Genomic DNA, 72,089 nt, shown 5'->3' with positions numbered 1-72,089 from the left:
TGCTAGGTGTCACTGGTGGATTGTGAGACTCAGAGGCATTCACTTGGTGATTAGTGAACCCAAATGAGAAGAGTTGGAATTGTTCCAACCCATAAGAAGGAGTTTCAATGATATTGTGATAGGGATCACAATATATCTCACTACCAGACAGAATAGAACCTATGGGGTCACACACAATAGAGGTATTGACCGATCCGATGGTTGAGTTGTGATTTGGAATCACAATAGTTCATGATTATCAATTTGATTGATAATTAATTAACCCACTAAGAGTTAGTGAGTTGAAGAAGGAGTAATTGCAATTGGATTGCAATTCAATTGAATCAATTGGACTTAATTAATTGGGCTTGATCTTATTAAATAAGAGTCCTACTTGGAGTAGGACTCCTAGAGTCCTAATTCGATTAGGACTTCAAATTTAATTAAAGTCCTACTTGGAGTAGGATACCTAGAGTCCTAATTGGATTAGGACTAAAATTAAATAAATCCTAATTGAATTAGGATTCCTAAAGTCCTAATTAATTTTGATCTAATAAATTAAGATGACTCCTAATTGGATTAGGATTGAAGAGTTTAATTGAGTCAAGATTCAATTGGGTCATAATTGGATTAGGACTCATATGGATAAGTCCTAATTGATTCATAAATTGATTGAGATCTAATTAGATTAGACCTCAATTGTGAGGGGATTAAAAAGGGCTGAAAGTGGGGCCCACGCACCTCATGAGATGAGGCTTGGGCGTGGGACATGAGAGGATTAGAGGGAGGGGCGTACGCCCCTCCTCTTGCCGAAAGATAGACGTGAGCTCCTAATTTGTAGGAGCTCACGCCTAGGGTTCAAACAAAAAAAAAAAGGGGAGCATGTGGCCCCCTCTTCTCATCTAATAAATAGCATACGGCAGCCCCCCTCTCCCATGATGGTTTCAGCCGCACACAAACAAAAAAAAAAGGGGAAGAAAAGGGGAAACAAAGGGGCAGCCCATATCATGGTTCTTTTGTGACGTGAGAGCTCCTCCCCTCTCTCCTTTTCTTTTGTGACGTGAGAGCTCCTCCCCTCTCTCCTTTTCTTTTGTGCCGTGAGAGTGCCTCCTCCCTCTTGGTTTTTGTGCCATGGGCAAGCCTCCTTCCTCTTGGGGTTTCAGCCATGAGCATCAAATAAAATAGGGTGGTGTATGGCTTTCTCTCTTCAACCTCCTTCCATCCACAAGAATAAAAGAAAAGGAGGCAGCAAGATGGGATCTTCTTCCTCCCTTTCAAGTCCTTCTTCTTCCTCTTGAGATTTATCAAAGAGTTGATAAATCAAGAGAGGATTTCAGCCATCAAAACATATCTCTGCAAGGGAGCTAGCACCCCAGGGAGATTAGAGAGTTTGGATTGGTTCTCTGCCTCGTGTGGATACCCGTAGAGGCCGGACGCATGTGCGGCTTCAAGCGAACCTTCCAACAAATACCACGATCATCAGATTGCAGTGAATATCTACCCGCACAAGGTGAAGATCTGATCTTCCTAATATTATGTAAAAGTATTTAATCCTAATCTATCTACGAACGACGGTTTTAAAATATGTTCATGCGATGAACGGAATCTCGCGCATGTCTTCCGCTGCGCGCAGAATTTTTCTGAAATTTTCTGCGGCGTGCGAGGGATTCCAACAGTGAGAACCCTCCAGCTTGCACGGGAATAGGCGCGGACGGCTGGGATTTTTGGATGCAGATGCGGGAGATTCGCATGCGGAGAATACGGACGCGTGGATGGAGGCGAATGGATCGGAAGGGAGGAAGGCTGATCGCATGAGGCCGCTAAGATGCTCTATGAATGTGGAAGCTTGGAACGCATGGGAGCTGAGATACGGGATGCTGAAATCGGGAGATGCCGGGATCTTCGGACGCGGATGTGGCTGGATGAACGCGTGGAAGGGGCAGATGGATGCGGACGAGATGCTTCACGGGATGCTGGGAAATTAGACCACGGATCTTGGGACGCGCTGGATCTGAGAAGGCTGATGTGGCTGGTGGGGAGAAAGATCCGGGAGCGCGTGAGAGCTGAAGATGAAGCTTGGACTGCTGGCGCTTGGGATTCGGATGACTGGATCGAAGGATGGGGCGCGGATGATGCCTCGCAAGATGCTGGAAAAGGCTGGATGAACGCGTGGATGGCTGGACTTTGCTGGGAGGGTGCACGCGGACGGCTGGGAGGAGCGTGGACGCAGGGACCTAGATCTGGGAGAAGCTGGATGCAGGAATTTCGGTTGCTGTGAAGCTTGGGACACGAACGGATGAACTCACACGCGAAAGAAGCGGACGGAAGCTGGATCTTTGCTGGGATGAGGTGTGAACGAGGCGTGCGCTTGTGAGGAGCTCGGACGTGGACGGCTGGGCAGCGAGTTGCTCGCGGAGGCTGAATCTGGGCTCTGTTCTGCAGCAGGGAAGAGATGTATTTATATAATGATAAAAATTATAATAAGTGCTAAGGATAAAATATTTAATCATGTAAATGTTAACACCTATTATTTATCGTTATTTTGCTAGCATTAGACTAAGTTAATTGGTACATAGATCGCACTTTTGTGCTCTCATCACTAACGATACTATGTTCCCACTGCTACCTCCGTCGATGATCACGTTGCACACCATATTATTGATGGTGCAGCGGGGCTTGAAGATATTGTGGCATTGTGATTCTTCTTCACTCTTTGGGGCAAACAGGATTCGCTGAATTACAAAAGAAGCTGGAGTCCCATGATCAGGCATCGTCACCACAATGTCGTCGTCATCAGTCAGCTCCTCCTCTTGTTCTTCCTCATCATAAGGAACCCCTTCTTCTTCCCCAGCTTCGACACATTGATTGATTGTCGCCTCGGACATTTGTTGGACCAATGCCCAACCTCCTGACACTGGTAACATTTTATGGATATTGGCATTTGTTGCCCAGTAGACAACCCAAGAGGCGGGGGTAAATTGGGTACTAAATAAAACTTAGATTCTTTTTGGATTAATCTAATGTGAATTGTGAAAGCTTTCTTGATTTTAAACTAAAGAGATTAATTAACTCATAAAGAAAGCAATAAAGAAGAGATACTCAAAGAACCACAATATAAATACACAGAATTTTATAGTGGTTCGGAGCCAACCCTGCTCCTACGACCACTCCCCAAGCCTCACTAGGGAGTTCACTATAATCTCTAAGATTACACCTAGTTGTTTTACGAGCTCCTAACCTAACTTGTTGTTTTCACGAGATCACAACGAACTCGGTCGGTTTTCACAAGCTCACCGACTAGAACCAAACCGATTGTTTTTTCGGGCTCACAATCCAACCCAGTTGGTTTTTTTCAAGTCATCAACTACAACCTTACAAAGTTTGTTTTTACTGGCTCACCAACAAACCTCAATTCCCTTGATTCAATTTCCTAATTGAATCAAGTAACTAAATCAGAGTATAAGTATTTAGTAATTACATGATGCAGGAGCACGAGCCCAAATCATAATGGATGTACGTCGAGTTTGGATTCTTGCTTGGGAGTGCCCGAAAACACATTGGGTTCGTAATTTCTAGCATTTAATTGGATTGAGTCTATTTTATTTTGGTCACATTGAGTCCTTTTATTTTGGATTTATTTGAGTTCTAATTTTGGGTTTGCAATTTGCTGATTTATGTTTGTAATTGAATGCCAAGTGGCATCAAGAGAGTCCATGTTATGCAAGGATTGAGTCAAGTCATATTGGGTCATGTGTGGAGAATTTAGTTTAGTCGTATGAGTGAAATTGAGTCTTTATGTGAGAGGATTGAGTCCATGTGTTTAAGATTGAGTCCTTATAATTGAGTGCCATTAAGAAGGATTCCTAATGCCGTGAAGATCATCACTCATCACGTGGAGAAGTTCAACCATGAAGATCTCTCACATGTGGAGGAAATTCAGAGTTCAGATCCAGTTGAAATCCATGATAGATTAAACACCATATGGTATTTTGAAGATTTCAAGAGCTACAGAAGTCTGATTAAGTTGATTCAAATTTTGTTGGAAAGTAGACATCCGTAGCTTTCCAATGACTATAAGAATATAAAATTTGGAGATCAGATGACATTTGAGGAGTCTCTTGAACTTCATGCTGATGTTGGTACTCGAGAAGGTGTTTGAGTAATGGTGCGGTTGGGGTTTCCTGCTCCTAATCTCCAACCCACACACCATGAAGGGTTGACACTTGTCCAACCTTTAGTTGGCAAGTTGTTTAGGAAGTTTATCATTAGATTTGAATTTTAAAAAATGTCCTTATCTGATTTTGAGTCTAAGTAAATCTGTTTGTAACTTCCAACCTCTTTTTCTTTATAAGAGGAGGTTTTGATGAATGAAATGATATCAAATTTATTTGAAAAAAAGTCTAGAGATTTGTGAGAGAGAGACCACGAAAAGAAGGGCTCTTTTCCAGCCATTGGTGAGACAGTGGAGAGAAGAAGATAAAGGTGAGACGCCCCAACCTTCTCCTCAAATTCTAGGAACCTAGGGTGTGAGACTCAACCTAGTTTCCTTAGTTATCCTTTAGAAATAAAATCCAAAAAAAAAAAAAAATACTCCATTGTTCCCTCACGTCCACAAGAGCTTCCAACCTTCATATTCTTCAGAAAAATCTACGTTCATATAGCCAACATATTGATCATCAAATCGGGTTCAGACTAGTTCCTTTTGGTGTACCGATTGTGCCCTAGTTCTTCCATCACCAACCTATTAGAAATCCTGATTAGATTCAAGTAAAGTTTCTTCCATCCTCTTTAATACTTCATCCCTTTCAGAATCCATCTAATACTCAAAAAAACTCTCAAGCCATCAGACCTTATATTGATCAATCCAATCGGTTCGAATTGATTCCTCTCAACGAATCCAATTGCAATCTAGAACCGCCCAACGCCAACCTTTCTTTGGAGCCAATTGCTGCCAATTCAAATCAATTTTTCCAACCCATCCTCTTTCTTCTTCCTTCCACCACAAAGAACCCTAGCCTCCATTGCCATTGCTTAGAAAAAAAAAGAGAAGAAAGATTCAGCCATCCTCAAAGAAGAAAAAAAATCTGCAGCCCACCCTGATTGCGTCAATTGGTATCAGAGCGAATCGATCCACAGGAGTACTAGAAGAAGATCTTCCCTCAGGAGATAACATCCATATCTTGAACTTTCAGATCTGATTTTTTGGTGTGTTGGGTAGATCTGATTGATTCATAGAAGTTAAAGGGAATTAAAATTCAGCATCTTATACTTGTTTGAAATCATACAGAAATTTCTGCAGTAATAATTCTTGTTTGAGTTTGGTTTGGGGTATTTTATATTTTGTTCTTCATCTTTGTAAACCCCATACCATGGGAGAGTTGGAGGTTGAATGAGTGGTGTAAAAGAAAATATATATATATATATATATATATATATCTGAAGTGGGTCAGATCATCGCTTGGGTGACGACCACTGGGGGTTAGAGTTTGAGAAAGAAGCCTTAAGGAGGGTCGGCTCATCCCTTGGGTGACGGCCAAAGGGTTTTTATTATCTCTGATTTTGTTGCTGATTCTATTGCACCATCATGAGTACAAGATGTCGCTATCCCTACTATGAAGATCGACGTTATCCCTATAATGTCGATCGATGTCGTTCCTACTATGATGATCGTTGCCATCCCTACAATGATGATCAACAACGAGAAGTAGAAGAGATGGATCGTACGGAGGCACGACTACGACATCGTCGCCAACAAGATAAGAAACTGGCTGAAGTCCTCCATCGAATGGATCTTATACGGCAAAAGGAGGAGGCGTACCAACTCCGCTTTGTATGGAGTCACAGCAGCGACAACGATGCCCTGCACAAACACTGATCGTGCGACGGCCTCTAGAACGCAGTAGCCAAGGAGTCCCTTTTCCTCAAGGTAACGCCCCTATTTTCAGATCTAAAACCTCTTTTAATCGAAGTGCTTATCAAGAAAGAGGTGCTTTACGGGCCAATAAAAGGGGTAAAGGATGTATGCCCCAATCCATGCTGCAAGGAAGTAACTCTACGGATTGCTACAAGTGCGGCGGTCGAGGCCATTCTGCCGTTGTTTGCCCCACTAGAGACCAACGTTCCACATTGGTATGTGAGGAGGACAAGATCATAGAGCCTTCTGAAGTTCCTCCTTCTCCTCAGCTCACTGTTGATGAAGAAAATGAAGGAGACGAAGAAGAAACCCCTACGGATGAAGCCCTACTCGCATCAGTTGCCAAGGGTGCTAGTTCTGAAATTTCAGAAGTTGTTCCTCCTGATTTCAAGTCCATATTGGATGATTCCTCTAATATAACCCTTGAGAGTCTTCCCAATAATCTTTCACTGATGAGAGACAACCAGCGCACCATAGATTTGGTGCCCAGATCAAGCTTGCCGAACCTTCCTGCATGCTGGTTGAACCCAAAAGAACACGAGGATTCTCGTCGCCAAGTCCTGAAGCATGGGCCGCATGCAGAAGATTTTATTGCTGATGCCCTTAGTCAAAATTCATATGTTCTAACTCTTTTGAATGTTGAGGTAATGGGGTTTGCCAATCTAAAATTTTTGTACCCCTCTGAAGTATATTTTCAGCCCATATATGCAGAAGTTTCAGCAGTGGATCAGTGGCAGCATTCAGAATTTTTGACCCATGATTGCTTTCTTTTATATGTCCCGGAGACCTCACTTGGTGATCATATTGTTCGAGAGGTCCATGGCGGAGACCTTGGTGGTCACTTTGGCTACGTCAAAATAGTCACCATGGTGGAGGATAAGTTCAATTTGCCGACCCTGCGCAAGGAAGCAAACTTTGTGTTGACGTAGTTGAGTGTTGAATGCAGAAATTTTCAGAAGCTTCAACCTTGCCAAGTCGAATTCTTCAAGGTGCTGAAGTGGATGGGACCCAAGGCCTTTGTGCTCGAGTTACCAGATGATTTGCAGGTTAGCCCCATCTTCTATGTTGAAGAGTTGCAGCCCTATGATGCTCACTATGTTGAAGATGAAGACATCCCATCTGTTCCGTTTTCACTTCTTCGACGATCAGCCCCGATGGACATCATTGAGGACATCCTAGTTGTTCAGATAGTGTCCACCCACCGAGGAGGATATCAGAAGTTTTTTATTGGAGGACCGACTAAATTCAGATCGCTCATGATTAAAGATGGAGGAAGTCCAACAGCTGAACCCAAACTTCCACAAGCTCTATCAGTTGTGAAACTCGACGGAGTCAAGTCTTTTTTCCAGAAGGGGGGAATTGATGCAGGAGCACGAGCCCAAATCATAATGGATGTACGTCGAGTTTGGATTCTTGCTTGGGAGTGCCCGAAAACACATTGGGTTCGTAATTTCTAGCATTTAATTGGATTGAGTCTATTTTATTTTGGTCACATTGAGTCCTTTTATTTTGGGTTTATTTGAGTTCTTATTTTGGGTTTGCAATTTGCTGATTTATGTTTGTAATTGAATGCCAAGTGGCATCAAAAGAGTCCATGTTATGCAAGGATTGAGTCAAGTCATATTGGGTCATGTGTGGAGAATTTAGTTTAGTCGTATGAGTGAAATTGAGTCCTTATGTGAGAGGATTGAGTCCATGTGTTTAAGATTGAGTCCTTATAATTGAGTGCCATGAAGAAGGATTCCTAATGCCGTGAAGATCATCACTCATCACGTGGAGAAGTTCAACCATGAAGATCTCTCACATGTGGAAGAAATTCAGAGTTCAGATCCAGTTGAAATCCGTGACAGATTGAACAGCATATGGTATTTTGAAGATTTCAAGAGCTACAGAAGTCTGATTAAGTTGATTCAAATTTTGTTGGAAAGTAGACATCTGCAGCTTTCCAATGACTATAAGAACATAAAATTTGGAGATCAGATGACATTTGAGGAGTCTCCCGAACTTCATGCTGATGTTGGTACTTGAGAAGGTGTTTGAGTAATGGTGCGGTGGGGGTTTCCTGCTCCTAATCTCCAACCCACACACCATGAAGGGTTGACACTTGTCCAACCTTTAGTTGGCAAGTTGTTTAGGAAGTTTATCATTAGATTTGAATTTTAAAAAATGTCCTTATCTGATTTTGAGTCTAAGTAAATCTGTTTGTAACTTCCAACCTCTTTTTCTTTATAAGAGGAGGTTTTGATGAAGGAAATGATATCAAATTTATTTGAAAAAAAGTCTAGAGATTTGTGAGAGAGAGACCACGAAAAGAAGGGCTCTTTTCCAGCCATTGGTGAGACAGTGGAGAGAAGAAGATAAAGGTGAGACGCCCCAACATTTTCCTCAAATTCTAGGAACCTAGGGTGTGAGACTCAACCTAGTTTCCTTAGTTATCCTTTAGAAATAAAATCCAAAAAAAAAAAAAAATACTCCATTGTTCCCTCACGTCCACAAGAGCTTCCAACCTTCATATTCTTCAGAAAAATCTACGTTCATATAGCCAACATATTGATCATCAAATCGGGTTCAGACTAGTTCCTTTTGGTGTACCGATTGTGCCCTAGTTCTTCCATCACCAACCTATTAGAAATCCTGATTAGATTCAAGTAAAGTTTCTTCCATCCTCTTTAATACTTCATCCCTTTCAGAATCCATCTAATACTAAAAAAAACTCTCAAGCCATCAGACCTTATATTGATCAATCCAATCGGTTCGAATTGATTCCTCTCAACGAATCCAATTGCAATCTAGAACCGCCCAACGCCAACCTTTCTTTGGAGCCAATTGCTGCCAATTCAAATCAATTTTTCCAACCCATCCTCTTTCTTCTTCCTTCCACCACAAAGAACCCTAGCCTCCATTGCCATTGCTTAGAAAAAAAAAGAGAAGAAAGATTCAGCCATCCTCAAAGAAGAAAAAAAATCTGCAGCCCACCCCGATTGCGTCATTACAGCTTCTAAAAAGGTAGATTTAACAATATAAGCAATATGAAAGGAAAGAAGCTTTTAAACAGATTTTTGCTAAAGGAAGATGTTGCTTCTCCTCTTTTGGATCCTTTTTTGAATATACTGGTGGTTGACGATCAATAAATCGAGCCTTGAATGTGAGGAATACTTCTGAAATTGATATAGGCGCAGTTATTCCTTTTTTCTCTTTAGAAAGGCTCCAACTCTTCTTTGGTGGTTGTAAACTTTTAATACTCTTGGTTGGTCATTGTATTCTTGTCTCTAATTTATTTATAATCACTTTTCAGAGCTTTAAATTTTGAAAAATAGCAGTTGGAAGAGGTGAAAGAGTTGTTCTGATATGACTGTGCAGCCTGACAATATATTCGTTGAGATCAGAGTCAACTCGCGCGACTTGGAGATGGCTCAGCTGAAACTAGAGACGACTCATGTTCTTCGAGAGTCTCGCTCACGGCATCTTTAGAAGTATTGTACATACGATCTTCCAAGAGATGGCTTGCGACATTCCAGAGTCGACTCGCCAAAAGAGGAAGACGGCCCGCGACCTTCAGGTGTTGACACAGTCTCAATGTATTAGAAACTGATTTTCTGTCTTTTCTCATTGGAGTCAACTCGATCACAGCTGGAGTCGACTCGGCCTTAGGATATCCGAAACTGACTTTCTGTCTTTTTTATCGGAGTCGGCTCATCCGCAGCTGGAGTCGACTTAGTATCAAAAGTTTTGAAGACTTGATCTCTAACTTGGTCCTTGGAGTTGACTCGGCCTGAACAGGAGTCGACTCGATCTTAGTACCGTAGAAAACATTCTCCTGTCTTTCTTATCGGAGTCGACTCGTCCATAGCTGGAGTCGACTCGGTATTAGTAGGCTTGATAGCGGATCTTCTGTCTTTTCGTAGGAATTCACTTGGTATCAGTTGGAGACGACTCGATATCAGTTGGCTTGAAAGCGGATCTTCTGTCTTTTCACAGGAGTCGACTCGGATATTGTACCTTAGAAAATATTTCTCTGTCTTTGCTCTAAGAGTTGGCTCGGTCTCAATCGGAGTCGACTCGCGCTCTGCACTCAAAAATTCTGCTCTCTGCCAATCTATTAGGAGTCGACTCGCCCAAACTAGGAGTCGGCTCGAGGGCGTGCCAGTTAGTAGCCTTTATTCCAGAGTCGACTTGAGAATCTTCGGAGTCAATTCGAGTGCAGGGCAAAGATTGAAATGGTTCCAAATATTGTAAAGGTTAAGCTTAAAATCTCTGAACTATTTCTTAAGGCATTCTAGCATATTTAACAATATTTTCTCTAAAACACTCACTTGAATTCATTAGTATAATATAAAATATACTCAAGTGTTTTAGGCTCATCAAAATCAAATAGAGAACAATAATCACTCAACAATTTTTTCCTTTTTGATGATGACAAAATACTGAGTGTATGCAAATTAATTTACACATGCTAAGAGTTGAGTCAAAAGAATTAAAATGAATTCAATATATGATAATCTAGTTTATCCAAAAGTTGAAAGGTATGAACAATAAACTTCAAACTTAAGGCTCCCCCTTTCACTTGGAATTGTATAAGTATTCATAATATTCAAACAATTGTTTTGGTTATACTCACTAAATGAATTGTTTTTAGTCATATTTTTGTAGTCTTGCCTTTTTATTCGTTACTATCAAAGGCTTTTCAATCTGAATTTATGCTTTAATTCATTATTCATTCAATATATCAGAGCTAGATTAAATCAATGCATTAAAGTTACAATTATCCAATGTATCAGACCATGATAATCATCTCCACATACATAATTCTTTTCTTAACTCGTACTGTTTCGTTGCATAATTCTTCTCCCAATCAATCAATACACTCTTATACTAATTCTTATTCCCCTTTTTGTTATCAGCAAAAAGAAGATTGCATTGATAGGAAAGTAGTTTTCATTCAATTCAAGTATAAGTAACAGGGATACACAAATTGAAATTGCTCAGAAGGAAATTGCATTTCATTGCAGATGTATTACAAAAGAGTTGTACTATATATAAACAAAAAATTACATTAAGCACAAGTACACCAAAATGAAGCTCAATTCAATACAAATATAGTGAAAGTCCTAAAGAATCTAGACATGAGATAGCAATCAAAAAGTAGGAATACAAGTAGTCCTAATCTTCATCTGAAGTAATGTTTTTCGGATTACTACCCCTAGAAGGACGACCCCTAGCGAGATCTCATACGTGATGCAATCTATGTGGGCTGAATGGAATAGGAAGGCTGGGATGATGGTCCTGCAGTCCGTCACTCTAGCCTAGTGGCAATCCCCTCCAAACTGGTCACAATGCGCTGGAGTCGCTCCCCCTGAAAGCAAGTAAAATCACTTATGATGGTCTCAACCCTCTGGATACCCTGCTCTAACCTCTTTGTCAGTCTGGTATCCATCTTATCCGTAATCATCCTGATCATCCTCCTCATCTGATCATCGTCCAATCTCTCAAAGGATGCATCTTGCTATCCTAGCGATGCTGAAGGTGAGGTATAGGGAATGTTAGAAGATGAAGGTGAGCTGGGTGCAGTCTCTGCTCGTGCTCGGCTAGGTTCTCCTTCTTCTAGTGAATGTTGACCAAATCCTTTTCGTTCCCATTTTCCATTCACGTTCCTAAACCCCATTCTATGCAAGGATTTTTCATTGTAAACATCAGTGTGATGCAGTGATTTCTGTGGCTCCTTCTCAGTGATAACAATTTCGAACACTCTAAATAGTAAGGTGAGAACCATTTCATAGGGTAGACTTAGTTTGGGCTTTGTGGCTACCTCACTCATATAAATCATCATCATCCTTGGCAAGTTCAGCTAAAAGCCTACTAACACAGAGTGCATTACTACAATATCTCTCTCAGTCAACCTCTCAAAACGTTCTGTTTTTGGGAACAAAATTCTTCCTAAGATACTGTGGAGAAACCTCATCTCTACAGGTAGTTGGTTTGCTATAATGGCTTCCAAGGGACCTATTTTATCCTTATCCAAGATTGCTCTAAGTGCTGCACCTTTATCAGCATGCATTGTAAGGGTAAGTCCTTCATTCGGCATCTTCAGAACTCGAGCAAATAGTTGTTCGGTCAAAATCATTTCAGTTCCTCTAACAGAGCAAACTAAAGTTCCGTCTAGGTATCTATCTTCAAGGAACTATAGAAATTTCTAACTTGGTTAGGATAGATAGGTAAATCCAACGAGCAGATGTAATCCCAACCTAAGGCTTTCAACCTTTCTCCGATTGTAAATCCCTCTCTTTCAAGAAACTCAAAATAGATTCTCCTACCTGTTCTTACAACTCTCTCGGCCGAGGGCGAAGGAGAGATCGAAATTACGGGTTTCATTGAGCTGGGTTTTCTGTGCGTGGATCTTCTTTCCTCTAGAGCCATTTCTATCAGACTCTTCCTTCGAAATGCGTGTTTCTTCCTAGGTTCCATCTTTGCGAAGATTTGGTGAAAATACGGAAGGGCTTGGAGTGTTTTTTTTTAGAGATTTGGAAGGAATGGAGGAGAGCTAGGGCACGAATGGGAAAAGGCTTGAAGGAGGATCGGGAGATGAACAGTCAGCTCATATTTAAAGTGAACATCCCATCACCGAGTCAGCTCAAGCTTTAATGGAGACAGCCGAGTCCTAAAAAAAATCGTCCGCCCATCCTCGAGTCGGTTCGAGCCCTGTTCAACCTAAATATATTCAATAGTCTTGGGTTCAAACACTTCTAGATTGAGTTCGAATAATTCCAATAGGCTTATATGATAAGAATAGACTCATATTGGATCAAAATATAACATGGAAAGATTAAAAACAATAGGAGTAAAGGATAGATCATTGAAATAGGTCATTCACTCTTAATCTTCTTCTAAGAGTACAAAATCTATCTTCACTTAAGGATTTAGTGAAGATATCAGCTAATTGATCTTCACTACAAACAAACTCAAGCAATACATCACCATTCAAAATATGATCTCTTATGAAATGGTGTCTTATCTCGATATGCTTAGTTCTTGAGTGTTGAATTAGATTTTTAGTTAAGTTTATGGTACTAGTATTATCACAATTTATAAGAATTTTGTTTTGCTTAATGCTATAGTCCTCAAGTTACTGTTTAATTTACAAAATTTGAGTACAACTTTCTGCTGCAATATATTTAGCTTCCATCGTAGATAATGCAACTGAATTTTATTTCTTGCTAAACCATAAAATTAAATTTTCTTCTAAGAATTGGCCTGTACCACTGGTGTTTTTTCTATCTAATTTACAACCAGCGAAATCAGCATCAGTGTATCCTATTAAGTCTATATTTGAGTCTTTTAAATACCATAATCCTACATTCATTGTTCCAATTAAGTACTTAAAGATTCTCTTAATAGTAAGCAAGTGTGACTCTTTTGGATTTGATTGATATCTAGCACACATGCAAATACTAAACTTTTGATCTGGTCTACTAGCTGTAAGATATAAAGTGAGCCAGTCATGCCTCTATGCAACATTTGATCTATGCTCTTACTTGATTCATCGTTATCTAATTTGCATGAGGAGCTCATAGGTGAATTGTTTTGCTTGTCTTCACTCAAACTTGTTCAGCATCTCCTTGATGTACTTTGCTTGATTGATGAAGATTCTTTCTTTTAATTATTTGATTTGAAGCCCAAGGAAGTAGTTTAGCTCACCCATCATGCTCATTTCAAATTCTTCCTGCATGAGCTCAGCAAATTCTTTACAAAGACAATTGTTAGTATCACCGAAAATGACGTCATCAACATAAATTTGAACTATTAACATGTCTTTGTTTTTTTTTTCCAGAAATAGAGTTGTGTCTATATGTCCTCTAGTGAAATCATTATCCAAAAAGAACTTGCTTGATCTTTCATACCAAGCCCTAGGGGCTTGCTTTAAACCATATAAATCTTTGTTAAGTTTATAAACATGATTTTAATAATTATAATTTTTTAAAACCAAGTGGTTGTTCAACATAAACTTCTTCAGCTATATATCCATTCAAAAATGCACTTTTAACATCTATTTGAAATAGTTTGAAATTTATGTGACATGCAAATGCAAGTAAAGGTCTTATAGCTTCAAGTCTAGCAACCGGAGCAAAAATTTCATCAAAATTGTTGCCCAGAGATGGTCACCCAAGAGGGGGGTGAATTGGGTGTTTTAAACTTTTTGTCTAATTAAAAAAAAACAAAACACACAAGTGTATATGCTAAAGTGAAGATAAAGCTATAGGCACAGTCAATCGCAAACACGAAGATTTATAGTGGTTCGGAGCTTCCACTGCTCCTACATCCACTCCCCAAATACCTTTGAAAATTTCACTATAATCCGCGATTACAGTCCGGTAGTTTTGCGAGTGCACTACCCAACTCGTTGTTTTACACCGGGCTAACAACGAACCCTACAATCCCCCAATTTCACCTAGGCTTGGGATGCCTTTCCCTTGTTCCAAGTCCCTTGACTGGAACAAGCACAATAATGAAATGTTTTACAAAGATTTAAAAGCTCTTAATGAAGCAAATATAACAATGAGAAATATCAAAATCCGGAAGAACCCTTTTGCCGTTGGAAGCGTGGGTAATGGTGGCTCTTCCGATGTGGATCGCGTTGGCTTGAATGTGAGCTTTGAATGCCGAGTGGGAGTAGTTGAGCACGAAATCAGATGGGAAAGCTTGAAAGCACTTGATTTCTTCTCTTGAAAGCACTAACTCCCTTGAACCTTTTTCTCTTTCTTCTCTCTTGAATGATCTTATGTTTGGTTGGTGAGAAGTTGTTGGAAGGCACTTAAAAGCTCCCTTTTATAGCCCAAAAAGCAATAGATCCGTTAGACACAAAAATATGACCATTTGAAATTCAAATTTACCTGCAAGAGTGTGTCAGTCGCGTTCCAAGCGCTCCGGAGACGTCTCTGCTTCAACGCGAGACGTCTCGGTTGTATAAAATTTCTTTTGGCGTTGTTTGGAGTCGACTCGGCGCTTTACGGGGACGTCTCTAAAGAAGAACCGCTTGAATGCTTGTTTTTCTGTTATTCTGAGAGAGTCGGCTCGGCACTTTTATGGGGACGTCTCGGGATGTTTGTGCTTTATGCATGGGGATGACTCCGCGACGTCGGGGACGACTCCGCCGTTTTATCAATGAAAAACACGTCCTCTGGAATCCCCTGAGAGAGTCGACTCCGCACTCTCTGGGGACGACTCGGGAAGTTCGCTTTTTACTCGCGGGGACGACTCCGCGTCCTTCGGAGACGACTCGCGCACATCCCTTGAAATCGGCCTTTCTGCCATCTCTGAGAGAGTCGACTCCGCAGAGTCAGGAGTCGACTCCGACCCTGCGAGACGCCTCGCCAGGTGCCGAGGACGTCTCCAGACGTGCCAATTCTTCCTGTTCGTGCCAGAGACGTCTCTGGGACAACCCGGAGACGTCTCGGCTGTCCCTGATCTGTTTTCTTCATCTTAAAAATTCTTCAAAAAATCCTTGAAAAATATGGGAACATGCCTAGACATTTCTTACCAATATTTTTAGATAAATACCTAAAATCCTCAAATAAATTGTTAATACACAGGGAATTATACTCTAGTATTTTGTATTCATCAAAATCCATTAGGGGGTCAACAATCTCCCCCTTTTTGATGATGACAAAATACTGAGTATATGCAAAATTTAAAATTTAAACATATACACAGTATTTGTTCAGATGTACAAGTATTATGTTTTGGTTAGAGCTAGATACAGTGTGCATAATTCAATATAGTCAACTTTCAGTTCTATCCTTATGCATAAGTATTGATCTTAGTAGCTCTTGAGCAATTTTGGCATATCAACTGAATTTGAATCAAGTTAAATTGTAAATTACTAAAATATTGATGCTAAAGACAATTGAAAGCTAAATACTTTTTGACTCCCCCTTTCTTTTCCAGAAGGGCAATTGTCTTAAAGCCAATATTCTTCAATTTTATCTTTTCTAATTCAACTTTTAAGTATGAGTGTAAATTTTGTATTTTGCATTCCATATATTTGTTCTAGGTTCTACTCCATATACTCTATATATTGGTTGTACTCCATATACTCCATATATTGATTCTACTCCCCCTTTTTGTCATCAACAATGAAGGGGACAAATTTTCCTTAGGTACCTAAAACACAATTTCTAGTAGAATTCAGCATATTACCATGAATCACTCAAGGATATTCAAGTTATGCTCCCTCTGTCCAAGTTATTTTTATTAATGTATTCAGCATTCATTTCACTCCTCCTTTGTTTTGGAATTCATTTCAGACCTTTTAAAAGTAGTTATCACAAGTTGTGCTCCCCCTGTTTCATATGCATTGATAAGTTGTGTCAAATTTGAACACTTAAGGTATGTTATGAGATTTTTATGGCACATCACAGAATTACATACACAAAGTTTGATTCCACAGAATTAGAAACATACACAAAGTTTCAAAAGGAATTGTATGACATTCATATATCATTGCAATCATTTGAAGTCATTACAAGGTTAAAAAGGAAATCATTACAAGTATTGATTCCTAATACAAAAGAAGTTTCAAATAAGCCTAGGGTTTTACAAAAAGATGAACCCTAGATGTTTACAAAATGTCCTTCACCGGCGACGTTGCTCAATAGCCCTAGCCGCTGCCTCTATAAATCCATTTATTGAATCCAGTAGAGTTCTAAACTGATCTCCCTGAGATTGATAGAAGGCTGCCACTAGTGCTTCAAACTCAAGACTTGCCCTTTCAATTTTTCCTCTAAGTTGGGCAACCACGGTGCCCATATTGCCTCCAAGGCTCGTCAACTCTTGAAGACCATCTGATATGATCTTCAATTCATCCTGTAGCTCAATTGATCTTAAAGTTTGGCTGGTACCCACATGAACCAATTCTGATGCTGTAGCTTCTATCTGAGCTTTGATTTCCTTCAATTCTTGTAGGAGAGCTTCATGTGAGGTACGGATGGGGGCCAACTCAGCAGAGACTATCGATCTCATCTCTTCCCTCATCTGCTGGCATATCACAGATGCTAGAGTGTGCATCTGTTCATCTGATAGGGAGAAAGATCCACTGACTGGAGGAGGAGGAGGCACAGAGATGGATGGTCCAGCCGAGCTGGAAGGTACATCAGGAAAAGCCATGGGACTATGTGGAGGTGAGAGGTGGTCAAGCTCCTGATGTGGGATCTCAGGCTCTATGGTTTGGGATTTTCTTTTAGGAGCCTTAACCCAAGACCCGTTTTTCTTGTGAAACTCCATCCTATGTAATGTGCTCTCATTGTAGTAGTCAGTGTTTCTTAAAGGTTTTGCCGGCTTATTTTCTGGAATTGGAACTTTAAAATGTTTGAACAGTAGGGTAAAAATCATCCCATATGGTATGCTAAATCTGGAATACCTATGACATATGGAGATGTAGTTCAACATGAGCCTAGGTAGGTTTAGGGGAATCCCTAGCAAGATATGGTGCATGATAGCTAAATCTCGCTCCGAAACGAAGTCGAAGCGACCGGTTTTTGGGAACAAGACCCGGTTAACTATGCTCAAAAGCAATCTCATCTCGGCATTGAGGTCTTGGGAGTTAACTACGCCAAGAGGGCCGCAGTCCTCTCTTCCTAAAAGTAGGTTTAGGGCAATCTCCCTTTGGGGATGTGAGGTCGGAGCCTCACCGTATTTAGGGATTTGTAATAAGCTAGATAGAATATCCTCATTGATTTCTATCAATGTCCCTCGGACATATCCAGTGTGCCCCGAGTCCCCTAAGGCCATATTGCTAAATATTTCTCTAACTAGGCCGAGATAGGTTGAAATATTTAGGGAACAAAGATGTTCCCAACCTTGGGCACGGAGTCTCTCTCCAATAGAGAACCCCTCACTCGCTAGAAACTGGAAATCTATGAACCTACCCGTGGTTACTGTGCGATTTGCATAGGAAAGGGTCACGGTTGGCGGAGCAACCGGAGGAGACGGCGCGGAGGGCTCTTCCCTCCGTTCTTCGTCGTCGTTCGCTACTCTAGGATGCCTCCCACCCGTTCGCCTAGCTTTCTTAGGTGCCATGGACTGAAAATCTAGGGAAATGGGAGAGATTTTGGTTCGGTTTGTGGTGGAGAGAAAATGGAGGCTAGGGTTTGTGTTTTCGTTGGGGACGAAGGAGGATATCTAGGGTCGGCTCGAGCTGTTTCGACCTAATTTAAAAGACTTTCATTCGGTCCCCGAGACATCTCCGCGACTAATGCGAGATGTCTCGCCGGGGCGACGTCTCTGTGATTTGCCAGAGACGTCTCCGGCACTGAAAAATTGCAGAATGATTTATATCTTTTCCCAATTTATTTTATTCAGCCACAATAATCAGTGTGATTTTTTTTGGTGAATATAGAGTGAGTTTGCTGGTGATCCTTCCCTTCAATAATACATCCTATAAAAGTTTGATAATGATTTTTTGAATTATCAATATTGAAATGAGGAATGTTTGACCAAATTTCGAATGCCTATGAAATAGGCTCTGAAAATATCTCCATGAAGAGTTCAAGGGAGGGTAACCATCCTCCGGAAAGTCAAACAATTCGTCATCCAACTTTGATAGATTCATATTTTCACTTATTAGATACTAGGTTTGCTATTTGTCACCTTGAAGTGGATTATTAGTTTGAGTAGCAAAGCATTGCATTACAAGTTCAATTTATTTACTAGGATCATACAAGCACAAAGCATTCCTTAAAAAGTTGAACCTATCTTTACTAAGGGGCTTTGTAAAGATATCGGCCAATTGATTTTCAGTACATACATACTCAATCATCACATCATTTTTCAGCACATGATCCCTTATAAAGTGATACCTAATCTCGATGTGTTTTGATTTAGAGTGTTGGACAGGATTTTTTGTTAAATTAATTGCACTTGTATTATCACATCTAATTGGTATGTTGTCCATTTTGATACCGAAGTCTTCAAGTTGTTGCTTAATCCAAAAAACTTGGGCACAACAGCTTCCAGCTGCAATGTACTCAGCCTCAGCTGTGGATAAGACAACTGAATTCTGTTTCTTGCTAAACCAAGAAACCAAATTAGCACCCAAAAATTGACATGTGCCACTTGTGCTTTTTCTGTCGAGTTTGCACCCGGCAAAATCAGCATCGGAATAAGCAATTAAATTTATATCAGATTGTTTAGAATACCATAAGCCTACATTAGATGTCCCTACTAGATATCTGAATATTCTTTTAACAGCTTGTGTTGGCGTCCGACCGCACCGGAACCCACTCACACCGGCACTGCCCACCAACGTCGGAAAACAAAGAGAGAATAACTCTCTCGCTCCCTCGACACCGGACTCAAGGATCACCGCTTCGCTTATCCCTACGAAGGGCAAAAGATTACCCCGTGGTATCAATAGGGTAAAACACTTGAGCACCGCAGCGGATTATCAAACCAAAGGAAGAAGGAATAGGGAAGAAGATAGCAAAGCAAACACAAAGATGTAACGAGGTTCGGCTAAAAATAGCCTACGTCCTCCACCGCTCCAAATCTCAACTAGGATGAATAGATTACAGAGATGGCACACACCCGAACGATCACACGAGATCGCTCTACAAGAGATTCACACAGAATTCCCTTTGCACAAGAAGTAGGATCCCAATCCTCTTCTTCTCTAGAACCCTAGCCTCACAAACAAGAGTCTCTCTCAAATATACGGCCAATCGCTATACCCTAGGGCTCTCATGAGTCCTATATATAGTCTCAAGACCTTCAGATGATCATAGCCGTCGAAACGCCAACAAAACACCAAAAGAAAACTCATCCGTATGATTTCCGCGAGCTCGAGTCGACTCGGCTTTTAGTTCGAGTCGACTCGGGCACGTCTGGACAACTTCCAGTATGACTGGCACGATCTCGAGTCGACTCGACTGTGGCTCGAGTCGACTCGACGATGCTTCGAGTCGACTCGACTGTAGCTCGAGTCGACTCTGACAGTCCAGACAGAAACATGGTTTTTCGGCCTTTCTTCTCCCGGGTCGACTCGATGGACCTCGAGTCGACTCGACTGTTCCCGAGTCGACTCGACTGAAGCTCGAGTCGACTCCGACAGTCCGCCAGACAGAAAACTATGCAGAATTGATTTTTCTTCAATTCTCTTCATCACCAAAGGTCTCCACATACCCCAACAGCTTGCAAGTGTGATTCCTTAGGACATGCTTGGTATCTAGCACACATGCAAACACTGAATAATATGTCTGGTCTACTAGCAGTAAGGTAAAGTAAAAAACCTATCATACCTCTGTACAATTTGCAGTCTATACTTTTACCTTTTTCATCTTTGTCAAGCTTGCAACTTGAGCCCATGGGTGTGCTGATTTCCTTTGCATCCTTCATCTTGAACTTTTCCAACATTTCCTTGATGTATTTGGACTGACTGATGAAGATGCCTTCCTCTGATTGTTTTATTTGTAGCCCAAGAAAGAAGTTGAGCTCACCCATCATGCTCATTTCAAATTCTCCCTGCATAAGCTTGGCAAACTCTTGACAAAGACTATCATTAGTAGCACCAAAAATTATATCATCCACATAAATTTGCACAAGCAATAAGTCATTCCCTTTTCTTTTAATGAAGAGGGTTTTGTCTACATTTCCTCTCTTAAACTTATTTTCAATTAGAAAATTACTTAATCTTTCATACCATGCCCTAGGGGCTTGCTTAAGTCCATACAATGCTTTATGCAATTTATAAACATAATCTGGATGTAAGTGGTTCTCAAAACCTGGAGGTTGTCCTACATAAACTTCCTCCATTATATAACCATTTAAAAAGGCACTTTTTACATCCATTTGATAGAGTTTGAAATCCATGAAGCATGCATATGCCAAAAGTAGTCTAATAGCCTCTAACCTAGCAATAGGAGCAAAAGTTTCATCAAAATCTATTCCTTCCTCCTGATTATAGCCTTTGGCAACTAGTCTAGCTTTGTTTATTATTACTATTCCATCTTCATCTAGTTTATTTCTATATACCCACTTGGTGCCTATAATTGAAATATTAGGGGGTCTTTTCATTAGAGTCCAAACTTGATTTCTTTCAAATTGATTTAATGCCTCTTGCATAGCATTTATCCAATTTTCATCCTTTTCGGCTTCCTCTAGTGATTTAGGCTCTATTTGTGAAACGAATGCAAGATAATTACTAGTATTTCTTAGAGAGGATCTTGTCCTTACCCCTTGTGAAGGATCACCAAGGATTAGATCCCTTGGATGACCATGTGCATACCTCCATTCCCTCGGAAGATCTTGATTTCTTGCTTGAGGTTGATCTTCTTCATCTTGCTGAATTGTATCTTCCTTGACTTCATCCTCAAGTTGTTTGTCTTGTATGGAGAACTCCTTCATTCTGTCTTCAAGTATACCTGCATCACTATCTTCTTCTTTTCTAGAAGAATCTCCATTAGCTTCATCAAAAATAACATGAATGGATTCTTCAACAATGAGAGTTCTCTTGTTGAAGACCCTGTATGCTCTACTGGATGAGGAATAACCTAAGAAGATCCCCTCATCTGATTTAGCACTAAATTTACTTAGATTGTCCTTTCCATTGTTTAAAATAAAGCAACGACAGCCGAAAACATGAAAATAACATATATTTGGCTTCTTATTTTTCAGCAACTCATAAGGTGTTTTCTTTAAAATAGATCTGACTAATGCACGGTTTAAAATATGACATGCAGTATTTATTGCTTCAGCCCAAAAATATTTTGGTAGATCCGATTCGCACAACATGGTACGAGCCATATCTGCTAGTGTGCGATTCTTCCTTTCTACCACCCCATTTTTTTGGGGTGTCCTAGGGGCCGAGAAATTGTGATTGATACCGTTTTCTTCACAAAATTTTTCAAAATGCTGATTTTCAAACTCGGTACCATGATCACTCCTAATTGCTTTTAGTTTAAGATTAAGTTCATTCGAAATCCTATTATAAAACTTGATAAAAGCGAGAAAGGACTCATCTTTATATGCAAGAAATGAAACCCATATAAAACGTGAAAAATCATCAACAATTACAAGACCAAATTTCTTACCCCCTAGACTAGCAGTTCTAGTGGGTCCAAACAAATCCATGTGAATTAGTTCTAGGGGTTTTGATGTTGAGACTATGTTCTTAGACTTGAAAGAACTTCTTGTTTGTTTCCCTAATTGACATGCAGCACAAATTTTGTTCTTTTCAAAGTCTATTTTTGGTAGTCCTTTGACTAGATCTTTTGTAATCAATTTAGAGATTAAATCCATGCTAGCATGCCCTAACCTACGATGCCATAACCAACTAGTCTCATTGACTTTGGCATCCATGGCTACAAGACATTGGCCATCCTTCATGGTGAGATCATCAAGATCTACCATGTAAACATTTCCATGCCTATGTCCTGTAAGTATGATCTCATTGTCAACTGGACTACTAATTATGCATAGTGAAGATTCAAACGACACTTTAAAGCCCTTGTCACAAAATTGACTTATACTTAATAAATTATGTTTTAGTCCATTAACTAACAATACATTGTCAATAAATGAGGAGGGTGATATGGAGATTTTACCAACACCAATGATTTGACCTTTAGCATTGTCTCCAAATGTGACTACTCCTCCTTCTTTTGACTTCAAGGTGACGAAAAGGCTCTTGTCACCGGTCATATGCCTTGAGCAACCACTATCAAGATACCACATTCTCTTTTTACTCCCGGCTGCAAGGCATACCTACAAAATAATCATGTGAAGCTCTTAGGTACCCAAGTTTTCTTGGGTCCTTCTTGGTTAGTGTAGTTGGTTCCCTTAGGCACCCACACTTTAGTTGTGTTTTTACCTTTTACAAATGTATTCTTGTTAGTTTGAATCTTTCTTTGAATGCAAGAATAGGCTTTATGTCCACTCTTCCCACAATGAAAGCATGTAGGTTTTTCAGTCTTGATATCTTTTGCTTTCACAAAAAAATTCTTTAGATATTTTTGTTGTTTGCTAGTTTTATATCCTAATCCGGCTTTATTAAAAACAGCTCTTTGATTGGATAGAATAAGATTTAATTTTTCAGAGCTATGTGTAAATTTCTCCACAATTGGTTTGTACTTATGTACCTCATTTTTAAGAACCAAATTTTCTTTAGCCAATTCTTCCTTATCATTTTTAAGGGATTCAACATTTTGCGCAAGTGAGGTATTACTATTGAGTAGGGATTTAACTTTTAGATTTAATTTCTTAATTAGTATTTTTGCTGTTTCATTTTCAATGCTAAGTTTTGAATTTTTATTTTCTAGGTCAATGGTGTTAACATTTTCAAAGCTCTCCTTCTCAATCAATAGGTTTTTAATGTCATCCTTTAGTTTTTGATTGGAGGCCTTTAATTCTTTATTCTTTGCTCCTAACATACTACAATCACTCATGAGCTCTTGAAAAGCTTCATATAATTCTTCTAAAGTAAAATTTGTAGTCGAGCTTTGACATACCTCATCGTCGTCGAATGCCATGAAACACAAGTTGGCGGTCTCTTCCTTCTCTTCCTCAGAGGAGGATGTGTCGCTATCATCCCAGGTTGCTTTCAACGCCTTCTTCTTCTTCTTTCCATAGTGCTTCTTCTGTTGAGGGCATTCGGAACGGATGTGTCCCGGTCTCTTGCAATCATAACATATGATTGGGTCTCTTTCTTTTTCTTTTTCCTTTTTCCAATCATTTCTCCCTCCAAACTTCTTTCTTGGAAAGGGTTTCTTTCTTCTCATGAATTTCTTGAACTTCCTTACTATTAAGCCCAAGTCCTCATCTTCGCTTTCTTCTTCACTCTCACTGCTTTCTTCTTCACAAACACTTGAAGTAGCCTTGAGTGCGATTGTCTTCTTCTTTGGCACATCTTCTTCATGTTGCTTCATTGTGAGCTCATGCGTCATCAATGAGCCCAATAGTTGTTCAAGTCCCAATGTATTGAGGTCTTTAGCTTCTACGATCGCCGTGACCTTCGCTTCCCAAGCTTTTGGCAAGGACCTGAGAATTTTACTCACAAGTTCTGGGTTAGTGTAAGATTTACCCAAATTCTTTAGACCATTTATTATATCAGTGAAGCGTGTGAACATGCATGAGATGGTTTCGTTGGGTTCCATCTTAAATAACTCATACTTCAAGCTTGTCCCATATTTAGATTCTTTGACTTGATTGGTACCCTCATGGGTAACTTCAAGCCTGTCCCATATTTCCTTGGCGGAACTACATATGGAGACTCTATTAAACTCATTCACATCTAGAGCACAAAATAATGAGTTCATGGCTCTAGCATTGAGTTGAACCATCCTACTATCATTCTCATCCCAATCCTCCTCAGGTTTGGGAACTTGAATGCCATTAACCATGTGAGATGGTTCGTGTGGTCCCTTGATTATAATCCTCCACAAGGCATAATCTTGTGCTTGAATAAAAATCCTCATTCTAGTCTTCCAATAGGAATAATTTGTCCCATTGAAGAGTGGAGGTCTATTGGTTGCCTGCCCCTCAGCAGGAACATTGTTGAAGGGTGTTGCCATCTAGATCTTTGGCTAAGACGGTTAGGTCTTCAAGAAATACACAGAGTACCGGCTCTGATACCACTTGTTGCCCAGAGATGGTCACCCAAGAGGGGGGTGAATTGGGTGTTTTAAACTTTTTGTCTAATTAAAAAAAAACAAAACACACAAGTGTATATGCTAAAGTGAAGATAAAGCTATAAGCACAGTCAATCGCAAACACGAAGATTTATAGTGGTTCGAAGCTTCCACTGCTCCTACATCCACTCCCCAAATACCTTTGGGAATTTCACTATAATCCGCGATTACAGTCCGGTAGTTTTGCGAGTGCACTACCCAACTCGTTGTTTTACACCGGGCTAACAACGAACCCTACAATCTCCCAATTTCACCTAGGCTTGGGATGCCTTTCCCTTGTTCCAAGTCCCTTGACTGGAACAAGCACAATAATGAAATGTTTTACAAAGATTTAAAAGCTCTTAATAAAGCAAATATAACAATGAGAAATATCAAAATCCGGAAGAACCCTTTTGCCGTTGGAAGCGTGGGTAATGGTGGCTCTTCCGATGTGGATCGCGTTGGCTTGAATGTGAGCTTTGAATGCCGAGTGGGAGTGAGTAGTTGAGCACGAAATCAGATGGGAAAGCTTGAAAGCACTTGATTTCTTCTCTTGAAAGCACTAACTCTCTTGAACCTCATTCTCTTTCTTCTCTCTTGAATGATCTTGTGTTTGGTTGGTGAGAAGTTGTTGGAAGGCACTTAAAAGCTCCCTTTTATAGCCCAAAAAGCAATAGATCCGTTAGACACAAAAATATGACCGTTTGAAATTCAAATTTACCTGCAAGAGTGTGTCAGTCGCGTTCCAAGCGCTCCGGAGACGTCTCTGCTTCAACGCGAGACGTCTCGGCTGTATAAAATTTCTTTTGGCGTTGTTTGGAGTCGACTCGGCGCTTTACGGGGACGTCTCTGAAGAAGAACCGCTTGAATGCTTGTTTTTCTGTTATTCTGAGAGAGTCGGCTCGGCACTTTTACGGGGACGTCTCGGGATGTTTGTGCTTTATGCATGGGGACGACTCCGCGATGTCGGGGACGACTCCGCCGTTTTATCAATGAAAAACACGTCCTCTGGAATCCCCTGAGAGAGTCGACTCCGCGCTCTCTGGGGACGACTCGGGAAGTTCGCTTTTTACTCGTGGGGACGACTCCGCGTCCTTCGGAGACGACTCGCGCGCATCCCTTGAAATCGGCCTTTCTGCCGTCTCTGAGAGAGTCGACTCCGCAGAGTCAGGAGTCGACTCCGACCCTGCGAGACGCCTCGCCAGGTGCCGGGGATATCTCCAGACGTGCCAATTCTTCCTGTTCGTGCCAGAGACATCTCTGGGACAATCCGGAGACGTCTCGGCTGTCCCTGATCTGTTTTCTTCATCTTAAAAATTCTTCAAAAAATCCTTGAAAAATATGAAAACATGCCTAGACATTTCTTACCAATATTTTTAGATAAACACCTGAAATCCTCAAATAAATTGTTAATACACAGAAAATTATACTCTAGTGTTTTGTATTCATCAAAATCCATTAGGGGGTCAACAAAAATCTATTCATTCTTCTTGATTATAATCTTTTGGTACTAGTCTAGCCTTGTTTCTTATTACTAATCAATTTTCATCAAGTTTGTTTTTGAAAAACCCATTTAGTTCCAATAACAGAAAATTCAATGGGTCTTTCAATTAAGTTCCAATCATTACTTCTCGTAAACTGATTTAGTTCTTGCATAGCATTAATCCAATTAGTGTCTTTTTCAGCTTCTTCAATATTTTTAAATTCAAACTGAGAAACAAAAGCCAAGTGATTATTTAAATTTATAAGAGATGCTCTAGTTCTGATGCATCACCAAGGATTAATTTCTTAGGATGACCATAAGCATATCTCCAAGCTTTGGTAAGATCATGCTCAGCTATTTCCTCTTGGATTGTAGGAGTTTCTTCAGTTTGCCTTGGTTTCTCCTCATGAATGCTTATCTTTTTAATTTTGTTCTCAAGAAAATCTGCATAATCATCAGCAACTACTTCCTTGCTAGAGGAAATATCATTAGTTTCATTAAAGACAATATGTATAGATTCTTAAACCACAAGAGTTCTTTTATTGAAGACTCTATATGCCTTACTAGACCAGGAGTATCCTAGAAAGATACCTTCATCTGATTTGGCATCAAATTTTTCTAAGTTGTCTTTTCCATTATTATGAATAAAACATCTACAACCAAACACATGAAAATAATTTAATTTTGATTTTCTTTCTTTCCAAAGCTCATAAGGAGTTTTCTTTAAATAGATCTTAGTAAAATCTTGTTTAGATTATGATGTGAAGTGTTAATTGCTTTAGCCCAAAAGTACTTTGGAAGATCGCTTTCACATAACATGGTTCTTTCCATTTCTTACAAAGTTCTATTTTTCCTTTCTACGATTCCATTTTGCTACGAAGTTCTAGGTGCAGAAAAATTATATTCTATTTCTCTTTCACTACAGAAACTTTCAAAATATTGATTTTCAAATTCTGTGCCATGATTACTTCTTATAGCTATAATAGTGGTATTCTTCTTGTTTATGACTTTCTTATAAAATTTCTTGAATAAGTTGAAAACTTCATCTTTATGTGCCAAAAATAGAACCCATGGGAACCTAGAATAGTCATCTATTATCACAAGACCATATTTCTAGTTGGCCCAAAAAGATCTATGTAGAATAGTTCTAGTGGCCTAGTAGTTGAGATTGCATTTTTAGATTTGAATGAATTTCTTGTTTGTTTACCAAATTGGCATGCATTGCAAACTCTATCATTTTCAAATTTGAGTTTTGGTAAACCAATTACTAATTCCTTTTTTATTAGTTTAGATAGTGTGCTATGCTAGTATTGTTGGAAATTGCATCCTAAGAGTCAATCATCAGTGCGCTGATGATTAAATTTTGTAAATGAATTGACAAATTAATAAAATGTTATTTGGCATTGTTCATCATTTTATTGTACATCTTCAAATAAACTCTTATATGATGAAGTCCATAGGACTTGTTTTATGATAAAGGAGGATTTATCTTCAAGTTCTTAAAACTGTTCGCGATCAAATGATATGCTGTTACTAGGACGATAGTATTATCGAGATTAGGTCGTTGTGTGACATATATGTTGGTTGTTCTCTTAACCAAGGAGTGTGGAGATACTGATATGTCACACAGGTGAAGTGTAGGAGTACATTTCACTAAATGTGACCAATTTCGGAACGCTCTACTGTCAAGAGATGTTCCGAGTAGATATGGGTATAAGTTTGGCCCTCGGACCTGAGACCGCAACCTGTGACTAGCAAGCAACTCACTGTACTTTGGTACCGGACTACCTGAATTTCTAATTCAGTGACGGAAGGTCACTGGGTGTAGTCAAGTACTTGCGTAGTCAGTTGTGAGTCAAGATGGAATTGACCCCTCCAAAAAATGGGAGATAACGCCTTGTGTTCAATTTAACAAAACCTTGGCCAGGGTAATCCTTGTGAGAAGTTGATAAGTGCTCAATAATTTATAATTTAGTTACCTTTCCATGGCACTTATCAATATTTTTAAACTGATAAATATATATTTTACCATAAAATTAAATAAACATTGAAATGAATTTAAAATATGGTAAGAGGTAAATAATTCTTTTCTCCAAAACAGACTCTAAACTTGTCTCTCTCCTGGTTATAATCTTTCATGAAAACATATAAAGAGGAGATTGTGTTGAACCAATTTGGTAACATGATGGAGTTGTAATCAAGCTAAGGTTATAATTAAATGGGTTTTGGTCCTGATTCAATCGAAAGTTATAATTAATTATGTATGGGGCAAAGGTTTGATTAACCCTTTTTATTAGGTCACGGTCCGATTTTTAGTCTTGTCTGGTCGAGTTCGATCTGAAGCAGTTTAGCAAGAATTAAATTTAAATAACATTGGGCTCGAGAACAAGTTCAAGCAAATCAACGATCATGACCCATCTCAAATCCAAGGCCAATTCCCAACCAATTTCATACCTACCTTCGTGTAAAATTCATAATTTTAAAATTAAAATAATAATAATAAAATATCCACAGTAATTTCCAGAAAAATTACTGGAATCACTGTTCATATGAACAGTGATTCAATGAAAACACTGTTCATATGAACAGTGTTATGAAAAAAAACTCATTCACTGTTCATCTTCTTCCTCCCGCAGAGCATCTCGGCCGTCCACCTTCCACTGCGTCTTCCCGTCGATCCCGCGGCCGTCCACCTTCCACGGCATCCTCCCGTCGATCCCGCGGCCAGTCTCTCTTCCTAGCCGTCTGTGATCAGCCATCCATGGAGCATCCGAAGCCACCGGTCCAGCCACCTTCTTCTTCAGCTCTCCCGCATCCACACCGAATCTCCTCCGCAATCATCGTCGATCCAGCCACTAGCTTCCGAATCCCAAAGATGGCGTAGCGACTCTTCCTCCTCCGGATTCCTAGATCCAAGCGTGATCGGCTCGTCCCAGCGTCCTCGGGTGTTCCGCCATCAGCCGCGTGCAGCTAGCGATCATCAATCTCCCAGCGTCTCCTCCTCTTCCGTGATCCAATCTCCCCGTAATTCGCCCGGAATGCATCCGTTGGATCCTCCAGCCATCCGTGAAGGAAGCCCCAGCAGCCTGTGAACCAAACTCTTCCGCGTCCGAGCTTCACGGATCACGCCTATTTCCAGCCATCAGCCGCATGCAACAGCGCCCATAATCCCGCCTCCGCGAGATCAAAGACCGTAGACCACGCCCTCCTCCTCTCTGGGAATCGATCGCTGGGTCTTCGGCGAGCTATAAGAAGAAGACGGGAGGAAGGAGGAGAGGGGGGGCTCGGTTCGAAAGAAAACAGAGGGAGGCTCTGTTTCGGTGAAGAAGAAGAAGAAGAAGAAGAAGAAAGCCGAGAGAAAGAAATAAAAAAAGAAGAGAGAGGGGAGGAAAGAGAAGAGTTTGTGATATTTTGGGAATAATGGGAGGTGATCAATTTCATTTGAAGATGGGAGGTCGTCCGGAAGCCATGCTCGGCTAAACGTCTAGTCTAGGGCTGGATGATGCCCTAGCAATGTATCAGGGCAATTGTAGTTCTTACTTTTTTATTATTTTGGAGCTTGTTTAAATTCTTATTTTCAATGAAATATTTCTTTATGATATTTAAATTTCGAGCATGCTAGTTACTAATCATGTTTGCTAAAGTAGTCTAAGATGATCCATGCCTAGGAAGATGAAGTGTGCTGCATCCTAGATTAGCATACTTAGGTAGACACTTCATGCTACACCGAAGATGGATCTTCCTAATACTCTTTATGCTTTTATTTAAAAGGCTTGTAGCCAAAATTGCATGCCTCTCCAAAAGACAAAAATTAAGAACACAATCCTTGATGCAATGCTATGTGGTGGATTCCAAACCCTAGATCTATTTACTCTGATAAATTCCAATCCGTACTCATAGTTTAATTTAGTTAAATCAAGTTAGCAAATCCTTCTTTTTGATTTATTTTTAAAAGAAAAATAACTTATTCTTCAATCCCTGTGGACCGACACCCGTAATCACTATCCTACAGGATACGTGCTATTGCGTGGTTTATTTTTGAAATTGAAAAGAACCGATCAATTTTTTTGGCGCCGTTGCCGGGGATTGCTTGCATAGTTATTTTTCCTATCATTAAAAAAAATTAATTAATTAAAAAAAAACTTTCAAAAAAATATATAAATAAAAAAAATTATTTTCTATTATTGTTACTTTTCTTATCTTTTTTTTCTCTTCTACTAATTTTTTTTTAAAAAAATTTCTTTTGATCTTATTTGATCAGGAATCGAAGGAAAAATCTGGGATGATCAAAAAGAGAACTGCTGGAAAAGAAATGTTGTAGAGGTTTGCCAAAAAAAAAAAAAAAAATTGCTGGGAAAATTTCCTTTGGTAACCTCTAAACCTTTCTTATTTAAATTAAGTATTAGCTTGAAATTTTGTGGTGATTGTTTGATTTTAATTTCAGCAAAAGTGTGAATGCATGCCTGATATACATACACCAATTCATTTGCACTTAGTAAGGGCAATCACCCCAACAAGATAAGAGCCGGATTTCATCATCGGACTCTTGCCCAACTTAGGTGAACTCAATCTCACATAGTGTCACTTTAATTAAAATCAATTAGACGTTGGCTCCTAGGGACATTCGAGCTCAATAGGACGAAGATCACCGAAAGTTGCACCAATTTCGCTCTGTGGCTTAGTTGATGTCTAGGCAAGCTTTGTCCCTATAAGGGAGACAGTTCATCTGTTCGAGGCAAGTGGGTTTTAAGTGGGACCTTTGCGAACGCATCGTGACCCCTCCACTTACCTGGGAGCTTACCTGGTCAACTCGGTTCATTAGACCGGATTGGAGGCTTAGGTGCCCTCTTCAAACCAGTTAGGAGCTGTCTAGTGATTTTAGGACAAAGACTAGGATTGATATGCTTTTCTCTTTTATTGCATGCTTGATTGATCGAGTACTAGTGTATGCACGGTAGTCGTTCTAGAGTACGAAACCTATTACCTTTTGACCCTGAAATAGAACGAACCCTTAGGAACATTCGAGCTAAGATCAGAACATTAGAATCATCCCCACCTTTTAAGATGGCTGAAGAACAACACAAACTCCTGAGGAAGTACTTTACTCCCACTATTTACACTTCTCCATCTTGCATTCGATTACCTGAGGTAGCAGCTGTACAATATGAAATAAAGTCTAGTGTGATCCAAATGCTCCCATCTTTTTATGGGCTCACCAACGAAGAACCATATAAACACCTAGATGAATTCCTTGAGATTTGCACCACTGTCAAGATTCAGAACTTTACTGATGATGCTCTAAAACTTAGATTATTCCCTTTCTCCCTTAAAGATAGAGCCAAACAATGGCTGAATTCTTTAGAAGCTAACTCAATTCGTTCTTGGGATCAAATGCAACAAGAATTCCTTAAAAAATACTTTCCCATAGGAAGAACGAACCAGTTTAGACGTGCCATTACAAGCTTCTCCCAAACTGAGGGAGAAGAATTTCATGAAACTTGGGAGAGATTTAGGGACCTAATCCGTAAATGCCCTCATCATCAAATACCTAAGTGGCAACTAGTGCAATGTTTTCATAACGGATTGACAGAACGAAACCGTCAGATGATCGATGCTGCATGCGGGGGCACCTTTATGCTTCAAAATGAGCATGAAGCATGGCAATTATTTGAAAATCTTAATGAAAACTCCCTCCACCATGCTTCCTGTTCTCGTCAAGCACCCCCGAGTTCTCAAAGAAAAGGGACCATTTGTGAAATTAGTCATTCTATGGACCTGTCTAGCAAGGTAGATGCATTGTCCTATAAGATTGACCAACTGATGATGGGTGGGCATTTCATTAACTCTTTCCAAGCACAAGTGTGTCCTATATGTTCTAGCCCAACCCACCCTATTCATGAGTGCCTCTCAGCGCCCTAATTCTCCGAACTCGTGCAAGAACACATCAATGCTGCTCAAACACAGCCCAGACCGGGTAATGACCCATTTTCCAATACATATAACCCGGGTTGGCGGAATCATCCAAATTTTTCTTGGAGGCAGCAAGCTTCTAATACCTCCCAACCCTTCTCCCAAAATTTTCAAAACCCTCAGAATTTTCATCTCTACCGTCCCTCAAATCAATTTCAACACACTTCTCCTCCACCCCAAAGAAACACAGCCTTTGAGGAGAAAGTGTTGAACGCCCTTCAAGGTTTGGAAACCATTACACAATTGGTGCACTCTCACACGCAATCAATCGCCAAGCTAGAATCCCAGATGGGGCAACTAGCTAATGCACTAAACAAGCAAGAGGAAGGAAAGCTTCCAAGCCAACCACTAAGTAATCCTAGGGGACAATACATGGCTCAAGAAAATCAATTAAATGCAATTCATCATGAACAAGCCAATGCTTTGACTACCCTAAGGAGTGGACGTATAATAGACAATAAGATTGGGGAGGACAACAATAAGAAAGGTGAAGAAGAGGATAGAAATGTGTCAAATGAAAATCTAAAACCTTCTTCTTCTTCTTCAGCTAGTCCATCTTCTGCCAAAACTCACATCCCAAAGGCCCCATTTCCTGAAGCTCTTACTTCACCCTCTCCATTTGGCAAAAAGGGAACTTCATTAGAAGAGATGATAGAGGTCTTCAAACAAGTTAAAATCAACCTCCCACTCCTTGATGCCATCAGACAAGTTCCCTCCTATGCCAAATTTCTCAAAGACCTTTGTACACAAAAGCGAAAATCTAGGACACATGTGCCTAAAAAGGTCTTCCTAACTGAGCAAGTGAGTTCTATTCTCCAACACAACACCCCTCCAAAATTCAAAGATCCTGGTGCTCCCACGATCTCCTGTGTCTTAGGAAATAATTTCATTGATCGAGCACTCTTAGATCTAGGGGCAAGTGTCAACCTTTTACCTTATTCAGTTTATGAGAAGCTTGGTTTAGGTGAGTTAAAACCAACCTCGGTATCCCTTCAATTGGCTGATCAATCCGTAAAAACACCACATGGGATAATTGAAGATGTTCTTGTCAAGGTAGATAAATTTTATTTTCCAGTAGATTTCATCGTCCTTGATATGGAACATGAACCTAATCCTAAGAAACAAATCCCCGTGATCCTTGGGCGCCCCTTTTTAGCAACAGCCAATGCGTGCATCAATTGTAGAACAGGGGTAATGGACATATCATTTGGGAACATGAAGGTAAAATTAAATGTGTTCAATGCGGCCGACCAACCCGCGAGGGAAGTTGAGTGTTTTATGATAGACAAAATAGATGACCTCATAAAAGGAGATGCAAAAACTACCTCACTGTGTCTGGCTGAAGACAATAAACTTAGCGCTTGTTGGGAGGCAACCCAATTATTTTAGTTTTCTTTTAACATTGAGAACAATGTTAGGTTTAGGTTTGGGGGTATTTTTAAGTATTTTTTAACATTTTTTTTTTGTTTGCATCTCTTGCATTCGTTTTCACTTCATAATGTTAGATTTATCAAAAGAAATAAAAAAATAAAAAAAATAATAAAAAGATCTTTTAAAAAAAAGTATGTTCATTTTCATTTTTTATAAAATAATAATAAAAAAAATTAAAAAAAAGTTTTTATTTTTAAAAAAACCTAATTTCTATACATTTATGCAAGAATGATAAACACACAAGGTATATAAAATCTAAAAAGCCCAACGACTAGTCGGAAGTAATACAAATTTAAGTTCTTTTCATTAAGTCTCTCTTAGGGAGTTGTAAGCTAATTAATACTTCGGAATTTCACTACACACTGGCCGACACTTCTAAGGTCTAGGCTCGACATTATGTTGATAGTATAGTAGCAACCTTGGACCCTGATGAATCATACTTATCTTATCCAAAAAAAAATCATCATTAATGAAAATGGATTTAGTCAGGAACATCGAAAAGGGCTACCTATTGTCAAAGGTCAAGTGGGCTTGTGATGAGGACTTCGAGCATAAGTCCGTAGGGGAGTCTTGATGCCCGACACCTTATGCCAACTGGTGTGAGAGTTGTCGACTGATTGCTTGTTACATAGAGAAATCACCACAAGAGTAAAAGTGCACAATTTATATCTTTTTGAAAAGAATTCTTACATTCAATGAAAAAAAAATATTAGAAAAAAAATGCTGTATTGACCTTGAAAAAGACAATAGTGTGAAAGCCGACGTTGTAAAAATTCGAGTAAACTGGAATATTACAGATAAAGCCCGTGAGGTACTAAAGTAAATATCCACAACTCTCGAAATCCTGCAGATAAGATGATTTTGAATCAGTGAGTAGGTCTTTTCGACCAATCCTTGAAAATTACTAGTATTAACAATATTTTGGAGATCCGAACTCTTAGCTTGTGTACGATCCAGATTTCACCGAGCACTCCAGTATAAATAAGTCTTACAACTTCCTAAACGGAAACTTAATGACTTTAACTTAGATTGCATACTAATCTAGAATTTGGGCTGACTTGGTAAATAAAACCATGTGTGCTTTGAAATTCTTATCATTTATGTATCTTAAATTAGATTTTAATTTAAAAAAAAGTTTTTTTTTTCTAGCTAGTATGCACTTGGAATTTGAAGTTTCATCAATCGAATTAAAAAAAAAAAAAACAACAACAACAACAAATTAATCATAACAATAAATGATATTAAAGTTTGTGGGTATCTTCACTGGAAACCCTCACGAGACTATAACTCGTCCACTAGGGTAACATAGGGGTTTAAAGCCTTGTTGCGTATGGTAAATGCAATCGCGATGCCTGCGAAAGTGAGTTAGAGCTTTTTTTTAATTTCATTTTGCTCGAGGACTAGCAAAACATAGGTTTGGGGGTGTGATAAGTGCTCAATAATTTATAATTTAGTTACCTTTCCATGGCACTTATCAATATTTTTAAACTGATAAATATATATTTTACCATAAAATTAAATAAACATTGAAATGAATTTAAAATATGGTAAGAGGTAAATAATTCTTTTCTCCAAAACAGACTCTAAACTTGTCTCTCTCCTGGCTATAATCTTTCATGAAAATATATAAAGAGGAGATTGTGTTGACCCGATTTGGTAACATGACGGAGTTGTAATCAAGCTAAGGTTATAATTAAATGGATTTTGGTCCTGATTCGATCGAAAGTTATAATTAATTATGTATGGGGCAAAGGTTTGATTAACCCTTTTTATTAGGTCACGGTCCGGTTTTTAGTCTTGTCTGGTCGAGTTCGATCTGAAGCAGTTTAGCAAGAATTAAATTTAAATAACATTGGGCTCGAGAACAAGTTCAAGCAAATCAACGATCATGACCCATCTCAAATCCAAAGCCAATTCCCAACCAATTTCGTACCTACCTTCGTGTAAAATTCATAATTTTAAAATTAAAATAATAATAATAAAATATCCACAGTAATTTCCAGAAAAATTACTGGAATCACTGTTCATATGAACAGTGATTCCGTGAAAACATTGTTCATATGAACAGTGTTATAAAAAAACTCATTCACTGTTCATCTTCTTCCTCCCGCAGAGCATCTCGGCCGTCCACCTTCCACTGCGTCTTCCCGTCGATCCCGCAGCCGTCCACCTTCCACGGCGTCCTCCCATCGATCCCGCAGCCAGTCTCTCTTCCTAGCCGTCTGTGATCAGCCATCCATGGAGCATCCGAAGCCACCGGTCCAGCCACCTTCTTCTTCAGCTCTCCCGCATCCACACCGAATCTCCTCCGCAATCATCGTCGATTCAGCCACCAGCTTCCGAATCCCAAAGATGGCGTAGCGACTCTTCCTCCTCCGGATTCCTAGCTCCAAGCGTGATCGGCTCGTCCCAACGTCCTCGGGTGTTCCGCCATCAGCCGCATGCAGCTAGCGATCATCAATCTCCCAGCGTATCCTCCTCTTCCGTGATCCAATCTCCCCGTAATTCGCCCGGAATGCATCCGTTGGATCCTCCAGCCATCCGTGAAGGAAGCCCCAGCAGCCTGTGAGCCAAACTCTTCCGCGTCCGAGTTTCACGGATCACGCCTATTTCCAGCCATCAGCCGCATGCAACAGCGCCCATAATCCCGCCTCCGCGAGATCAAAGACCGTAGACCACGCCCTCCTCCTCTCTGGGAATCGATCGCTGGGTCTTCGGCGAGCTATAAGAAGAAGACGGGAGGAAGGAGGAGAGGGGGGGCTCGGTTCGAAAGAAAACAGAGGGAGGCTCTGTTTCGGTGAAGAAGAAGAAGAAGAAGAAGAAGAAAGCCGAGAGAAAGAAATAAAAAAAGAAGAGAGAGGGGAGGAAAGAGAAGAGTTTGTGATATTTTGGGAATAATGGGAGGTGATCAATTTCATTTGAAGATGGGAGGTCGTCCGGAAGCCATGCTCGGCTAAACGTCTAGTCTAGGGCTGGATGAAGTCCTAGCAATGTATCAGGGCAATTGTAGTTCTTACTTTTTTATTATTTTGGAGCTTGTTTAAATTCTTATTTTCAATGAAATATTTCTTTATGATATTTAAATTTCGAGCATGCTAGTTACTAATCATGTTTGCTAAAGTAGTCTAAGATGATCCATGCCTAGGAAGATGAAGTGTGCTGCATCCTAGATTAGCATACTTAGGTAGACACTTCATGCTACACCGAAGATGGATCTTCCTAATACTCTTTATGCTTTTATTTTAAAAGGCTTGTAGCCAAAATTGCATGCCTCTCCAAAAGACAAAAATTAAGAACACAATCCTTGATGCAATGCTATGTGGTGGATTCCAAACCCTAGATCTATTTACTCTGATAAATTCCAATCGTACTCATAGTTTAATTTAGTTAAATCAAGTTAGCAAATCCTTCTTTTTGATTTATTTTTAAAAGAAAAATAACTTATTCTTCAATCCCTGTGGACCGACACCCGTAATCACTATCCTACAGGATACGTGCTATTGCGTGGTTTATTTTTGAAATTGAAAAGAACCGATCAATTTTTTTGGCGCCGTTGCTGGGGATTGCTTGCATTGTTATTTTTCCTATCATTAAAAAAAAATTAATTAATTAAAAAAAACTTTCAAAAAAATATATAAATAAAAAAAATTATTTTCTATTATTGTTACTTTTCTTATCTTTTTTTTCTCTTCTACTAATTTTTTTTTAAAAAAATTTCTTTTGATCTTATTTGATCAGGAATCGAAGAAAAAATCTGGGATGATCAAAAAGAGAACTGCTGGAAAAGAAATGTTGTAGAAGTTTGCCAAAAAAAAAATTAAATTGCTGGGAAAATTCTCTTTGGTAACCTCTAAACCTTTCTTATTTAAATTAAGTATTAGCTTGAAATTTTGTGGTGATTGTTTGATTTTAATTTCAGCAAAAGTGTGAATGCATACCTGATACACATACACCAATTCATTTGCACTTAGTAAAGGCAATCACCCTAATAAGATAAGAGCCGGATTTCATCACCGGACTCTTGCCCAACTTAGGTGAACTCAATCTCACATAGTGTCACTTTAATTAAAATCAATTAGACGTTGGCTCCTAGGGACATTCGAGCTCAATAGGACGAAGATCACCGAAAGTTGCACCAATTTCGCTCTGTGGCTTAGTTGATGTTTAGGCAAGCTTTGTCCCTATAAGGGAGACAGTTCATCTGTTCGAGGCAAGCGGGTTTTAAGTGGGACCTTTGCGAACGCATCGTGACCCCTCCACTTACCTGGGAGCTTACTTGGTCAACTCGGTTCATTAGACCGGATTGGAGGCTTAGGTGCCCTCTTCAAACCAGTTAGGAGCTGTCTAGTGATTTTAGGACAAAGACTAGGATTGATATGCTTTTCTCTTTTATTGCATGCTTGATTGATCGAGTACTAGTGTATGCACGGTAGTCGTTCTAGAGTACGAAACCTATTACCTTTTGACCTTGAAATAGAACGAACCCTTAGGAACATTCGAGCTAAGATCAAAACATTAGAATCATCCCCACCTTTTAAGATGGCTGAAGAACAACCCAAACTCCTGAGGGAGTACTTTACTCCCACTATTTACACTTCCCCATCTTGCATTCGATTACCTGAGGTAGCAGCTGTACAATATGAAATAAAGTCTAGTGTGATCCAAATGCTCCCATCTTTTTATGGGCTCACCAACGAAGAACCATATAAACACCTAGATGAATTCCTTAAGATTTGCACCACTGTCAAGATTCAGAACTTTACTGATGATGCTCTAAAACTTAGATTATTCCCCTTCTCCCTTAAAGATAGAGCCAAACAATGGCTGAATTCTTTAGAAGCTAACTCAATTCGTTCTTGGGATCAAATGCAACAAGAATTCCTTAAAAAATACTTTCCCATAGGAAGAATGAACCAGTTTAGACGTGCCATTACAAGCTTCTCCCAAACTGAGGGAGAAGAATTTCATGAAACTTGGGAGAGATTTAGGGACCTAATCCGTAAATGCCCTCATCATCAAATACCTAAGTGGCAACTAGTGCAATGTTTTCATAATGGATTGACAGAACGAAACCGTCAGATGATCGATGCTGCATGCGGGGGCTCTTTTATGCTTCAAAATGAGCATGAAGCATGGCAATTATTTGAAAATCTTAATAAAAACTCCCTCCACCATACTTCCTGTTTTCGTCAAGCACCCCCGAGTTCTCAAAGAAAAGGGACCATTTGTGAAATTAGTCATTCTATGGACCTGTCTAGCAAGGTAGATGCATTGTCCTATAAGATTGACCAACTGATGATGGGTGGGCATTTCATTAACTCTTTCCAAGCACAAGTGTGTACTATATGTTCTAGCCCAACCCACCCTATTCATGAGTGCCCCTCAGCGCCCCAATTCCCCGAACTCGTGCAAGAACACATCAATGCTGCTCAAACACAGCCCAGACCGGGTAATAACCCATTTTCCAATACATATAACCCGGGTTGGCGGAATCATCCAAATTTTTTTTGGAGGCAGCAAGCTTCTAATACCTCCCAACCCTTCTCCCAAAATTTTCAAAACCCTCAGAATTTTCATCTCTACCGTCCCTCAAATTAATTTCAACACACTCCTCCTCCACCCCAAAGAAACACAGCCTTTGAGGAGAAAGTGTTGAACGCCCTTCAAGGTTTGGAAACCATTACACAATTGGTGCACTCTCACACGCAATCAATCGCCAAGCTAGAATCCCAGATGGGGCAACTAGCTAATGCACTAAACAAGCGAGAGGAAGAAAAGCTTCCAAGCCAACCACTAAGTAATCCTAGGGGACAATACATGGCTCAAGAAAATCAATTAAATGCAATTCATCATGAACAAGCCAATGCTTTGACTACCCTAAGGAGTGGACGTATAATAGACAATAAGATTGGGGAGGACAGCAATAAGGAAGGTGAAGAAGAGGATAGAAATGTGTCAAATGAAAATCTAAAATCTTCTTCTTCTTCTTCAGCTAGTCCATCTTCTGCCAAAACTCACATCCCAAAGGCCCCATTTCCTGAAGCTCTTACTTCACCCTCTCCATTTGGCAAAAAGGGAACTTCATTAGAAGAGATGATAGAGGTCTTCAAACAAGTTAAAATCAACCTCCCACTCCTTGATGCCATCAGACAAGTTCCCTCCTATGCCAAATTTCTCAAAAACCTTTGTACACAAAAGCGAAAATCTAGGACACATGTGCCTAAAAAGGTCTTCCTAACTGAGCAAGTGAGTTCTATTCTCCAACACAACACCCCTCCAAAATTCAAAGATCCTGGTGCTCCCACGATCTCCTGTGTCTAAGGAAATAATTTCATTGATCGAGCACTCTTAGATCTAGGGGCAAGTGTCAACCTTTTACCTTATTCAGTTTATGAGAAGCTTGGTTTAGGTGAGTTAAAACCAACCTCGGTATCCCTTCAATTGGCTGATCGATCCGTAAAAACACCACATGGGATAATTGAAGATGTTCTTGTCAAGGTAGATAAATTTTATTTTCCGGTAGATTTCATCGTCCTTGATATGGAACATGAACCTAATCCTAAGAAACAAATCCTCGTGATTTTCCGCCCCTTTTTAGCAACAGCCAATGCGTGCATCAATTGTAGAACAGGGGTAATGAACATATCATTTGGAAACATGAAGGTAAAATTAAATGTGTTCAATGCGGCCGACCAACCCGCGAGGGAAGTTGAGTATTTTATGATAGACGAAATAGATGACCTCATAAAAGGAGATGCAAAAACTACCTCACTGTGTCTGGCTGAAGACAATAAACTTAGCGCTTGTTGGGAGGCAACCCAATTATTTTAGTTTTTTTTTAACATTGAGAACAATGTTAGGTTTGGGGGTATTTTTAAGTATTTTTTAACATTTTTTTTTGTTTGCATCTCTTGCATTCGTTTTCACTTCATAATGTTAGATTTATCAAAAGAAATAAAAAAATAAAAAAATAATAAAAAGATCTTTTAAAAAAAAGTATGTTCATTTTCATTTTTTATAAAATAATAATAAAAAAAATTAAAAAAAAGTTTTTGTTTTAAAAAAAACCTAATTTCTATACATTTATGCAAGAATGATAAACACACAAGGTATATAAAATCTAAAAAGTCCAACGACTAGTCGGAAGTAATACAAATTTAAGTTCTTTTCATTAAGTCTCTCTTAGGGAGTTGTAAGCTAATTAATACTTCGGAATTTCATTACACACTGGCCGACACTTCTAAGGTCTAGGCTCGACATTATGTTGATAGTATAGTAGCAACCTTGGACCCTGATGAATCATACTTATCTTATCCAAAAAAAAAAAAATCATCATTAATGAAAATGGATTTAGTCAGGAACATCGAAAAGGGCTACCTATTGTCAAAGATCAAGTGGGCTTGTGATGAGGACTTCGAGCATAAGTCCGTAGGGGAGTCTTGATGCCCAACACCTTATGCCAACTGGTGTGAGAGTTGTCGACTGATTGCTTGTTACATGGAGAAATCACCACAAGAGTAAAAGTGCACAATTTATATCTTTTTGAAAAGACTTCTTACATTCAATGAAAAAAAATATTAGAAAAAAAATGCTGTATTGACCTTGAAAAAGACAATAGTGTGAAAGCCGACGTTGTAAAAATTCGAGTAAACTGGAATATTACAGATAAAGCCCGTGAGGTACTAAAGTAAACATCCACAACTCTCGAAATCCTGCAGATAAGATGATTTTGAATCAGTGAGTAGGTCTTTTCGACCAACCCTTGGAAATTACTAGTATTAACAATATTTTGGAGATCCGAACCCTTAGCTTGTGTACGGTCCAGATTTCACCGAGCACTCCAGTATAAATAAGTCTTACAACTCCCTAAACGGAAACTTAATGACTTTAACTTAGATTGCATACTAATCTAGAATTTGGGCTGACTTGGTAAATAAAACCATGTGTGCTTTGAAATTCTTATCATTTATGTATCTTAAATTAGATTTTAATTAAAAAAAAGTTTTTTTTTTCTAGCTAGTATGCACTTGGAATTTGAAGTTTCATCAATTGAATTAAAAAAAAAAAAAAAACAACAACAACAACAAATTAATCATAACAATAAATGATATTAATGTTTGTGGGTATCTTCACTGGAAACCCTCACGAGACTATAACTCGTCCACTAGGGTAACCTAGGGGTTTAAAGCCTTGTTGCGTATGGTAAATGCAATCGCGATGCCTGCGAAAGTGAGTTAGAGCTTTTCTTTAATTTCATTTTGCTCGAGGACTAGCAAAACATAGGTTTGGGGGTGTGATAAGTGCTCAATAATTTATAATTTAGTTACCTTTCCATGGCACTTATCAATATTTTTAAACTGATAAATATATATTTTACCTTAAAATTAAATAAACATTGAAATGAATTTAAAATATGGTAAGAGGTAAATAATTCTCTTCTCCAAAATAGACTCTAAACTTGTCTCTCTCCTGGTTATAATCTTTCATGAAAACATATAAAGAGGAGATTGTGTTGACCCGATTTGGTAACATGATGGAGTTGTAATCAAGCTAAGGTTATAATTAAATGGGTTTTGGTCCTGATTCGATCGAAAGTTATAATTAATTATGTATGGGGCAAAGGTTTGATTAACCCTTTTTATTAGGTCACGGTCCAGTTTTTAGTCTTGTCTGGTCGAGTTCGATCTGAAGCAGTTTAGCAAGAATTAAATTTAAATAACATTGGGCTCGAGAACAAGTTCAAGCAAATCAACGATCATGACCCATCTCAAATCCAAAGCCAATTTCCAACCAATTTCGTACCTACCTTTGTGTAAAATTCATAATTTTAAAATTAAAATAATAATAATAAAATATCCACAGTAATTTCCAGAAAAATTACTGGAATCACTGTTCATATGAACAGTGATTCCGTGAAAACACTGTTCATATGAACAGTGTTATGAAAAAAAACTCATTCACTGTTCATCTTCTTCCTCCCGCAGAGCATCTCGGCCGTCCACCTTCCACTGCGTCTTCCCGTCGATCCCGCGGCCGTCCACCTTCCACGGCATCCTCCCGTCGATCCCGCGGCCAGTCTCTCTTCCTAGCCGTCTGTGATCAGCCATCCATGGAGCATCCGAAGCCACCGGTCTAGCCACCTTCTTCTTCAGCTCTCCCGCATCCACACCGAATCTCCTCCGCAATCATCGTCGATCCAGCCACCAGCTTCCGAATCCCAAAGATGGCGTAGCGACTCTTCCTCCTCCGGATTCCTAGCTCCAAGCGTGATCGGCTCGTCCCAGCGTCCTCGGGTGTTCCGCCATCAGCCGCGTGCAACTAGCGATCATCAATCTCCCAGCGTATCCTCCTCTTCCGTGATCCAATCTCCCCGTAATTCGCCCGGAATGCATCCGTTGGATCCTCCAGCCATCCGTGAAGGAAGCCCCAGCAGCCTGTGAGCCAAACTCTTCCACGTCCGAGCTTCACGGATCACGCCTATTTCCAGCCATCAGCCGCATGCAACAGCGCCCATAATCCCACCTCTGCGAGATCAAAGACCGTAGACCACGCCCTCCTCCTCTCTGGGAATCGATCGCTGGGTCTTCGGCGAGCTATAAGAAGAAGACGGGAGGAAGGAGGAGAGGGGGGGCTCGGTTCGAAAGAAAACAGAGGGAGGCTCTATTTCGGTGAAGAAGAAGAAGAAGAAGAAGAAGAAGAAAGCCGAGAGAAAGAAATAAAAAAAGAAGAGAGAGGGGAGGAAAGAGAAGAGTTTGTGATATTTTGGGAATAATGGGAGGTGATCAATTTCATTTGAAGATGGGAGGTCGTCCGGAAGCCATGCTCGGTTAAACGTCTAGTCTAGGGCTGGATGATGCCCTAGCAATGTATCAGGGCAATTGTAGTTCTTACTTTTTTATTATTTTGGAGCTTGTTTAAATTCTTATTTTCAATGAAATATTTCTTTATGATATTTAAATTTCGAGCATGCTAGTTACTAATCATGTTTGCTAAAGTAGTCTAAGATGATCCATGCCTAGGAAGATGAAGTGTGCTGCATCCTAGATTAGCATACTTAGGTAGACACTTCATGCTACACCGAAGATGGATCTTCCTAATACTCTTTATACTTTTATTTTAAAAGGCTTGTAGCCAAAATTGCATGCCTCTCCAAAAGACAAAAATTAAGAACACAATCCTTGATGCAATGCTATGTGGTGGATTCCAAACCCTAGATCTATTTACTCTGATAAATTCCAATCCGTACTCATAGTTTAATTTAGTTAAATCAAGTTAGCAAATCCTTCTTTTTGATTTATTTTTAAAAGAAAAATAACTTATTCTTCAATCCCTGTGGACCGACACCCGTAATCACTATCCTACAGAATACGTGCTATTGCGTAGTTTATTTTTGAAATTGAAAAGAACCGATCAGAAGTCACAGGATTTCTAAAGTTGAATCACATCATGGATGCACTTATTACAGAGTTGACAGAACTCTGAAGTCATCCTGGCATTTAGGAGTCATAAGGATAAATTATACGGTAACCATAGTCCAAGGGTTCTTGAATGTTGCTTTGTGATCATTCGTCCTATCCGGACGTCGGGTACCATTGCTAGATGGTCATTTCGATTAGTACAAAAAGTTGTTCTTGTGCTACTGGCTTAGGTTCGAACCTATGGGGTCACATGCATAGAAGTTTCTAGGTTGATCAAATGGCTGATTAATGATTAAGAATCATTCAGGGATAATTTGGTCAATTCGATTGACAAATTATCCTAAGCAAAAGTTGCATTAAAATAATTATTGAATTATTGGAGGGTTAATTAGTAATTGAATTACTAATAAATTTAATTTGATTGAATTATTGGACTTTAATTAAGCCAAATTGAATTAGATTCAATTTGGGCTAAATTAGGGTTTGACTTAATTCGATCCGAGCCGATTGGGCATAACCTAATTGATCGGACTTGACCTAATTGGATTGAAATTGACTCTAGTCAATTAAGAGTCATTATTATGTAGAATTAAGTAAAATTAATTGCAATTGGATTGTAATTGGGCTGATTTAATGAGCCAAATCAAATTAGGTTCGATCCAAATTAATTTGGGTTCATGATTGGGTCAATTTGATTAAACCAAGGTTTGTGCGGATTTTAAAGACCACATGTCGTCGTAGAATGAATATGACTTAAGTCATGTTCACACTATGCGGACTTTAAAGTCCACATGGTGTCGTAGGATATATGCTCCCAGATCAATTAATTCTCTTAATGAGATTAGGAATCCTAATGTGATTAGAAAATTAATCAATTGATTAAGTGGACACATGTCATGCATCTATGAGCACAAGGATTGGACACTTGGCATTAATCTAAGGATGGGTTATAGTCCCATGCTCCTAATAAGATTAGGAGAGCCTTAAATCCAATCTATAAAAGGGTAGCAAGAGAGACATTATGATCAATTCTCTCCTCTTCCTCTCCACGCCAAGGGTTTAGTGATTTTGATTTTTTTAAGAACTTAGAGTTCTGAAAAATTTAGAAAAGGGTCACTTCATTACTTCTCCTCTTCTCCTTCTTCATGTTCTTCCTTCATCTCATAAGATCAATCAAAGTTTGACAGATTTTAGGAAGAACAAAATCAGCCACAGCAGGGTTCCGCGCAAGCTAGCACTTCCGCGGGATCAGATCAACCTGGAGCTTCGCATGGATCATCCGTAGAGGCCAGACACCTGTGTGGCTACGAGGCTCGACTTTCAGATCTTCAAATCCAACCTCTTCATCATAAGGTATGAGATTTATTTATCTTAGTTAGGTTTAGAACTTAACAAGGATTGCTGATTTTCTAATTCTATGATTAATCATGCTTATAGTTATTTTTACATAAATTGTTTAAACATTCCTGTAATTTATTTTTGAGATATGATCTTCCTTGCATGCTTGGAATTAAAGAGTTTAATTCTATCTTTCCGCTGCATTTTTTTGAAAATTTTTAAAATTACATGTATGCAAAAATCGGCTTTTTTCCTTCAATTGGTATTAGAGCCAGGTTAAATGTTTAAACAATTTATGCTTAAAATAATTGTAATTAAATCTAAGATTTATAAATATGTTTAGATCAGATCTAAAGAAGATTTATGAATGATTTAATTACTATATTTGCATGATTAACTAGATCTGAAATTTGGATGCATGTAATGCATGTTTTATGATTAATATATGTGATATATTGAACATGTAAAATTTGAAATCATAAACTTATTTAGATTAGATCTAAATGCAATTTATGATCCTTTTAATCTCTGATTTTGTAAGACATATAAGATCTGAAAATAAATGATTATGATGCATGTTATTTAAGTTAATTCATGTTAATTATATATGTGATATATGAACATAAATTGTTAATGATTTAAATATGAATTAAATATGAAAGGTGCCAAATCCACTATTTTTATCCACCGATGGCAGCTGGTGTTGCACAAAAGTGTCAAATCCACTATATTTATCCACCGATGGCAGCCGGTGTCCAAATCCACTATTATAATCATTGGTGGTGCGGTGTCGAAACCGGTTCCTCACAGATTATAAGTCGACAGGTCCAACATATAATCCCTATTGGTGGGGCAGAACAGAACAGAACAGATCATAGCCATGCTGAGAATGCATATATATAAAAAGTAGATTTCATAAATTGCCCAGTCATAGTTTATGGATTTCAGAGCATAATTTTCAAATGAAATTTAACATGCCATACCCATTTTACTAAATACAAAATGTATTTCAAAATTTAATCCACTAATAATTATTTTACCAAATAATTTAGAAAAATGCACTTTGAAGCATTAAGTTACTTACCTCTTCTCGCTTAATCCCTACTTCAGATAGGCGGATCAGGTTCACCTGTTTAAATTTAATTAATTTCTTATTAATTTCAGAGCTAAACAAAATTCAGAAATAATACTACTGGGCACAGCCCAACAGGATCCAAAGTTGGTCCATAATGAACATGGCCCGATAGGGCCCACATCGAACATGGCCCAATGGGCCCCCATAGACCCGGCCCAATAGGGCCCCTAAGGTTGGCCTCTAATTGATTCATTTATGAAATAAAAATTCATTTCAGGGACCAACATCTAATTACATAGCACCATTCCGTAATAAAAATTGAGAAAAAGGACCAAATAAATATAGTTGGGGATCTTTATGTAATAAATCTTTCTTATAGGGATCAAATACAAATTGCAGAAGGCTCTTTTGTGAAATAATATACTGTCCAGGGCTTCACTGCAAAATTCTATTTATTGGCCAAACGGGTTCGGGTTTCGGATTTTGGGTCTGAATTGGGTTTCGAGTTTCGGGTTTTGGGTCTGAATTGAGTTTCGGATTTCGGATTTCGAATTCGGATTTTGGATTTTTAGATTTCAAATTTGGACTGGGCCCAAGTTTGGCCTACGAGGGTACGGCCCAAATAGGGCCCAAATAAACTGAACCGGGCCCAAGTGGGGCCCACGGTGAGCAGGGCCCAATGGGCCCATCGTACCGCTCACGGCCCACAATGGGCCTTCTTCCTCACCAAACTTCCAATGGGAAGGGGAGGTGGGAATCGGGAGAAGGGAGAGGGCCGGCTGGGTGGCTGGAGGCCATCCCTCGGTCGACGGTCAGCCGGCTGCAGTGGCGGCCGGCGATTGCGGCGGTGACTGATGGGGAGGAAGAGACCGAGGGTGGTCTTGGTTTGGGGCCAAAATAAAGGGAGAAAAGCCATACTTGATTCGACTAGATCGAAGAGCAAAAAGGGTAGAGGGCTTACTGGCGAGTGGCGGAGAGGCAGATCCTAGCCACGGCTGTTTGATCCGGTGGACAAGCGGCGGCGGTAGCAGTGCTCGGAACCGAGAGGATGGATCTCAGAATAGGGGAAGGCCATGACAGGAATCCGGATGGCGCTCGGTCAGAAAGACACGCCGATCACTCGGGAGGTAAGAACAGAGGAAGGAGAGGGAGGAGAGGAAGAAGAGGGAGCTCGACGGTGATCTAGAGGAGGGGAAAGGGCTTCATAGCCCTAGTGCAATGGCTCTCCGCCGCGTGAATCGCAGCGGTCGAGCGAATTTCATGGCCTGATTGGCCGTGGATTAGCTAGAGGAGGGGTGCCGCGGGATGCCTGCGATGCCCTCGCCCCGATCGCCCCCTAAGGAGTCGGAGAGGATTGCGTTTGTGATCCTTTATTCTGGCTCTTTCCAAAAAAAACGAGGCTGAAGTCGGCAGGTATCTCACACTTTGTTAGGGCTTCAGCAGATTTTTGGTTATAAAAAGACAAAGTATGTAATTGTTATATTTTATTATGTGTATTTTGGTCAAAAAATAGCTTTCTGATAAAGCCTAAAATAGCATTTTCTGAAAGCTCCAAAATGGAGCTTCTTCTAAAAAGCTGTTTTTAGCTTTCTGGAAAAACAAAAAACTGCTTTCCGAAATTTTTACTAAACACCCTTTTTTATCCAAAAGTGCTTTTGGAGGGCTAGAAAGTGCTTTTTGGTCCTCCAAAAACTCCCCCAAATGGAACTTTAAATATTTTGTGATCATCAAAACTAATCCTCCGAGTCAACAACTTTCTACTATAACCAGCGCTATATCCTTTTAGCATAGCCCAATGCTATACCTTCTTATCCACCTTTGAATGACGTTGTGATGGTGGCAAAAGTCTTTGAAGATGAAGACATGTAGATTCATGCTACTCTTCATTCTCCCTTCGATCTCTATCATTACCTTCTAGCTGAACAAATATTGATGGCATACCTATGCACATCAACCCTGTTGTTATGGAAGACTCTGCAGTTTTTCCATTGGCCAATAGAGTCCCTTAGGATCTCAAGTTTTCTAGCACTCGTCTAGATAGGATAGAAAAATGCCAACATATCTTCGAATCGATTATGGATTTCTTTCCATAAAATTTATCAATTAGTTTCTATTACACTTTATTGTGATATATGATACTTATTTAAACATTTTAATAAATATATATTCTTAATCCAACTAGAGGTGTGGAGGCTACTTACTAGGTTGTTAGCTTACTCTTCTTTTTTTGCCTTTTTACTGGATACTAATGAGTAGCTTAGAAGGGATTATAGGCTGACCGCTGAAGGAGTATGGTTTAGCAAGCTATCTCTTAATGAATAAATACATATTAAAAATTTATTGCGTAATTTTGGAAGAAAAGACTGTTTAATTTAGATTTTCTGGATGCTCTATCATCTACCATTTCCTACCTTGATGTATATCTCTTTGTATATTGAGCAATTCAGGTAGACTTTGTATATCCTATGGGCTAAACTCTATAGGATGTGTGGCCATCCATCATATGCTCGGCTCATGGTCGAGATATTGATTCCTCCACACAACAATTTGCTGGTGGGCCGCAGGATGCCTGTGACGCCCTCGCCCCGATCGCCCCCGGAGGAGTCGGAGAGGATCGTGTTTGCGATCCTCTATTCCGGCTCTTCCCAAAAAGAATGGGGCTGAAGTCGGCTGGGGCTGCCGACTTCAGTTTTTCGTCCTCGAAATTTAACATACCTTAGCTTGCAAAAAGGTCTGGATGTTATTTTATTTATTTATTTATTTTTTCTTCATCTTGTCCTCCAGTTCTCATGTAACCTCACGTTCTGAGTGATTGCTCCACTGGATTTTAACATAAGGAATCGTGCACCTCCTCAATAGTTGTTCCTTTCTATCAACCATACGTACAGGCTGCTCAGGATATGTCAAATCTTCTCTAAGCTGCAAGAGAGCCGCTTCTGCCACATGGCTCATGTCTGGAACATACTTTCTTAACATGAAAACATGAAAGACATTGTAAACTCCAGACAGTGAAGGTGGGAGTGCCAATTTGTATGCGACAGCTCCAACTCTTGCCAAAATTTCAAAGGGGCCCACATAGCGCGGACTGAGTTTCCTTATCGAAAATAATGGATATGGGTATTCATTTACTATTGGAATATCTTCCAATCTTTGATCTGTCTGGTGTCAACTACTGTAGCAATATACGCCATACTTTTCTTTCTGAGTAGCCACTTAATTTGTATAGCAGAGACAACTCGAGGAGAAGTATATGCACCACTACCCATGAAGCTGATTTCAATGTCTCCTAGGATCTGGAAGTTTACCCATTTTTCATGGCAGTTAATGATAGCAAAATGTGACGCTAATCAGTCCATTCCAAGAATTATGTCAAAGTCATGCATATCTATAACTATCAAATTAGAAGGCAAGTCTCTACCTACTATTTGAACTAGACAAGTCTTGCAGACCTGATTACCAATCATCCACTCCCGGCAGGGGTGCTAACATACAAATCATGCTCTAACGGCACACAAGGTTAGTCATATTTTTGCACAAATATCAATGACACAAGAAATGTGTAGCACCAGAATCAAACAGTATATAAGCATAAACAGAAGCAAGCCGTAGTGCACCTGACACCACAGTGTTGGATGCCTGAGCATCCTACTGAGTCAGGGCATAAATTCGACCCTGTGTGCGCGGTCTCCCCCCTGTCTGCTGCTCAGAAGAAGAAGCCTGAGCCAACTGAACTAGAGCAAGAGACGCTTGTACTTGTTGGATCCCTATAGCTTGGGGCCTCTGATCTGATTGTGATACTTGCCGACTGCGAGGGCACTCTGCTGTCTTATGACCCTGTTGGCCACATCTGAAATATGCGCCAGATAATCGTCTACAGAGTTCTGTCTTATGGGCACCTCCACATGCTTCACATTTAGACTGGTCCTGTTGAATAGTCTCTTTACAAGATCCCTGCTTTTCTGATTCTCCAGACCTATTACGAGATTTTGCTGTTCTACTAGAATTCTATCCACTATGAGTATCATCATCTCTGCTCCTCTTCTTTTGTATTCTATCTTTTGATTCTTGTGTTTCCTTACAGACAATTTTCATATTCTTGGCCCTATCTACAAGGTCATCATAGTTTGTTGAGTGCACCGCGGCCAAACCCCGACGTAAGTGAGGCTTCAATCCTTCTTCAAATCTCCTCATCCGGAACTCTGCATCTATGATGAGGGTGGGAGCTAACCAAGCTAACCTGTCAAACTCTACCTCATACTCATCCATGGTCATAGTTCCTTGAGACAGATTTAGAAATTCCCTCTCTAGCTCCCTAAGGCGACTTGAAGGGAAATACTTAGAGTAGAAGGCTGTGCGAAACCTCTAGCAGGTAACTGGCTCATGTTCGTATGCTAATGTGCGCTCCATTGACTGATAAGTGCTAAATAATACATAAATTAACCTCTTTCTCATAGCACTTATCATTATTTTAATACATATATTTTGTAAATTTAACCATAAAAAATATGTTACCCTCATCATTACATTTTAATAAATTAATTCGAGTTTGATTTAATTATTTATTAATTGAGCCTAATGAATGCAGGTCGAGTCAAACTCATTTGGGATGATCCTTGAGCCCAAATCGCATGCACCTCATGAATCAGATCCTCCCAACCAATTAGAGTCGATCCCAATTTTCATTTCTCCGCACGTGCCATCTCAAACAATTTATTTTCATGAATCCGAATAAGTCTCTCTCCTTCACTCCCACGTTCACAAACAGAGCCGAGATCCTCTTAGCTTCACGCTCGTCCTGGCCGATCGCATAGGATCCCCAGCATCCCATCTCCTCCCACGATGGGTGTTCCGCGATTCACTCCTATCCCGCGGCCCGCCAGGTTGCCATACTTCCCACGTCCACATTCTTCTCTGAATCTCCCAGCTTCTTCCGCTAGATCCTAACTCGGATAAGCCCGAATTAGCTCCATCCCCAGCCATGCTTATCTCCCATGGATAAGGTCCAAGCTCTTCCTCCTCATCTCCTCCGCATCCTCCCCAACATTCGAATTTCCTCCCAACCGCAACCAGCCATCGACAGCATCCCCAAACTCCCAAACATGGATCTCAGCCTTCCTTCTATCTCGGTTCATCCTTATCTTCCCGTTAACGTGTCTTCCGGCATCTCCTCTCAACCGTGAACATAATCCTCTGCATCTCGATCGTTCTATCTTCTCTGCATCTTTTCCAACTTCTGGATGAGAACCAGCCTATCCACGCTCACAAGTCCAGCCTTGCTTCCTTATCCCCTGCTTCGAAATAGAGTCCTAACATCCCAAACTTCCCAGCCATCTACCTTGTCTCACGTCCATGACTCTCTTCTTCCAGATCATCTCCAACTAAAAATCCTTCCTCCCAAACCAATCCAGCATCTCTCCGGATTAATCCCAGCCTCCGAGATCCTCTCAAACGCCCACGTCATGCATCATCCTGAAAGTGATTCCTAGGTTCTTCGGTATTAAGCATGCTGAATATTTTTTTTTTAAAATCATGGCTGAACCTGATCGGGTTGCCTATGTACCCCTTCATAACAGCGATAAAGCCATACGTAGTTCTTTTAAGTTTCAAAAACGCAGCGAAAAAATTGAATCAAACAATTTATTTCGTGCATGCTTACAAGATCAAATCTAGAAATCAGCACTGTAAGAACACATAGGATTATGCCGGAATCGTTTAAACAATTATACTAAAATATTTATGCATGATTAACTATCGGATCTAAAACTTAAGGACTCTATTCCAATTAATCTCCGAATATCTATCGAATGGATTCTGGAGATACCTCCGTGAGAAGCCCCAAAAAAGGATAAAACCTCGGAAAATCGGACCTAGATCTTGACACCATAATGAAAGATTAATGCTAGATTAATACCTTTTATGATGGATGAAACTTGTGGATCTGATCCTTGACTTCGCAGCCACGCACACGAATGGCCTCTACGAGAAGTACACGCGAAGTTCCTGAAGAGATCCAATCCTGCGGAAGTGCTAGCTTGCGCAGAATTTTTTGAGGCTGAAATTTGATCTTCCCAATGCTATCAACTTTTGATTCGCCTTCTTGGAAGAACTTGGAGGAAAGGTTTAGAGGGATTGAAGAGGACTTAGATCTGATCTAAAGACTCTTATCAGGGACCCCTAACACTAATGGCGTGAAGGACTTAGTCGAAGATCAAATGGCAAGTTGGAAGATGAACTAGTTTCTTCTTTCTTTCTTTTTTCTTTTCTTTTTTCCTTTTTCCTTTTTCTCTGTTTTTTTCTTGAATTCGGCCACCATCTGATAACCCCCTCTTATACTCTAACTCCACTCCTCTTCACATGCCAACAATCAGGATTTTGTGGAGTTAAGTTATATTTTGAATTCAAAATTCAAACATAGCTTCATGCGCCATCACATGATGAAGGATTGATCACATCCAAGCCCTTCATCATGTCGCCCATTCCCTCACTTCATTTCGAAATTTCTATGCCCACAATCAGATTAGAGGGTCACATGGTGATTTTGTGGTGATTAAATTCGAAATTCAACCTTAATTAGAAGTGAGATAAAGATAAGGATGACATATGTCATGAAGAGAGAGAATTTGATCTTATCTAATTTTTTTCATAAATTTATCTCTCCATGTCACCCCATCTGATTATGAAAGAGGTCCCAGATGTTGCCAAGTGTCCCATGGCACCATTAAATAAATTAAATTAATTTTTAATCATATTAAAAATCAATTTATGGCGTCATGCATGGATATGTGACAAGTGGATTTCAAGATCCGAATAGTTTCAGATCAAACCCATTTAATTTAATTAAATCCTAACAACTAGAATGATCCAATTACCATGGGTTGAACCTAATCCAATTAGGTCAATCCCTAATTAAGCACAAATTTAATCTAATTTAATTTGGTCAACCTAAGTCCTCTTGATTCAGACCTAATCCAATCGGGTCAAAAATTCTGATTGAGCCCAGAATTGAATCTAATTCAATTTGGCTCATCCTTAGTCTAATTACTCAATTCAATTGAGTTCATTAGCAATCTAATTACTAATTAATCCTCCAATAATTACTTTAATTATTTTATAAGATAATTTGCCAATCGAATTGACCAAATTATTCCTGAATGATTCTTAATCATTCATCAGCCTTCTTGATCAATTAGGAATCTTCTATGCGTGTGACCTCATAGGTTCAAACCTAAACCGGTAGTATAGGAACGACTTCCTACACTAATCGATGTGACCATCTAGCAATGGTATCTGACGTCCGGATAGGCCGAATATATGCGAAGCAAATATTATGGAACCTTGAACTATGGTTAATGTATAATTCAATCCCTTTGACTCCTAATGCCATGATGACTTAGAGCTCACTGTCAACTCTATAATTAGTACATGCATTATGTGATTAACTTTAGATATCCCGTGACTCCTCACTAGGATTACCCTGGCCAAGGTTTTTGCTAAATTAATCACAAGACATTATCTCCTATTTTCAGGAGGGGTCAATTCCATCTCGACTCACAACTGACTATGCAAGTATTTGACTGCACCTAGTGACCTTCTGTCACTGAATTAGAAATTCAGCTAGTCCGGTACCAACGTACAATGAGTTGCTTGCTAGTCATAGGTTGCGGTCTCAGGTTAGAGGGCCAAACTTATACCCATATCCACTCGAAACATCTATTGATAGTAGAGCGTTCCGGAATTGGTCAGGTTCAGTAAAATGTACTCCTACACTTCACCTGTGTGGCATACCAGTGTCTCCACACTCCTTGGTTAAGAGGATAACCAACATATATGTCACACAACGATCTAATCTCGATAATGTTGTCGTCCTTGTAACAACATATCATTTGGTCACGAACTAGTTTAAGGGCTCGAAGATAAATCCTCCTTTATTATTAATAAGTCCTAAGGACTTAATCATATAAGAGTTCATTTGAAGATGTAAAATGATGAATAATGCCAAAAAATACTTTATTGATTTGTCAATTCATTTACAAAATTCAATCATCAACATGCTAACGATTGACATTTAGGATACAATTTCCAACAACTTCCACTTAGCCTAAAGCCAATCGGCATAGTATTTAATACCTATCTTCGACTTGTGTTCGTTAAACTCTTTGATGCCGAGAACTTTGGTAAATGGATCAGCCAGATTTTCTTTTGTGTCGGTCTTCTGAAGATCAATATCACCTCGTTCGACGATCTCTCGAACCAAGTGGTAGCGATGTAGAATATGCTTGGTCCGCTGATGTGCTTTGGGTTCTCTTGCTTGAGCTATGGCTCTAGTATTGTCACAAAATATAGGGACTGGATCATCAATGGAGGGTGTCACTCCAAGCTCGGTAATGAACTTTCGCAACCATACAGCTTTCGTGGCGGCATCAGATGCTGTGATGTATTCTGCTTCACATGTAGAATTTGTCACTGTATGCTGCTTGGAACTCTTCTAGCAGATGGCCCCACCCTTAAGAGTGAAGATACATCCTGACACGCTCTTGCTATCATTTTAATCTGACAGAAAACTTGAATTGGTATATCCCTCAAGTTTTAAGTCAGAATCACCACAAACAAGCCACTGGTCTTTAGTATTTCTCAAATACTTAAGGATGGTTTTTATAACCTTCCAGTGGTTGCTACCTAGATCAGACTGGTATCTGCTCACTACTTCTAGTGAGTATGCCACGTCTGGTCTAGTACATGTCATGGCATCTATTATAGCTCCCACTGTCGAAGCATATGAAATTCTATCCATACTCTCTCTTTCTTGAGGGGTTGTCGAACAATCCCTTTTAGATATGTTAATTTCATGGCCCATCGGAAGATAGCCTTTCTTGGAATTAATCATACTGAACCTCTTCAGTATAGTATCAATGTATGTGGATTGGAATAATCTAAGCAATCTTCTAGATCTATCTCTATAGATCTTCATCCCTAGGATGTAAGATGCTTCTTCCAAATCCTTCATGACAAATTGAGATGATAGCCAAACTTTTATTCCTTGTAACGCAGAAATGTCATTCCCGATTAAAAGAATGTTATCCACATACAAAATAAGAAATATGATAACTGAACCATTTGCCCATTTATAAATGCAAGGTTCCTCTTCATTCTTAATGAAGCCATATGATTTGATCACCTTATCAAATCGTATGTTCCAACTCCGTGAAGCTTGCTTTAATCCATAAATAGATTTTTGAAGCTTGCACACCTTAGACTCTTCTGCAGATATAAAACCTTCAGATTGCATTATATACATCTCCTCTTCTAAATCTCCATTTAGAAAAGCGGTTTTAACATCCATCTGTCAAATTTCATAATCTAAGTGTGCTGCTATCACAAGCATAATCCGAATGGATTTGAGCATTGCCATAGGAGAAAACATCTCATCACAGTCAATACTATAATGCTGACGATATCCTTTTGCAACCAGACGGGCTTTATAGGTTTCCACCTTTCCGTCTGCATCCCGTTTTCTTTTGAAAATCCACTTACACCCTATGGGTTTAATCCCTTCAGGTGAGTCAACTAATGTTCATACATCATTGACCTTCATGAATTCCATTTCGGATTGCATGGCTCCAAGCCATGCATCAGAGTCATGCCTCTGCATAGCATCCAAGTCATCATTTTCATCAAGTTCGACAGGATCCCCATCCTGGACCAAGAAACCATAGTATCTATCCGGCTGACGTGGTACTCTACCTGATCGCCTCAATGGTACATCTAAGATGGGTTCTGGATCTAATGTAATCAAATCCGACTCATTTGGTTTAATGGATGGCGTCGGATCTTCTACATGTTGAACTTTTCTAAGCTCAATTTTAGAGCTTTTAGTTCCTTCACTAAGGAATTCTTTCTCTAAAAAATAGTTCTATTGCTTACGAACAACTTTTGTTCTTCAGCAAAGTAGAAGTAATACCCTTTAGTTTCTTTAGGGTAACTAACAAAGAAACATCTGTCAGACTTGGGTTCAAGTTTGTCTATTTTCAAACATTTGACATACGCCAAACACCGCCAAATCCTAAGGTGAGAAAGCATCGGCTTACATCCAGTCCATATCTCATGTGGTGTTTTTGATAAGTGCTAAATAATGCATGAATTAATATCTTTCTCCTAGCACTTATCATTATTTTTAATTCACATATTTTATAAATTTAACCAAGAAAATGTGTTACCTTCATCATTGCATTTGTATAAATTATTAAAGGTAATTCAAGTTTTACTTATTTATTTACTGATTAAGCTTAATGTATGCAGATTGAGTCAAGCTTAATTAGGTAAAGCCTAAACTGACACTGCATCATTTCACAATTTTACATCCTTCAGAGTCGACTTCAAGAACTTTTCTCCAAAACCCAGTACTTTCCATTAATTCCTAACTCTTCACAAGTTCACCTAAATTTCTTCCCACTCGTTCCAACTCTTTTTTCACATGATCCAATTCCTCAAATCTCTTCAGTTATTTGTCTCTTAGATCTCAAAGCATACCATCTATCGTCGCACGGATCCCAAAGCTCATCCCATATCCTCCAATTCACACATCATCCCTCACGCCCGTGTTTATCTTCCACGTCATCCTTTTCCTCCCCTGTTTTAGCTTCAAAACAGAGTCCCATGATTCACGGGATGAACCCAAATCTCAGCATTCCATCCAGCCGCTTGCATCCTTATCCCTTCTTCGGAACAAATCCCAGCATCCCCTGCTCCGCTAGATCTCAACCAAGATAGAGCCAAAACCGAATTTCCCAGCATCTCCCAGCTCACTTCATCATCTTCTTCCCAACGAAAGGATCAACATCCTAGCCGTATCCACCGTTCGCAAGCAACTGTACGCGTCTTCTTCGCATCCAGCATCATCTTCTCAGCTCACGCGTCTTCCCCGCATGCATCCCATCGTCTCTTCATCTCCACCGCATTGAAGCAATTCGGATTATCTCCAAACATCCGCAGCCAATCCCGTTCGTGAATCAAGCATCACATTCCGTGTCTCCACCTCCTAAGCTTCCACGAATCACGGACGAGTTCGCACGTTTTCTTCCCCTGTTCCGAAACAGAGCCACAATCCTCTCAACTTCCCACCGTCCGCATGGATCCAGGTCCCATCTCCTCCTGCATCCGGATACTCCGCGATCCACCCCTATCTCGTGGCCAGCCAGATGAGCATCCCAGACTTCACGGAAACAGCCCCTGCTCCGTGTGCCTTTCCCAACCTCCGGATGAGAGCAAGCAGCTGTCTTCCACGTGTTCGTCTTCCCATCGTGATCTTCACGACCGCAGATCCAGCTAATCAAGCCAAGCATCCTCCCGATTGCTTCCAACCTTCCATTATTTACGGGATGAATTCCAGCTCCCAACAACATCGCACATCTCCTCTGCGGCCAGCCAGGATTCCGAACTGCCCGTGAGGATCAGATCAAGCAACCTGTGCTTCCAGCGCCCAAATCAAATCTTCTACGCGTCTCGCCTGTTGCCGTTCCTCCACCCTTATCTCTTCACTCGGGAAGCTTATCCTCTGCACAAAGAATAGGGAGGCTATAAAAGGAGGAGAGTTCTCCTTGGGATTTCATTCCTTCTTCCCCAACTGGGGGCTGCTCCATCAAGCTTGGTTTCGAGGCCGAAGCTCTTCGGAGGCGGAGTCCCACGGGAAACAGAGGAGGGAGATAAGTTTGGGTCTTTTTGGTAATGCCTTCTCAAAAGAAAAAATAATGAATTGCTAGAGAAGAAAGGAGAGATCTAGGGAAGGGAGGAAGAAAAGAAGAAATGGGAGCCCGCTGCTGTGCCACTGCTGCTGTCGCCCGCGACTCCATGGAAGGCTGATCTCCTCTCTAGGGCCAGATGCAGCCCTAACAAAGGGCTAAGGGTTTTATATTTTTGATTTTTATTCTTGGAGTTGTATAAACTTTATTTTGCTCTTAATGAATATTTTATTTCATCTCATATTTAATTTCTGTGATTTTAAATATGACGTTTATACAACTGTTCTTCATGATCCCTAAGTAAATAGTCATGCTTAAGGAAGATGCAGTGTCCTGCCACATTAGTTTAGGGTAGACATTTCATGCTAACTGAAGATGGATTATTTCCAAATTGCTTTTGTGAATTTCTATTTAAATGCTTATTACGCTTGTAGCCAATTTGCATGTTAATCCAAGAATAAATTAAAATACAATTAATCCTTGTTTCGATGTTAGTGGTGAATTTCTTGCCCTAGGTTTCCTCAAACTGATAACATTTTAATTGCATTTTTTATTAAATTTCTTAGTTAATTTTCTTCACAAACTCTTCCTTTTAAATATTTTTATTTTAAGAAAATAACTGTATCCTAATCCCCGTGGATCGATACCCGTAATCACTATCCTACCAGATACGTGCTATTGCATGGTTTTTAAAGTTGACTATCAATTTTTGGCGCCGTTGCCGAGGATTGTTAGTATAATTATTTTTCTTTTCATAAAAAAAACTTTTTGAAAAAAATATATACATATATATCTAAAATAAAATAAAAATATTTTCTATTTTTTTTACTTCCCTTATCTCTTTCTCCCTTACTAATTTTTGATTTTTCTGTTGGTATTATTTGATCAGAAATCGAAGAGGAAATTTAGGACGATCAAAAAGAAAACTGCTGGAAAAGGAATGCTGTAGAGGTTTGCCTAAAAAATAAAAAAATTGCTGAAAAAATTTTCTTTGGTAACCTCTAAACCTTTCTTATTTAAATTGATTCCCAATTTGCTTGAAATTTTGTGGTGATTGTTTGATTTTAATTTTACCAAAAGTGTGAATGCATGCTTGATACACGTACACCAATTAAACCGCACATAGTAAGAAAAATCATCCTAACAAGATAAGAACTGGATTTCATCACCAGATTCTTGCCCAAGTTAGGTGAATCAATTCTCACATAGCTATCACTTTAATTAAAATCAATTAGACGTTGGCCCCTAGGGACATTCGAGCACAATAGGATGAAGATCACCGAAAGTTGCACCAATTTTGCTCTGTGGCTCAGTTGATGTCTAGGCAAGCTTTGTCCCTTTAAGGGAGATACTTCATCTGTTCAAGGTAAGTGGTTTTTAAGTGGGACCTTTGCGATCGCATCGTGACCCTCCCACTTACCTGGGAGCTTACCTGGTCAATTCAGTTCATTAGACCAGTTAGGAGCTGTCTAGTGATTTTAGGGTAAACACAATGATTTGATGTGTTTTGTTTTAATGCATGCTTGACTGCACTAGAAAAGTATTAGTGTATGCTAGGGTGTCGTTCCAAATCTTCTGAATTAGTACCTTTTGATTCTGAGATAGAGCATTCTATTAGGGCCCTTCGAGCTGAAATCCGTACCTATAGAACCATAGGATCTACACCACCTGTCGAGATGGCTGAAGAACAACCCAAGCTGTTAAAGAAGTACTTCACTCCTTCCATTTATACCTCTCCATCTTGTATTCGATTACCTGATACCACTGCTGCTGTACAGTTTGAGATTAAGTCTAGTGTCATCCAAATGCTTCCCTCTTTTTATGGACTCAACAATGAAGACCCATATAAACATTTAGATGAGTTTCTTAAGATCTGCACCACTGTCAAAATTCAGAACTTCACTGATGATGCTCTGAAACTTAGGCTATTTCCTTTTTCTCTTAAGGATAGAGCTAAGCAGTGGCTCCATTCATTAGAAGCCAATTCCATTCTTTCATGGGCTCAAATGCAACATGAATTTCTAAAAAAATATTTTTTCATAGAAAGAACGAACCAATTTAGGCGTGCTATCACGAGCTTCTCCCTATCTGACGGGGAAGATTTTCATGAAACTTGGAAAAAATTTAGAGATTTACTCCGAAAATGCCCGCATCATCAAATACCCAAATGGCAACTAGTGCAATGCTTTTATGACGGGTTGTCTGAACGAAATTGTCAAATGATTGATGCTTCTTGTGGGAAAACTTTCATGCTTAAGAGTGAGCATGAGGCATGGCAGTTGTTTGAAAACCTTAATGAAAATTTCCTCCACCATGCCTCCTCCGCTCGTCAAGCACCCCCGAGTTCTCAAAGAAAAGGGACCATATATGAAGTTAGCTAGTCCATAGGTCTATCTGACAAAGTAGATGCACTATCCCGCAAGTTGGACCAGCTAATGTCTAGAGAATAGCTTCCAAACTTTCCTCAAGCACAAGTTTGTGCTCTTTGTTCTAGCCCATCTCACCATATTCATGAATGCCCTTTGATGAGAGCACAAAAGTGCGATCTACACATCACTTAAATTAGCATTATTGCTAACAAATAATGATAACAGTGCTGCATTAATATTTTATTTTTGTGGGGTGCAGGTGATCGTAAATCAAAGTTAAAATGCGCATTGAGCCTGAAAGATGCATCACTGTAAGTGACCAGCCAAACGTTCTGGATTGTTTCCCAGTCGCAACCATCCAGCACATCTCCCGCGTCCCAGTTCACAGCAGAGTCCAGATCTTCCCTTCCACATCTCGTGGCGATTCCCCCGCGTTCCAAGCCCTGCTACCAGCGTCCCAGGTTCATCACCCGTGGTCTCAAAGCCACGCATCCCAGCTCCCGTCCGAGTTCATCTCCTAGCCTCCCAAGCTTCAAGCTCCAGCACATCACCCGAGATCCCAGCTTCTGTTATCAGCTCCCAGGATCCGTGTGAAATTTTCAGCCGATCGTGAAGAATCCTCTCAAGCTCCCAGCGTGCGACCCATCATCCCGGTTCACAGCGTCCCAGCTCCAGCTTCGGTTCACAGCGCCTCCCAGTTTCCGTGATCTCAGCGCCAGCATCCCACGTATCTTCTCCATATTCATCTCCTATGCATCCAGCTTCTCCCAGACTAGGTGCAGCCACATCCCGCGTCCGTGAGCCAACGTCTGCAACCTCCTGCGAAGCTTCTCCCAGATTCCGCCTCATCCGCAGTTCACACCATCGGCCACGTCCGTGATCCTAGCTCCAAACCTCCATCCGAATCCCAGCATTTCCGCATCCCATGGCGATTGCAATCTTCCGGAATATCAGCTCGCTTCCGAGTCCACACGCATTCCAACCGATCCCAAGTGTTCAAGCCCCAAGCTTCCACGTTCACAGAGGATCTCAGCTGCCTCCTGCGATCAGCCTTCCTCCCTTACCGAAGATCCCAGCTTCTGTGAAGCTTCCTTGCATGCCACGTTCGCGGCCAGCCAGCATCCAAATCTCAGATTGCCGCAACCAAAGATCCCGCAATCACAACCTCTCCGCGTCCGGGATACTCGGCAGCCAGCATGAGAGGAGCATCCCGTGTGATCAGGGAGTCCATCGAGTCATCAAGTGGTATAAAGGATCCTCATTCGGAAAAACGGGGGGGGGGTGTCCCTATTGAAAAGAAAAAAAATAGAGAAGGGAAACAGGGGAGGCCCTGTTTCCGAAAATAAAAGGAAAAAAAAAAGAAAGAAAGAAAATGAAAGGGGGATTAAAGTTTTTAATGGAAGGCTAAAGTCCTAGGAAGGGTGATGGAGGAACCTTTGATGTATTTCTCTTTGAAGTAAATTCTAAACTTTTGCTTTCAATGATTTATATTTATTGATATGTTCTTGATCCATGCGTAGTTATTTCATAGATAGATCTTTAATGGATTATGATTATTGATATATGGATTGCTTTAGTATTTGATTCGTCATAGACGTAGAAAGCACGATGAATGCTTAGAAATTGAGTTCATATGTTCATGAAACATATACCATGATTAGATCTATCCTACATTTAATCTTTAATCAAGAACCATAGAGTATTATTCCTTGGATCCAATATCATCAAGGGGGATTCCAGATCCCTACCATTTTTATTTCATTGAATTTTGTTTATTATTCTTTGCATTTAATTTTTGAAAATCAAAACATCATTTTAATCCACAAATTTATTGAATTGATTAATCTGAAATTATACTAAATAATATCATATATATTTCGTTCCCTGAGGATTCGACCTCGGACTCCCGAGAAATTTACTACTTGTGCGATTCTCCTGCACTTGGGAGAACAATTTTATTTTTGCATCAAGTTTTTGGCGCCGTTGCCGGAGAACCGCTGATTTATTAGTATAATTTTAGAGTTAATTTTTAGTTGATTTGTTAGTATTTTTCTTTTGAAAAAAAAAATCTTTATTGCTGTTTTTTTATTTCCTGCATAGTCTGCATCAAACTCTGATATCAAAGAAATTAACCGTCTGATTGAACTCAAATTTAGTTGTCAGATGCAGGACCTGTGTTTCTTTCATCTGAATGGTCTGATTGACATTCTGAAACTTTTAAGACCATTATATTAATACGAAACTTTACTGCTTTCTGTTTTGAATTTTCTGCACTTAATTGTTTTAGAATCAGAATTTTATTGTTATCATATCTCATTAACCCGTGTTGCTAATTAAAAATTAAATTAAAAAAATAGAAAACCTAAAATTTCAAATTCAAATTTCAGAATTCAAGTTTCAAACTTCAACTCATAAAATTTTAAAAAAAAAATAAATAATTTGCTTGATCACTTATTCAATGAAATTTAATGTCATGTCATAAAACATTAAAAAAAAAAAATCTCTTGATTGTTGCATATAGTATATGGCATCAGCATAAAATACTCTAAGGGCTGAACCCATTTAAAAAGATAAGGTCGGGATTTCATCACTCGTCCTTAGCCCAAAAATCACCCCATTGCATAAATATCCTAAGCTTAACTAAAATCAACTAGACGTTGGCCCCTAAGGACATTCGAGCTCAATAGGATGAAGACCACCGAAAGTTGCACCAATTTCGCTCTGTGGCTTAGTTAATGTCTAGGCAAGCTTTGTCCCTATAAGGGAGACAGTTCATCTGTTCGAGGCAAGTGGGTTTTAAGTGGGACCTTTGCGAACGCATCGTGACCCCTCCACTTACCTGGGAGCTTACCTGGTCAACTCGGTTCATTAGACCGGATTGGAGGCTTAGGTGCCCTCTTCAAACCAGTTAGGAGCTGTCTAGAAATTTAGGAAAAACATTAGAAATTGAGGTGTAATGTTTAGTTGCATGTTTGATTGTGAATAGATTTTTGTTTTAGGGTGTAGTTTTAGGGTATCTTTAGTTGGTACTTACATTTATATTTATTTTTTTAAAAAAAATATATAAAAAAAATTAATTAAAAAAAATAATTAAATTTTGTATGCTAGGTTGGAATAGGGACGACACCGGTCGATTAAGTCGCACAACTTTAGATCATCCCTTAGGACACATCCTTGAAATTCCTTTGCAGTATCTCACACCTTGTGAGATGGCAAATTTTCCTGATGATATAGGAAGTCACCATGGTGATGAAGGTAGACCCCCAGTTATGACACTTCGACAATACTTACATCCCACTAGGACTAGTCAACCTTCATGCATGATTATTCCTGAAAATGTAGGACACTTTGAAATCAAACCAGGAGTAATTCAATTGCTGCCAAAGTATCATGGAATGGAATCCGAGAACCCTTATCTTCACCTTAAGGATTTTGAGGAAATTAGCATCACATTTAGAGTGCCAAATGTATCGGAAGATGTCCTTAAATTAACCTTGTTTCCTTTTTCCTTGAAGGATAAAGCCAAAACATGGCTGAACTCCTTGAGACCAAGATCGTTAGGAACATGGCATGATATGCAAAGAGAATTCTTAAAAAAGTTCTTTCCCGCACAAAGGACTAATTTTTTGAAAAGGCACATTAGTAATTTCCAACAAAAAGACCATGAAACATTTTATGAATGCTGGGAGAGATTTAAAGATTTGCTTCTCTCTTGTCCTCATCATGGGTTTGAAACATGGAGAACCATTAGTTTCTTTTACGAAGGGTTGTCCCCACAGTTGAAACAATTTATAGAGACTATGTGCAATGGTCTATTTCTGGAAAAGCAACCCGATGAGGCATGGGACTATTTAGACTCTCTCGCAGAGACTGCACAATTATGGGATACAGGGGATAGAGTGAATAAACCTTTGCCTAAGACTACTAGCATTCCACACGGGGGCCTTTACAACCTTAATACTCAGGATGATATTCAAGCTAAAATGGCAGCCCTTACTAGGAAGGTAGAGGAAATTGAACTTAGAAGGATTGAACCTGTCAAGACCGTAGAATATAACAGCGAGTGTTGTAGGATTTACGAGATGCCTGGCCATCTCATCACTGATTGCCCCACAATACCCGCATTTAAAGAAGTCTTGCACGATCAGGCCAATGTTATGAATACCTATCAAAAATCTTTCAATAATCCTTTTTCGGGTACTTATAACCCTGGTTGGAAGAACCATCCAAATTTCAGGTGGAGGAATGACCAACCTCAACAAGTATATAACCCAACTCCTCCACCTCCGCAACCTCATTATGCACACGCACCCCCTCAAAAATCCAGTCTCGAAGAAACTTTGCAATCTTTCATGCAAGGCCAAGCTAAAATCAATGATGAATTAAGAAATCAACTGACAATGCTGACCACTGCTTTAAGTGCTCAAGAGAAAGGTAAGCTACCAGCTCAACCACAACCTAATCCTCAAGTCTACGGCAGTAGCAATGCATCATCTTCAACTTCGCATAAAGAGCAAGCAAAGAGTATAATAACTTTGCGAAGTGGAAAAGTTATTGACCGACCAGTCCCAGAACAAACTCAAGCCATACCTGATTCTGACCCTTTAAAGACAAAAGAAAAGGATAATGAAGAAACTGAAGCACCAACATCTACTGAAAAAATTGAATGTCCTTTTCCTGCACCATTTCCACAAAGATTAAAGCCCTTGCAAAAGCTTGAACCAAACTCTGAAATTCTTGAGCTTTTTAAGCAAGTAAAAATCAATATACCTCTTCTTGATGCAATAAAACAAGTGCCTTCCTATGCAAAATTTTTAAAAGATTTGTGCACTGTCAAGCGTCGTTTAAATGTCAAGAAGAAGGCATTTCTGGCTGAAAATGTGAGTGCAATTTTACAGCATAACATTCTTCCTAAATATAAGGATCCAGGTTGCCCAACTATCTCGTGCATCATTGGCAATTTTAGGATTGAGCGAGCATTGCTAGATTTAGGAGCGAGTGTGAACTTGTTGCCATATACGGTATATGAGCAACTCGGTTTGGGTGAGTTGAAGCCAACAACTGTGACCTTACAATTAGCTGACAGGTCAGTGAAGGTTCCTAGAGGGATTATCGAAGATGTGTTGGTCCAAGTAGACAAGTTCTATTTTTCTGTTGATTTTATCGTACTGGACACACATCCGGCTTCCAATTCACCATCTCAGATTCCGGTCATCTTAGGACGTCCATTCCTTGCAACTTCTAATGCATTGATCAATTGTAGGAATGGTGTCATGAAGCTTTCTTTTGGCAATATGACCTTGGAACTGAACGTCTTTAGTATAGGTAAACAACCCAGTGATCATGAAGAAAGTAAAGAAGTTGAATGGGTTGAAACAATTGCGGAAGAATATTTGTTAAAAGAAACATTTACTGAATCGGCCGACAATGGTTTAATAGATTGGTGTTCTGAAGGTACTGCTGATGATGTGGTCCCACCTGTTTTAGATAATTCGGATGTTATGATGGTCAATGGGTGGAGACCGAGAATAGAGGAATTTGAACAGTTGCCATCTCGAGAAGCAAAGATAGTACCATCCCATGAACAAACACCTAAGCTCGAGTTGAAACCTTTACCGAAGGAACTCAAGTATGCCTTTCTTGGATCCGATGACACATTTCCTATAATCATCTCATCTGATCTGGATCATGCCCAAGAAAGAAAATTACTTGATGTTCTAAAGAATCATAAGGGAGCTTTAGGACGGTCTATTGCCGACTTGAAGGGGATTAGCCCTTTAATTTGCACGCACCGGATATATTTGGAGGACAATGCCAAAACCACAAGGCAAATGCAACGTAGGTTGAATCCTACGATGAGAGATGTGGTTAAAGCAGAAGTCCTCAAGTTGCTTGACGTGGGTATTATTTACCCAATTTCCGATAGCAAGTGGGTGAGTCCTACTCAAGTCGTGCCCAAGAAAACAAGTCTGACGGTAGTCAAAAATGATCAGGGCGAACTAGTTCCAACTCGTGTTCCGACGAGTTGGCGCATGTGTATTGACTACCAAAAATTGAATTTGGTTACTAGGAAAGATCACTTTCCCCTACCCTTCCTAGACCAAGTTTTGGAAAGAGTTGCAGGACACAAATTCTATTGTTTTCTCGATGGCTATTCCGGGTACTACCAAATAGAAATTTCACCTGAGGATCAAGAGAAGACTACCTTCACTTGTCCTTTTGGCACATTCGCTTTTCGTCGGATGCCATTCGGGTTGTGTAATGCACCTGCAACATTCCAAAGGTGTATGCTCAGCATTTTTGAAAAAATGAACGAGAAATTTTTAGAAGTGTTTATGGATGATTTCTCTATTTTTGGCAATTCATTTGATGATTGCCTGTCACATTTACAAGCAGTCTTAGCTCGATGCATGGAAAAGAATCTGATACTGAATTGGGAGAAATGCCACTTCATGGTGCCAAAGGGAATTGTCCTAGGACATATTGTTTCATCGAAGGGCATGGAAGTTGATAGAGCTAAGATTGATTTAATCGCCAAGCTACCTGCACCCAAGACAGTTAGAGATGTTAGATCATTTTTGGGTCATGCCGGATTTTATAGGAGGTTCATCAAGGACTTTAGTGTCATAGCCCGACCATTATGTAACCTCCTATCCCTTGATACACCGTTCAATTGGACCGAAACCTGCCAAGAGGCATTCGAAAAGTTGAAGGCTATGCTTAGCACTGCACCCATCGTGCGACCACCTGATTGGTCGTTACTTTTTGAGATCATGTGCAATGCTAGTGACTATGCGATAGGAGCTGTCCTAGGACAATGCAAGGATAATAAGCCATATGTCATCTACTATGCAAGCAAAACCTTAAATGATGCTCAAATGAATTACACCACCACCGAGAAGGAATTGCTTGTAGTAGTATTTGCATTAGATAAATTTCGCTCTTATATCCTTGGTGCTCCTATTGTTATCTTTACAGATCATGCAGCGCTAAAATATTTATTGGATAAGAAAGATGCGAAACCACGCTTAATACGATGGATACTTCTACTCCAGGAATTTGACATCACTATCAAAGATAAAAAGGGAGTAGAGAATATGGTTGCTGACTATTTATCATGGCTAGTTGTTCATGATTTGGTGCCACAGTTGCCCATCAAGGACTCGTTCCCTGAAGAGCAATTGTTTACACTTTCTACTATGCCATGGTATGCTGATATTGTAAACTTTCTTATCATGAACCGGATGCCGGGGCATTGGGGATCGAATGATAAGAATAATTTCTTGCGTGAAGTAAGAAATTATTATTATGATGCTCCTTATTTGTTCAAGTATTGCAATGATCAAATCTTTAGAAGATGCATTCCGGAACATGAGATACAAAGTGTACTCTCTTTTTGTCATGCCAGTGCTTGTGGAGGACACTTTGCATCTAAGAAAACGGCAGCTAAGGTGTTGCAATGTGGTTTTTATTGGCCTACACTATTTAAAGATGCCCACGAGTTCTGTAGGACATGTGACCCATGTCAACGTGTTGGAAGTCTAACTCGTAGGCAAATGATGCCTCTTCAGCCCATTACTGCTATTGAAATTTTTGACATGTGGGGCATCGATTTCATGGGCCCATTCCCCTCGTCTTTTGGATATGAGTATATTTTAGTTGGTGTTGAGTATGTGTCAAAATGGGTAGAAGCTGTTGCCTGTAGAACTAATGATCACAAACCTGTTTTGAAATTTCTAAAAGAAAATATTTTTTCACGATTTGGGATGCCCAAGGTTATAATTAGTGATGGAGAAAAACATTTCTATAATAAGCCTTTTGAGATCCTATTACGAAAGTACGGTATCACTCATAGAATTGCCACTCCTTATCACCCGCAGACTAGTGGCCAAGTAGAGTTAGCCAATCGGGAGATTAAATGAATTTTAGAGAAAACGGTGAATCCATCACGCAAAGACTGGTCTTTAAAACTTTCTGACGCATTGTGGGCTTACCGTACTGCTTATAAAACTATTCTTGGTATGTCCCCGTATCGGCTAGTCTATGGAAAAGCATGTTTTCTACCTGTTGAATTAGAGCATAAATCATATTGGGCCATTAGAAAATTGAACTTTGAATTGTCAGATGCTGGTTTAATTCGAAAATTACAATTAAGTGAGTTGAATGAAATTCGTCGAGATGCGTATGACAATGCTAGACTTTGTAAAGAACAAATGAAAATTAGGCATGATAAATCAATTCTAAGAAAATCTTTTGAACCTGCACAAAAAGTTCTTTTGTATGACTCTCGCTTACATCTGTTTCCTGGAAAGTTACGATCAAGATGGATAGGTCCTTTCATTGTAAAAACTGTTTTTCCACACGGGGCAGTTGAAATTGAGAATCCACGGAATGGTCAAATTTTTAAGGTAAATGGACACAGATTAAAATCTTTTTTTGAGAATTTTGCAGATGAAGAGGACTCCTTTTCCTTGGAGGAGCCTTCTTATGACTGAGCATGACGGCCAAGGTATGTGTATATTAGTTAAAATTATTTTTTTCTTCTATTTTGTTTTCTTATTTTGTAGGTCTTCTTTTCTGGAAATCAACAGCTCAAGGTATTCTTCTTCTCTCTAATATTCTTTTCTCTATTGTTTCTCACATATAGCTTTCTTGCATCTTTTACATTGAGGACAATGCAATATTTAAGTTGGGGGGAGGGAAATATTTTGCAAAAAAAAAAAAATTTTGCATTTGATTTATTCCATTACTTTCTTTTCTGAGCAAATGCACATGTATTTTCATATTGAGTTTGTGCAACTATTAATGCAAGGAATACATGCATACTATGACTGATCAGTGACCTATTATTAGATCCCCACACATGTACTTAATGATAATAGGAAAGCCTCAGGAGTTCACATTTGTTAACTGCATTTTTGTTAGCCTTATCCGTAAAAGAAGTATGAGTATCCTTGTTCGTACCATAAGGTTCAGGATTTGGTTTTCACATAAAGATAGAGGTTGAATATCCCAGTTAGATTACTTAGGTGCCTTATGATCCGACCTTGGTTGACCTATAGTCACGATGCAGTCACATATATAATAAAAAAATATATATATGGTTCAGTCTATCTTCTCTTTTCTTGCACAAAAAAAAAAAAACAAACAAACAAAAAAATCCTCATGATGACAAGTCTGTCCTCGTGGCGTAGTCTGATTCGAGTAATTAAGCCCGAGGGGTGTTTCACCTAATGTCTTGAGCCAACTGGATCGGGGGTCATTGGCTGAAAGCTCGCTACACGGATCTTACTAGAGCCTAATGGGGTTAGACTATTGTAATCGTCATATGTGTTTTAAAAATAAAAATAAAAATAAGCATGAATAAGGTTGGTTGGACTGAACCTAGTGACATGTGGTAATGGCTGGTTTGACTCCATTGTATTGGACCTCTGTGTATCCGGGTTGTTCAGTTGGGATTGATAGCTCTTTCTTTATATGCGAACCATTCTTGACAAATTTAGACAACAAGTGATATTCTGAAAATTTGATGGATCAGGTTCTAATAAAGTGTAGAAAACATTTGTGGACTTGAGTAGTGCACCTAAAACTCAGGCGGTGCTCTGTTGTGGTGGAGGTATTAGTACTCTGAGAAAGTCATATGATTTGATGCACACTACACTTTTATATTCCTTGCTTTGACAGTTGCCATACTTGAAAATATTTGTCAATTAATTACATGTGTATTAGCTTAGGGTTTATTTTTATTAGAATCTCATGTCATATAATTCATGATGTTTGTGGGTAACATCCCTGAAAACCCTCACGAGACAACACTCGTCCACTAGGGTAACCTAGGGGTTTAATGGCTTGTTGCACGTGCTAAGTACAATCGTGATTCCTACGAAAGTGAGTACTTATCTTAGTTTTATGTCTTTAGCTTCAATAAAAAGTCAAAGTTTAAACCATACCTTTTGTACTCTCATTTTATTATTTGCTCGTTAATTGCTAGAGACTAGCAATAAACTAGTTGGGGGGTGTGATGAGAGCACAAAAGTGCGATCTACACATCACTTAAATTAGCATTATTGCTAACAAATAATGATAACAGTGCTGCATTAATATTTTATTTTTGTGGGGTGCAGGTGATCGTAAATCAAAGTTAAAATGCACATTGAGCCCGAAAGATGCATCACTGTAAGTGACCAGCCAAACGTTCTGGATTGTTTCCCAGTCGCAACCATCCAGCGCATCTCCCGCGTCCCAGTTCACAGCAGAGTCCAGATCTTCCCTTCCGCATCTCGTGGCGATTCCCCTGCATTCCAAGCCCTGCTACCAGCGTCCCAGGTTCATCACCCATGGTCTAAAAGCCACGCGTCCCAGCTCCCGTCCGAGTTCATCTCCTAGCCTCCCAAGCTTCAAGCTCCAGCACATCACCCGAGATCCCAGCTTCTGTTATCAGCTCCCAGGATCCGTGTGAAATTTTCAGCCGACCGTGAAGAATCCTCTCAAGCTCCCAGCGTGCGACCCATCATCCCGGTTCACAGCGTCCCAGCTCCAGCTTCGGTTCACAGCGCCTCCCAGCTTCCGTGATCTCAGCGCCAGCATCCCACGTATCTTCTCCATATTCATCTCCTATGCATCCAGCTTCTCCTAGACTAGGTGCAGCCACATCCCGCGTCCGTGAGCCAACGTCCGCAACCTCCTGCGAAGCTTCTCCCAGATTCCGCCTCATCCGCAGTTCACACCATCGGCCACATCCGTGATCCCAGCTCCAAACCTCCATCTGAATCCCAGCATTTCCGCATCCCATGGCGATTGCAATCTTCCGGAATATCAGCTCGCTTCCGAGTCCACACGCATTCCAACCGATCCCAAGTGTTCAAGCCCCAAGCTTCCACGTTCACAGAGGATCTCAGCTGCCTCCTGCGATCAGCCTTTCTCCCTTACCGAAGATCCCGGCTTCTGTGAAGCTTCCTTGCATGCCACGTTCGCGGCCAGCCAGCATCCAAATCTCAGATTGCCGCAACCAAAGATCCCGCAATCACAACCTCTCCGCGTCCGGGATACTCGGCAGCCAGCATGAGAGGAGCATCCCGTGTGATCAGGGAGTCCATCGAGTCATCGAGTGGTATAAAGGATCCTCATTCGGAAAAACAGGGGGGGGAGTCCCTATTGAAAAGAAAAAATATAGAGAAGGGAAACAGGGGAGGCCCTGTTTCCGAAAATAAAAGAAAAAAAAAAGAAAGAAAGAAAATGAAAGGGGGATTAAAGTTTTTAATGGAAGGCTAAATTCCTAGGAAGGGTGATGGAGGAACCTTTGATGTATTTCTCTTTGAAGTAAATTCTAAACTTTTGCTTTCAATGATTTATATTTATTGATATGTTCTTGATCCATGCGTAGTTGTTTCATAGATAGATCTTTAATGGATTATGATTATTGATATATGGATTGCTTTAGTATTTGATTCGTCGTAGACGTAGAAAGTACGATGAATGCTTAGAAATTGAGTTCATATGTTCATGAAACATATACTATGATTAGATCTATCCTACATTTAATCTTTAATCAAGAACCATAGAGTTTATTCCTTGGATGCAATATCATCAAGGAGGATTCCAGATCCCTACCATTTTTATTTCATTGAATTTTGTTTATTATTCTTTGCATTTAATTTCTGAAAATCAAAACATCATTTTAATCCACAAATTTATTGAATTGATTAATCTGAAATTATACTAAATAAT

At 39.7% G+C, this 72,089-nt stretch overlaps 2 non-coding genes and 1 pseudogene across 2 annotated transcripts; all 3 read right to left on the bottom strand.

Moving 5' to 3' along the window:
• Window positions 1–31,466: 31,466 nt before the first annotated feature.
• Window positions 31,467–31,572, bottom strand: LOC120106378 (small nucleolar RNA R71). The gene has a single exon (XR_005508544.1). It is a non-coding gene; the product is annotated as a small nucleolar RNA R71 (small nucleolar RNA).
• Window positions 31,573–38,342: 6,770 nt separating this feature from the next.
• Window positions 38,343–38,448, bottom strand: LOC120106379 (small nucleolar RNA R71). Its single transcript, XR_005508545.1, has one exon. It is a non-coding gene; the product is annotated as a small nucleolar RNA R71 (small nucleolar RNA).
• Window positions 38,449–63,994: 25,546 nt separating this feature from the next.
• On the bottom strand, window positions 63,995–64,092 carry LOC120106380 (small nucleolar RNA R71; annotated as a pseudogene).
• Between the last annotated feature and the right edge of the window lie 7,997 nt (window positions 64,093–72,089).

This window comes from Phoenix dactylifera, chromosome 15 (genome assembly GCF_051530095.1).
Source record: "Phoenix dactylifera cultivar Ajwa chromosome 15, Ajwa_hap1_PhDact_Kaust_v1.1, whole genome shotgun sequence".
Taxonomy (NCBI): domain Eukaryota; kingdom Viridiplantae; phylum Streptophyta; class Magnoliopsida; order Arecales; family Arecaceae; genus Phoenix; species Phoenix dactylifera.
Note: the sequence above shows the minus strand (reverse complement) of the source record. Positions and strands in the feature narration are given on the sequence as shown.